The sequence below is a fragment of the Zingiber officinale genome, chromosome 2B (assembly GCF_018446385.1).
Source record: "Zingiber officinale cultivar Zhangliang chromosome 2B, Zo_v1.1, whole genome shotgun sequence".
NCBI classification, from domain to species: domain Eukaryota; kingdom Viridiplantae; phylum Streptophyta; class Magnoliopsida; order Zingiberales; family Zingiberaceae; genus Zingiber; species Zingiber officinale.
In genome coordinates, this window is record NC_055989.1 from 150731955 (window position 1) to 150804043 (window position 72089).

At 44.4% G+C, this 72089-nt stretch overlaps 4 protein-coding genes across 6 annotated transcripts in view; 2 read left to right on the top strand and 2 right to left on the bottom strand.

Annotated features, from left to right (window-relative positions):
• The window catches only part of LOC122047843 (L-type lectin-domain containing receptor kinase VIII.1-like), a 6419-nt gene extending 6002 nt beyond the window's left edge, over window positions 1–417 (bottom strand). For both annotated transcript variants that reach the window (XM_042609348.1, XM_042609349.1), the window contains exon 1: window positions 1–417. This exon is cut by the window's left edge and continues 1964 nt beyond it. In XM_042609348.1, the coding sequence (XP_042465282.1) occupies window positions 1–314 (314 nt within the window). In that variant the 5' untranslated portion in view covers window positions 315–417.
• A 30312-nt stretch (window positions 418–30729) lies between these two features.
• Window positions 30730–47363, bottom strand: LOC122048866 (protein FAR1-RELATED SEQUENCE 5-like). Its single transcript, XM_042610382.1, has 6 exons — window positions 47212–47363; window positions 45965–46665; window positions 45384–45902; window positions 44513–44782; window positions 31257–31324; window positions 30730–30810 (listed from the first exon to the last, which is right to left on the bottom strand). The coding sequence occupies exons 1-6, from the start codon at window positions 47361–47363 to the stop codon at window positions 30730–30732; spliced, it is 1791 nt and encodes a 596-aa protein (XP_042466316.1).
• A 2131-nt stretch (window positions 47364–49494) lies between these two features.
• Window positions 49495–53672, top strand: LOC122047845 (probable sugar phosphate/phosphate translocator At3g11320). The gene is made up of 4 exons (XM_042609352.1): window positions 49495–50295; window positions 51834–51937; window positions 52012–52240; window positions 53196–53672. Exons 1-4 carry the CDS (start codon window positions 49774–49776, stop codon window positions 53346–53348), a joined length of 1008 nt encoding a protein of 335 aa, XP_042465286.1. The 5' UTR covers window positions 49495–49773; the 3' UTR covers window positions 53349–53672.
• Window positions 53673–55165: 1493 nt separating this feature from the next.
• On the top strand, window positions 55166–57846 carry LOC122047844 (mitogen-activated protein kinase 5-like). 2 transcript variants are annotated; one of them, XM_042609350.1, is made up of 6 exons: window positions 55166–55403; window positions 55537–55666; window positions 55749–55886; window positions 55978–56310; window positions 56463–56646; window positions 57451–57846. In XM_042609350.1, exons 1-6 carry the CDS (start codon window positions 55252–55254, stop codon window positions 57621–57623), a joined length of 1110 nt encoding a protein of 369 aa, XP_042465284.1. In that variant the 5' UTR covers window positions 55166–55251; the 3' UTR covers window positions 57624–57846. The 2 variants fall into 2 exon arrangements, with proteins under 2 accessions (XP_042465284.1, XP_042465285.1); XM_042609351.1 differs by having other exon boundaries at window positions 55261–55403; window positions 55503–55666.
• Window positions 57847–72089: the final 14243 nt, after the last annotated feature.

The window sequence follows — 72089 nt, forward strand, 5'->3', positions numbered from 1 at the left end:
CCGTCGGAGGAGGGGTTGAGATCCACCACGGAGAAGGAGAAAAACGTGGAGAACGGGAGCGCCAGTCGAGTGGTGGGGTGGCGGACGCGTACGGGCTCGGCGTAGAGGGCGCGGCCGGCGCCGGAGTTGGGGACGGGGAGGTCACGTGAGAGGCGGATGCTGTTGTTCTTCAGATGCGCGTCGCCGATCAACTTGAGGCTCCCCAATGTGAGGGACCGGAAGTTGAACTCCACCGCCTCGCCGCATCTAACCGTCCACGCGGACACCAGAAGCACGACGACCGGCAGCAAAACGATCAGCCTCGGGAACAGCATTGTCGGCGCCTACTCGTCGGCGCATAGCATCATCGGAAGGCGAGAGAAGACGCAGCTCGGAGAGAAAGCAGAAGGGAGCAGAAAGGAAAGGGAAAGGGAAGGAAAAGGCAAGGGAAAAGAAGGGGACGAGGAATACAAAGATTGAGACAGGGGAGAGCGGACAAGTGGCCGCAGGGGCCGACAGGTGTCCCACCCGCAACGGTAAATTGCAGGAAAACGTTGAAGGCAGGCGTTTAATCTTTAATTAATCAATGTGGATTAATTAAAAAAACATGACGCGGGGCAGATGTGGGCCATGAATTCTGACATGGAATTAGTGACGTTGGATCCGAACTCCGATGGCGTACGGTTCGAATTCGACCCGTGACCATAAAATTACAGGAATTTATCAAAAAGACACATTTAATTTTATCAAATACCCAAACGGTACACATATCATGCTTTAACATTTTCTATGTGCCCCCTCCCGGATCCATTATTATCCAAATTAGCATTACTAGCCAACCGAAATTAATATTAGTTGAATGGTCAATTAACTAAACGTGACCCTAATCAGTAATCAACCTAACTATTTAACGGTCCAATATGATTCAAAAATAGGAAAAAAATATATATCAGGAAAATAAATCAGCAACTATCTAGGGTGTTTTGTTACATATATAAAACTTATAGGGGGTAGCGTGTAACATTTCAATCGGATTGGGTAAAATAAGGGGCGGAAAAGAAAGGAGCTAAAGGATAAAAAGAGTAGTGCATGATTAGACAGGTTGAATGAGTGTAATCATTTCAATAATCTTCTTCCTTCCTTGCGGTGGCGTGCAGTGACGAGAGTAATCCTTCATCTGGAGTAATCCTACTCCATACTTTTCTCCCACTTTATTTTATTCTTTGATGGAATAAATCGTCACAAGTCGACCGTCTCATACATTTACAAGGAAATAAATTATAAGAGTTTATTCAACATTAACTGATCGGTTTTTTTAAAAGGGGAATAAGATAATTAATCAAATCAATTTTTATATGATGCGATGATAAAAAGAAATTTTTATATGATGCGATGATAAAAAGAAGTATATCTGACATGATTTAATTATTATATAGATTAAAATTAAGATGATCAATGCTAGTGTTTAAGGAAGGTTCGGTCGTACTTAAATAGAAAGCGGTTTATCTGTTGATCGGAGGAATTATCGACCATCTGAGTAAACCAGTATCTAGTCAACTCGATCGACAGGAGAGCAAGCTGAGCGGGCCAGGAGCCCGAGCCGAGCGGACCACCCGTCCGACTCGAGATATGGCATTGACATTATACACATAATAAACTGATAAAATAATAAATAAAAGAGGAAAAGATAGATAATTAATAAGGGAAAGAGAAAACAAAAGAGAACACTCCATCTATCATTAAATGAGAAGAAGTCAAGACAAAGATGCATGTTGCTGGTAATTAATATCATTAAATAGGAGAAGATGGAGGGTCATTAAAAAAGGTATAAAAGAATATACAAGTATGAAGAAAGGCAAGATGAATCTCTGTCACTAGTACTTTCACTTTCTCTTCTTCTTCTATTTCTGACCTGAGCGTCGGAGTGTCAAAGCTAGGGACCTCTTCCCTGGTTTGGTTTTGTTTTGCAGAGAGAAGCGAGGTCTTCATCTAGTCACCGGAACTGCCACATCCTCGGCTTTCCAGCTTCACACCTTCATACAGGATCATTTTGGCATCGTCTGTGAGAATGTAATCTGCATCCGAACGAGAAGATGGAAGACACTGGACAACTCACAACAATGACGCTGACACGAGAAGATCTCGACGCACTAATATAGGCTCGAGTGACGAAGATATTGGAATAATAGCAACAACACACTACAAAAAAAAAACCTTTAGAAGCGGTTTTAAGACACCTATAGCAGCGGTTTTCAACCGCTGCTAAATCTATTGCACTGGTTCAAAACCGGTGCAGATGTTGGCGACACTAAAGCCAACAGATGCGGTAAAGCTGACTGGTGGTTCATGACTAAGAGCCGATTCTGATGGATACCTATAGAAGCGATTAATGACCGATCCTGATGTATACCTATAGAAGCGGTTAATGACCGATCCTGATGTATACCTATAGAAGCGGTTAATGACCGATCCTGATGGATACCTATAGAAGCGGTTAATGACCGATCCTGATGGATACCTATAGCATGTCGCCAGGCTGAGCGAGGGGACTGAATGGAACAACTTTCCATTTGGGACCCGAACAAGAGGTCGATCGATACCTATAGGGAAGCACCTCATGCGCTGGTCCCCTTACACTGAGCGTCGTTATGGACTCCAACAGAAGAGAGGGCCCGAGCGGACAGAGACCGGGAATTTTCCTCAGATGAGGCACCCGCTCGAGATACAAGGAAAGTAATGCATCCAAAGAGGATAATTCGCCCGAGCGGGTCAATCAACAATTTTCGGAGGGGATTCTAAATGACCCTCTGCCGAAACATTACACCCCACTAACGATCGGGGAATATAATGGAGCGACCGACCCCGATGACCACTTGGCCAAGTTTGATAATGTGACCACACTTCACTAGTACACGGATGGGGTGAAATACCGAGTCTTCCTTACCATGTTATATGGATCGGCGCAACGCTGGTTCAAGCGATTGTCGAGCAACTCAATCCACAGCTTCAAGGACTTCCGAGTGGCATTCCTGCACCACTTCGCTAGCAGTCGTCGCCACCAGAAGACGAGTGTGAATCTATTCTCGTTGAAGCAGGGGCCCCGAGAGCTATTAAGGGCCTATATCCAACGCTTCAATCAGACGACGATGGACATCCAGACGGTCTCCTCGGACGTGTTGGTAAATACCTTCACCCAAGGGCTCACTGAAGGAGAATTCTTCCGTTCACTCATCCGTAGACCGCCGGAGGACTTTAACCACCTACAAAAAAAAGGCCAACGAATATATCAACGTGGAAGAAACCTAGAGGCAAGGAAGAAGGAGACATATGCCGAGCCTGTAGGAGTATCTGAACGGCGGTACTCGAGCATCCATCAACCTCCCAAGGGGTCTCGATCAGGAGGAGCCCCGCCACACGAGCGCAAGATACATGTCGTGCGGCATGTTGCGGTCGCTCGTCCAAAGGCTGCAAAAGGCAAGGTGTGGATACCGATGTTCTACTCCTTCCACCAGTTGACGACGCACAACACTCGTGACTGCTTTGACCTGGCAGCTAGCAGGCCAGCCCAGCGGGGATATCACCATCGATTATCGTCACCTGATTGGCGACAAAGGCACCGATCAATTGTCCGAAGAGAGAGAGAAAGGACAACGCCCGAACCACACCACCATTGGCCTCAGCGTGGGAACAATCCAAGTCCTGCACGATGCTTCGCTGAGCGGAATGAACCGTCGGCACGGGAGGAAGAGAACCAGAGTAACACCGCTCGAGGGGAGATAGGTATGATCGCAGGCGGGTCGACTGACGGAGATTTTAACCGAGCAAGGAAGTCGAATGCTCGACGACTTGAGATCCATGCTGTTGGCTGCAGCAAGGAGAAAGCTGAAGGACCCGAAATCAACTTCGGCCCTAAAGACTTGGAGAGAATAGAGATCCCTTACGACGATGCACTGATCATCCGAGCGGTAATTGCCAATTATACAATCCATCGAACTTTGTTGTACAAGGAGCTCGGTGAACATCATATACAAAAAAGTATTCGACTAGTTGCAAATCGACTAAAGTGAACTGCTGCCGATGACGACCACGCTCTGTGATTTCACGGGCAACGAAGTGTTACCGATGATTTGTGAGATGATTATTCTTTTCTGAAATGACACCTTATCTTGTATGGCTGAGGGACCGAGAGGCCTAAATGGTTATGAGGAAGGGAAGTTCGAGTAGCTATGGAGTTGGGAGGCTCGAGTATCTACAGCTCGAGTAGCTATGGCTCTATGAGGCTCGAGTAGTTATGGAATCGAAAGGCCTGAGAGGCAATGGGGCCAGGAGATCCGAGTATCTATGAAGCCGAGAGGCTCGAGTAGCTATGGAGCTGGGAGGGTCGAGTAGCTATGGAGCTAGAGGCTCGAGTAACTATGAAATCAGGAGGCCTAAGAGGTAATGTGGTTGGGAGGTCCGAGTAGCTATGGAGTTGGGAGACCCGAGTAGTTATGACTCGAGTAGTTATGGAGTGAGGAGGCTCGAGTAGCTATGAAGTCAGGAGGCCCAAATATAAATGGAGCCAGGAAGCTCGAGTACCTAGACATCGAATTGACCTTAGAACCGTCTCAATAGATTCACTAACTGTTGGTACTAGAAGTACCAACAAATCGAACCTGATTTTGATAATAACAAAGGGTTTAAAGTTCTTGTGTGGAACCAAAGTTCTTGTTCAATATCCTTGCTCAACTTAGCAACCAAAGTTCATACCTCAGCAAGTTGATCATCTTTTACTTTGCAATATTGACATTCAACTTGCTCCTGAATATCCTCTATAGCTTGAACCTGAACATCCTCTACTATATGCTCCTCATAAACACCCTCTACTTGCTGAGGAAAAGACACATTGGCAAAGTCCTGTGCAATTTGATCATTAATTTGTTCTTCCACATCTTCTAGGAAATCAATTGATTGCATATTTTTCTCTAAATCTAATGGAACCAAAATTGCTATTATTTTTGATGAAGGTAGTTGATCAATCAATTTTATTGTAGTTACATATGAGATTGTCATGTTCCACCATCATATTCTTGAAAGAGCAAAGTTCTTATGTGGCTATATGATTCTAACATGTTTACGCATCCAAACCTACAATACAATAACTATGGTGATAAATTTTGAATCAATGAAGTTACAATAAAATTTAACATCTTACAGCAAGTAGGTGTGCAAATCCTTTCAACATTGGAGTTTGACTTCTCTCAAGGCCTGGTGACTTGGGTCTCAGTGAGAGCATCACACCAATGCCCTCTATTTGTGGGGTGATATAGTCATATACAGTCTTACACCAATTATATCTACCTAAATTTTTAAAGTTATCTGCACAATCAAGTAGTGAATTTACTGATAGTCTAGATATACTACCAGTATTAATAAATAACACGCATATAAAAAATATAAAATAACAAGTTGGCAAAACAAAAGATCAAGAGATGGTTCTAGTTGTTTGCTAATGTTGATCAGCTTGTTCTCTAATTTAGTCTTTGAATACTCCTGATCTATGAAATGATGAAGGTAGAGTGGGGTGGAGACGACATCCAAATGTAAAAGAGACTTCATCGCTATGATCTAGAAGTCCTAGAATTAGTGCAACATCTTTTCTTATGAATCTAATCTTTTAATTTTGAAAGATGAAACACTTAGCATGATAATCTCAATTATCAAATATATTTTGTACAAGGTCTCTGATATTTGCATTATCTTATATGTCTAGGGCCTAGACAAATGGAATTCTACTTATCAACTCTATCTGTTATTCATTTGGTTCTAGTGATAATATGAATGACTTAAACTAAGGAACGTTACTTTTCCATTATATTTTTTTATAATACGCACGATAAGTAAAGCTTTTGAGAGAGGTTGAAGCACTAGACACCATTTAATTTTGTAAACAAATACTTAATATCTTAGTGATATATTACAATGTTAGTTTTGAATAATAAAATGAGATTTCAGCTAGTTCTGATTAGAATGTTGTAGCAATTATCGTATTGTAGCTGTTACAATGTGCTGGTCTAAGAATTATAACTGCTACAATGTGCTTAGACCAAAATATTGTTAAAGCTACGAAATCATAGTTGCTACAATATGGTAGGACCACAAATAAGAATGGTATAACAATTACATTTCCGTAGCTGCTATAACATTGTATTTGCTAAAGTTCTGTAGCATTTGGATGGAGGAAGATGCTTATGACACATACATGAGGGAACATACTGTAGATGAATGGCGACAGACAAGTTTAGCGAGGCAATGCGACATTGAGGGAGTTGATCGGCTAAGACAATGATCGATGGTTCTGTGAGGTGAGACGGTACTGAGAAAAATGAGGGAGTTTAAAGAAGGGTTTGAAATGTTTAGGTTTTTAAAAGAAAAAAGGAAAAAGAAGATTTAGGATTTTTATAATTATGATGGATGGTTGTTACAGTAGGAAAAAAATTATGACAGACACTACTACAGTAAAATCAGGCAGAGTCTTGTAGCGGGAGTCGGGGTATACCATTCCGCTCGGACAGTGGAATGTTGGTCGAGTGGCCATTCCGCTCGGCCAAAGGGTTAGACTACCCGAATGGCTAAGGGCTGGCCGAGCGGCTGTCTCACTCGGCCTATGTAACACCCGAAAATTCTCAAATCAATTTTAGAAATATTCTAAAATCGAACCCGAGACCTAGCGAATTCTATGCCTTATGGATGACTTAGTAACCATGTGGCCCCAGCAGGGGTGTGCTGAAAGAAGAGAGAAACAATTATATTTGAGGTTGAGTTGGGGTGAAATTAATCACTTAATAAAAATAGGATATTTAAGTGGGAATTGATTATTTTTGATCGATAGTTTTCTCTCCCTCAAACCCTCACCCACCAACCCCTCTCCCTTCATCACCTCTCGGCGCCCAAGCCCAAGGAAGAACCTAGGGTTCCATCCCTAGGGCCATAGGAGTATCTTCCGGCAACATCAGAGGCACGAGAACGCTCCTTTCCGAGAGAAGAGCACATAGACGCGAGGAGATCGACGAAGGGATCTTCTCCACCGGAAACCTAGCGATCAAATCGTAAGAAAAACTAGCGCAGGAAGTAAGAAATCCCTCACCTGCAGTATAAGTAGCTATTCGCATGTTTTCTGCATTAGTTTAGTTGTATGCAGATTTTTAGTATGAAGGGTGTGGTTTAGTGCACACCAAGTATTTGACAAAATGTTTAGGTCAGTAAAATGCTACAGTAGGCATTTTAATAGCTCAATAAATGCAATAGAGGCATTTAAAATAGCATATTAGTCTTGCTACAGATTTTATGGGGCTACGGTCCAATGGGTGGGCTCCCACAGTCGTCTCTAGGTTCAGATAACCTAGTAAGAGCAAGATAAGGTATATTAGCTACAAATCAGTATTTTACTTTTCAGTGGCACTGTGTTGAGTCCTTGGGTTGGGCTCCCATAGTCGTCCCTAGGTTTAGATAACCTAGTAACTCTGCTAAATTCGGGACTTGCAACCCCGGGTCTAGTTAGAGATGCGCGCACAGCAAGTACAGTTGCCGGGCCCATCAGTAGTATGATTATGTATTTTCATCTATTTATGATAAATAGCTTTCAAAACTTCACAACATAGTTATGTGAATACAGAGCAGCTTAGCATCAGTTAGCAGTAGTGTAGCTTAGCTTTTATTTCAGTTAGTTCTTATGGATCCACATGATGGTTTTATGCTTAGCTATGATTGCCATGTATCGTATATGATTATGCCATGTTTTAGAATCCATGTTTAGCAATGTTCAGCATATATTTCAAATATCATGTTTTAAAAGCATAGATTGCATCGTATGCATGTTTTGTGAGGTAGATGGTTTCTTACTAAGCTCTCGAGCTTACAGATACTTCTTTTCCTTATACTGCAGATAAAGGTAAAGGAAGGATGGATTAGCGGAGGTTGGAGGACAATGCTACGAAGATGTGTGTGGATGGAACCTGGAATAAAGTTCTTGGAAGAATTAGAACATTTAAGAACCTAGCGTTTCTTATCATGTTACTCTTTGCTTACTTAATTATCTAAATGCCTTGAATTGTGAAAGTATGTCTAGAATACTAGTTATCATACTTAGAATACTAGTAGTTGATATTAGAATATTGTCCAGCCACCTTAGAACCTATGCATGTGAATTTGGCACGAAACAGTGCTGAAATCAGACTCCTGGTATGAAATCAGAAACCCCAATCGATCAGCCGATCGATTGGAGGCTTCTCGATCGATCAGCTGATCGATTGAGGAGTTTGTACTGCGAACAGTAAGCTCCGGGATCGATCCGGACGCGTTCTGTCGCGAACAGAAAGCCCTGGAATCGATCACTGGATCGATTGGCTAGGCCGGATCGATCAGCCGATCGATCCAGAATTTTGTCCATGTACAGTAGCACGCTGAATTGATCAGTGGATCGATCAACCAGTCTGGATCGATCAGCCGATCGATCTGAACGAAGTTTCCGTATACAGTAGCAAACGAGGTCGATCCACGGATCGATCCAGTAGCTGTCAATCGATTGGGTTCAATCTGAATCGATTGGGAGGCTGGGTTTCAACCAAGAAAACTTGCAGTTCAGTTCCTTGACCATAAGGGATGTAAGATATGACAGGTACATCCTAGATTATACCCCTTAACATATAATTGATGATAAAGATAGTGATTTGAGTATTAGAACCAGATCTGTGGTAGCAACTAGCAAAGTTTTAATTAATGCAGCTTTCCGCACCTAGACTTTAGTGAGGGTCAGGGAGTAAGTTAGCACAGCATAATGTAACGGTCCGGTCTCGCAGTCCTAGACCAGTAGGATGCGGGTCATTACAGAGTGGTATCAGAGCAAGTTCCATACTTCCTACACACACATCAGCATTGAACTTGCAGCTTCCAAGTAAGAACATCTCTCACTTCATTTATGTTTTGTTTATTTTCATGTTCCTAGATAACTAAAGCATGCTTATATATATATGATAGTACCTAACATGATAACAATAGTTATGCAATATGATCCTGTTAGTTATGTATGCCCTCTATGTCTCTAGAAATGGCACGAGGATGCCCAACTAGAAGGGCACCAGCCACTGAGCCCCAGCACAAGGCAGGCAGTTCAGTGCCTCCTCCAGACCTTACAGCAGTAGTGGCTCAGTTACAGTAATAATTAGCTGAACAGCAACAGGAGATAGTCACTTTAAGGGCTAACCAGCAGAACACTCCCACTGTCACTCCAGAGCCTAACTTGGCAACTCCAGTAGTGATAGAGGTTCCACCAGTCCAACCTGTAGCACCAATGGCCCTATCAGCGGGGACACAGAGAGAAGCCTATCTGATCCAGTGGCAGAAAGTCAAGCCGGAGAATTTCTCAGGCACCAGTGAACCATGGGATGCTCAAGCCTGGTTCAAAACACTAGAGAGTACGATGGAGCTTCTGGACTGGCCAGAGCATGAGAAGGTGAAGTGTGCCTCTTTTTGCCTGACAGGAGACGCATATATGTGGTGGGAGAAAGTTAAAGCGAAGCGCCCAGTGATGTCGGCCTTTTTGCATGTCACTTGGCACATCAAATTAATTAAAATTGAAACTCATTTAACATAAAAATAAGCGTTGTAGCAACGAGTCCCAAGTCGTATTTTTCCAAGGCAACTAATAAATGTGTGAGTGTTTTAGAATTGATTCACATGAAATTCTCTCGTAAACAAGGTCAATTAACTGTGAGAACTAAATGTAAACATGTGGGTGTCTGACCTAGAATAATTAAATGATACCATGTATCTACTGAACAAGAACTAAACTACCAAAATTCGAAATATAGATAAGAATTACAACTACTTATGTAGCTCAAACAAGATTGGAATTACAAAAGTGCATCGAAATCAGGGGTTTCAAGTAAAGAAATAGGAACAGAATTGCAGGAAATAAATTCTAACAGAATGAAATAGAAAAGGAACAAGGAATCCGAACACAAAATCTGAAGAAATAAAAAATATGCAGAAATAATAAATTACAGAATTTGAATCTAAACCATCTCTACTCAAATCTACTCTTCTAATGAGTCTTTCCTTGCCGTCACACAAGGAACATGAATGAAGAAGCTCTCAAACACTTAACTCAGTTCAGAATTCTCCAGCACCAAAGAAAATCTTCCCGAAAAAGCTGGTGAAGAATGAATCTGCCAAACTCGACACTCTGCAGATCTGAAGTAAGCAGCCTCTGAATCGATGCTCTCTGATGGAGGGCGAGCCACTGTCACCGAAAAATTCCTCTGATGATGGCTGAAATAGAGGACACACGATCAGATCTGAGCTCCAGAGAGATGTTCGTCGGCGTGTGCAGATGATCAAGACTTGGAAGCCAACGGATGGAAGCTCCAACACCAATGAGACTCACTGAGAAGTAGATCTGGAAGAGGATGGTGGTCGGAATCCACTGGAAATCTCGCGGGATGCGGCGCTGTGCGCGGAGGAGTCGACGACAGAGCTGTACTGTAGCTTCTCAGATTTAAAACAGATCTCAGATTTGATCGGACGGCTGAGATGATTTTTGGGCTAAATCAACGGTGAAAAGTCATCCAAAATCTGATCCGAAGGTACTGATGTTGATCTAGGGTCTGGATCTAATCTCCTGTAGGTCGGATCGATCAGATCATCACTGGATGGCCCAGATCCGCCTAGTCTTCAATAAACGGTCCAGATTAAGTCGGGCTGGATCAATAGCTAGATGAACTCAGATCTGCATCAAAACTTCTGGATCTTCATCAATGGCTCAGCTCTGCTCTCCATTAAGTTGGATCAGCCAGATCTTCAACGGATGGTCCAGATCTGTCCTATTCTTGATGAACGGCCCATAATGCTTCAAAGCTTGATCTTCTCGTTTGAACTCCGATTCGAACCCAATTTCGGTCCAAATAGATCCAAATTCAAGATCCTTTGATGCCTACAAAATAAGAATCAAATATTAGCATCAAATAATATAAAAATAAAGTAATTTGCAATTAAGTCCAAAAATACACACAATGCACAAAATGTGATGTAACCATGATTTTAACCTATGAAATCAACATCAAACCATGCATATATGAATCAAAATAATGCAGTAAAATCATGGTTATCACCCAGTGAATCAGATGACATGGGCTGACTTCGAAAAGGAATTCTTCGAGGAGTTCTTTCACATGTGGGTCACAAACCGCCACTACAACGAGTTCACTGAGTTTCGTCAGGGCAATCTTTCAGTTGAGGAGGCTGTGAGGAAATTCAACAGACTGACTCGTCTATGCCCAGAACTAGTCAGCACTAAAAGGGAACGAGCTCGGTTGATGCTCAAGATGTTAAGACCGGAAATAGCAATGAATGTGGCCAGCGGTGTCCGTAGGTCGCAAACCACAGAAGAACTAGTGAGCGGTGCTTTAACCACCGAGCATTACCAGAACAGTATCAAGCAGAAGAACCAAGTCCTCTCAGAGTCGAAAGGCCAAGGAGGCTCAGGTACTCAGAAACACCAGGGCCACAGCTCCCACGGCTCTAACTAGAAAGGGAACTCCAGCAACAAACCCAAACCAGGGAGTTACCCAAAAGGAGGACCAGCTAGCAAACAACCCAGCTAGCAAACAGCCCAGTTATCCCAAGTGTTCCACTTGTGGAAAATTTCACCCAGGAGTTTGTCGCAAGGGCACTCGAGGATGTTTCGAATGTGGCCAGAAAGGGCATATGGCTAAACAATGCCCAAACAAGACCAGCTTGCCTCCACCACAGTCGATTCAGTACGAAGTGAAGCCAGCCCAGTTACACCAGATGCAGGCTACTTTAGACGGACCATCCATCAGCCAGGGCAGACTAGAAGCCCCCTCAACCATGACGAATGCGAGGATCTACTCACTCACCAGAGAAGACGTAGAGAATGCCTCGACAGTTGTTACAGGTCAGATTAGTATTTTACAGCAAAGTGCAACTGTCTTATTCGATACTGAGGCAACCCATTCTTATATATCCAGGGCATTCGCCGAAAAGTTGGCGATACCTCCAGAGGTACTTAGCAGTCAGTTCTTGATGACGCTACCTTCGGGAGAGATTATGGCATCCACACACTGGCTCCGAGCAGTGCCGATCATCATAGCAGACAGAGAGCTTTTTGGTGATATGATAGTATTAGATATGGCTGACTATGACGTCATCTTGGGAATAAACTTCCTGATGAAGTACGGTGCCTCCATAGAGTGCCGTAAACAGAGAGTTGTATTCCAACCCGAAGCAGGAGTGCAGTTTGGGTTTATCGGTGAACCAAAGAGGAAGGCCAAGAAATTTCTCTCAGCTCTGAAAGCACTGAAACTAATGGGTTCAGGATGTATGAGATTCTTAGCACATGTAGTCAGTACCAGCCAGGACAAGGACCGGAAGCTAGAGGAGGTCCGAGTCGTATGTGACTACCCAGTAGTCTTTCCTGAGGAATTACCAGGCCTAGCACCAGACAGGGAGATAGAATTTGAGATAGAGCTCATACCCGGTACAAATCCTATCTCCAAAGCACCCTATCGCATGGCTCCGGCTGAACTGAAAGAACTTCATGAGCAATTGCAAGAGCTGCTCGACAAGGGCTTCATACGCTCTAGTCACTCGCCATGGGGAGCGCCTGTATTGTTCGTGAAGAAGAAGGACGGGAGCATGCGCCTGTGTATAGACTACCGGGCACTAAACCAAGTCATGATTAAGAACATGTATCCTCTTCCCAGAATAGATGACCTGTTTGATCAGCTAAAGGGAGCAGCAGTGTTCTCTAAGATAGATCTCAGATCGGGATATCACCAAGTTAAAGTCAAAGAAGATGATATACCCAAGACGGCCTTCAGGACCAGATACGGACACTATGAGTTCGTAGTCATGCCCTTTGGCGTGACAAATGCTCCAGCTACTTTCATGGACCTTATGAACAGAGTATTCAGGAAATACTTAGATAAGTTTGTTATCGTGTTCATCAACGACATTCTTATCTATTCCAGAACTCAGGAAGAACACGCGGAACACCTGAAGATAGTATTGTAGACCCTTCAGCAGAACCAGCTGTACGCCAAGTTCACGAACTGTGAATTCTGGCTCGATCAGGTAGCCTTTCTGGGTCACATCATCTCCAAAGATGGTATTATGGTAGATCCTAGTAAGATAGAAGCTGTGAGTCGGAAAGAAAGAAGACGGTGAAATCGGAAGCTTTTGGGACTAGGTTATTACAGAAAGTTCGTAGAGGATTTCTCCGAATAGTCTCCCCAGCAGCTCTTACCGGAAAGAAGAAAATTTCGGTGGACGGAGGGTGAAAAGCGGCTTGAGTGAAGAGGAGATTGACCAGTGCTCCCATTCTGGCTCTACCAGAAAACACAGACAGCTTTGATATTTACAGCGATGCCTCTAAATTAAGACTAGGAGCAGTACTGATGCAAAATGGCAAGGTGATCGCCTACGCCTCCAGACAACTCAAAGACTATGAGAGGAACTATCCTACTCATGATCTTGAGCTTGCAGCAGTTGTGTTCGCCCTCAAAATTTGGAGACATTACTTGTATGGAGCTCAGTGTAGAGTGTATACAGATCATCAGAGTCTGAAGTACTTCTTCACTCAGAAAGATCTGAATATGCGACAGCGCAGATGGCTCGAACTGGTCAAGGACTACGATATATATATCCTCTACCATCCAGGAAAAACCAATAAGGTGGCAGATGCACTTAGCAGGAAGTCCAGTGCTACCTTACTATCCCTAGCCGCCATGTCACTGCCCCTACAGAGGGAGATCATAGATTTCAGTCTCGAACTTATAGTAGGACAACTCTCTACTATGACGTTAGAATCCACTTTGCTTGGTGATATCCAGACAGCTCAGGAGCAGGACCCTGAAACTCAGAAAATCAAGCAAGGGTTAGCAGAATCAGAAAGTGGAGAGTTCAGAGTGTCCGAAAGTGGGGCATTATATTTGGGTGACAGACTATGCGTTCCAGATCAGGAGGAACTACGCAGGAAGATCCTAGACGAGGCTCACAGGACTCCTTATGCGATGCATCCTGGCTCCACCAAGATGTACCAAGACCTGAAGAAACATTTTTGGTGGCCGGGGATGAAAAGAGACATCGCTAGATATGTTAGTACCTGTCTGACCTGCCAGAGGGTCAAGGAAGAACATCAGAGACCAGGAGGAGTTCTGCAGCCTATCCAGATCCCAGAATGGAAGTAGGAGGATATTTCTATGGATTTCATAGCGGGATTACCCAGAACCACGAATGGTTTTGATGTCATCTGGGTAATAGTCGACAGGTTGACTAAATCAGCCCACTTCTTAGCTATCAGGATATCCTACTCCATGGAGCAGTTAGCTCAGTTGTATCTCAAGGAGATTGTCAGACTACATGGAGTTCCACGAACCATTATTTCAGACAGAGACAGTCGATTCACATCACACTTCTGGGAGTGTGTACAGTCAGCATTGGGCACTAAGTTAAAATTTAGCACAACTTTCCATCCTCAGACATATGGTCAGACGGAGTGGGTGAATCAGATACTCAAAGACATGCTCCGAGCGTGTGCCCTAGACTTTAAAGGAAGTTGGTGTAAATATCTGAGTTTAGCAGAATTTGCATACGACAACAGCTATCAGGCCACTATCGGTATGACACCTTACGAGACTCTCTATGGGCGGAGGTGTAGATCTCCAATCAGCTGGTATGAGAGTGGTGAATAGAAAGAACTAGAACTTCAGACAGATCTAGTAGCAGATACCACAGCAGCTATACAGCAGATTCGCCAGAGGATAGAGACAGCTCAGAGCCGCCAGAAAAGCTATGCTGATACACGGCGCAGACCCTTAGAATTTTCAGTTGGGGATTCAGTGTTCCTCAGAGTGCCTCCCATGAAGGGAGTAATGCGTTTTGGGAAGAAGGATAAATTAAGTCCCAGATATGTGGGACCATACCTTATCACTAGAAGAGTTGGCAAGGTAGCATATGAGCTAGAGTCATCCCAGGAAATGTCAGCTATCCACAATGTATTTCATGTCTCTATGCTGAAGAGGCATACCCCAGATGCCACCCAGGTGATTGAGCCCCAGTCGGCATAAGTCCGCGAAGACCTCAGCTATGATAGTCGGCCTGTTCAGCTAATAGACCGAGCAGTTAAGAAATTATGAAACAAGGAAGTACCATTAGTAAAAGTTATTTGGCAAAATCACACAGCAGAAGAGGCAACTTGGGAGACAGAAGCCAGTATGAGACAGAAGTACCCAGAGTTATTCTAAGTTCGAGGATGAACTTTTTATAAGGTATGGGGGATTGTAATGCCTGAAAATTCTCAAATCAATTTTAGAAATATTCTATGATTTTTCTGGAATTTTAGAATATTTTTACGGAATTTTTGGAGTAGCGGAAGTAGCAAAAATAAATAAAACCGTAAAACAGCTTAAGTGGGAATCGAACCCGAGACTTAGCGAATTCTATGCCTTATGGATGACTTAGTAACCATGTGGCCCCAGCAGGGGTGCGCTGAAAGAAGAGGGAAACAATTATATTTGAGGTTGAGTTGGGGTGAAATTAATCACTTAATAAAAATAGGAGATTTAAGTGGGGATTGATTATTTTTTATCGATAGTTTTCTCTCCCTCAAACCCTCACCCGCCGACCCCTCTCCCTTCATCACCTCTCGGCGCCCAAGCCCAAGGAAGAACCTAGGGTTCCATCCCTAGGGCCATAGGAGTATCTTCCGGCAACATCAGAGGCACGAGAACGCTCCTTTCCGAGAGAAGAGCACATAGACGCGAGGAGATTGACGAAGGGATCTTCTCCACCGGAAACCTAGTGATCAGATCGTAAGGAAAACTAGCGCAGGATGTAAGAAACCCCTCACCTGCAGTATAAGTAGCTATTCGCATGTTTTCTGCATTAGTTTAGTTGTGTGCAGATTTTTAGTATGAAGGGTGTGGTTTAGTGCACACCAAGTATTTGACAGAATGTTTAGGTCAGTAAAATGCTACAGTAGGCATTTTAATAGCTCAATAAATGTAATAGAGGCATTTAAAATAGCATATTAGTCTTGCTACATATTTAATGGGGCTACGGTCCAATGGGTGGGCTCCCACAGTCGCCTCTAGGTTCAGATAACCTAGTTCTAGGTTCAGATAACCTAGTTCTAGGTTCAGATAACCTAGTAAGAGCAAGATAAGGTATATTAGCTACAAATCAGTATTTTACTTTTCAGTGGCACTGTGCTGGACTTCAGTTGTCCTTGGGTTGGGCTCCCATAGTCGTCCTTAGGTTTAGATAACCTAGTAACTCTGCTAAATTCGGGACTTGCAACCCCGGGTCTAGTTAGAGATGCACGCACAGCAAGTACAGTTGCCGGACCCATCAGTAGTATGATTATGTATTTTCATCTATTTATGATAAATAGCTTTCAAAACTTCACAACATAGTTATGTGAATACAGAGCAGCTTAGCATCAGTTAGCAGTAGTGTAGCTTAACTTTTATTTCAGTTAGTTCTTATGGATCCACATGATGGTTTTATGCTTAGCTATGATTGCCATGTATCGTATATGATTATGCCATGTTTTAGAATCCATGTTTAGCAATGTTCAGCATATATTTCAAATATCATGTTTTAAAAGCATAGATTGCATCGTATGCATGTTTTGTGAGGTAGATGGTTTCTTACTAAGCTCTCGAGCTTACAGATACTTCTTTTCCTTATACTACAGATAAAGGTAAAGGAAGGATGAATTAGCGGAGACTGGAGGACAATGCTACGAAGATGTGTGTGGATGGAACCTGGAATAAAGTTCTTGGAAGAATTAGAACATTTAAGAACCTAGCGTTTCTTATCATGTTACTCTTTGCTTACTTAATTATCTAAATGCCTTGAATTGTGAAAGTATGTCTAGAATACTAGTTATCATACTTAGAATACTAGTAGTTGATATTAGAATATTGTCTAGCCACCTTAGAACCTATGCATGTGAATTTGGCACGAAACAGTGCTGAAATCAGACTCCTGGTACGAAATCAGAAACCCTAATCGATCAGCCGATCGATTGGAGGCTTCTCGATCGATCAGCTGATCGATTGAGGAGTTTGTACTGCGAACAGTAAGCTCCGGGATCGATCCGCCGATCGATCCGGACGCGTTCTGTCGGGAACAGAAAGCCCTGGAATCGATCACTGGACGATTGGCTAGGCCGGATCGATCAACCGATCGATCCAGAATTTTGTCCGTGCACAGTAGCACGCTGAATCGATCAGTGGATCGATCAACCAGTCTGGATCGATCAGCCGATCGATCTGAACGAAGTTTCTGTATATAGTAGCAAACGGGGTTGATCCACGGATCGATCCAGTAGCTGTCAATCGATTGGGTTCAATCTGAATTGATTGGGAGGCTGGGTTTCAACCAAGAAACCTTGCAGTTCAGTTCCTTGACCATAAGGGATGTAAGATATGACAGGTACATCCTAGATTATACCCCTTAGCATATGATTGATGATAAAGATAGTGATTTGAGTATTAGAACCAGATCTGTGGTAGCAACTAGCAAAGTTTTAATTAATGCAGCTTTCCTGTAACGACCCACCTTCTGGGTACTAGGCTGTAAGGCCGATCGCTACAGTTATGCTGTGCTATATTGCGCAGAAAGCTGGGCTAATTAAAATTTTTACTCTACTAATGGCGGATACAACTGATAAGAAAGGTCTAAAGACCTTCTTTGCTGGTATACATATGCTAAGGAGGGGAAACTGAATATCCCAACTGAGCTAGGGACTAGAAACTGAACTCCCCAACTACCTACTGACCTGCCGATCGATCCGCAGATCGATCGAAGCTGGGGAACATTCTGTTCCCAACTGGATTGGTCGGCAGACCGATCCAGGTGTGGCTGGATCGGTCGGTAAACCGATCCAGGTATGTCTGGATCGGTCGGCTGACTGATCCAGGCACCTGAAATACCTGGAACTCGCTATTGTATCGTGCTGGATCGGTCGGCTAACCGATCCAGGAGGATACAGTAGCATACTGTATCTGTCTGGATCGGTCGGTGGCACTGCCCAGACCCTGATCGGTCTGGAGACCGATCAGAGTTCTGATTTCGCCCGGGAACTCTGATTTCAGCACTTTGGCGTGCCAATATCTCACACAACAATTCTAAAATCAATGGAAATATATTCTAACATCTATTAACCAGCATTCTATCATAATTACCAACAAACTAAATAAATCTCCCATGATTTAAACACTCTAAGGTTCAAAATTGCATAAAAGAAGAAATACTAAGACTTCTACTAGTTAAGCTTGCTAAAACCCCTGAGGATCTTTTATTCCAGTTCCTTCCACACACATCTTGATCTGCATTGACCTCCAGCCTCCGCTACTGGTCCACTTTTCCTTTACCTTTATCTGCAGTATAAGAAAAGTAGTATCTATAAGCTAAAAAGCTTAGTAAGAAACCATCTACCTCACAAAAACATGCAACGATGCAAATATGATTTTAAGTCATGCTGTCTAAAACATATGCTGGATATACTGAATAAACTAAGCATGGCATGACATATAAGCATACAATCATGACATATCGAAAGCTGAGCATAAAGTCATCAAGCATATTCACATGAAAAAACTAAGCTGATACTAAGAACCGAGCTACGCTAATACTGAGCTACTGCTAGAACTGTACTGAATTCACGAACTAATTTGTGAAAGGTTGAAAACCATATACATATAGTAAGTGAAAATACTAAACATGCTGCTGATGGGCCCGACAACTGTACGTGCTATGCGCGCATCTCTAACTAGACCCGGGGTTGCAAGTCCCGAATTTAGTAGAGCTACTAGGTTATCTAAACCTAGGGACCGACTATGGGAGCTCAGCCCAATGGATATCTAATCCAGTACAGTGCCAACTGAAAAGTAAAATACTGAGTATAGTTAAACTGTTCTAAATTGCTATTTCTAGGTTATCTGAACCTAGAGCTAGGTTGTCTGAACCTAGAGGCGACTGTGGGAGTCCACCCATTGGATCGTAGTCCCATATAAGCTAGAATAAACTGATTTACTAATTTAGATGCTTCTAATGCATTCAATTGTGCTAATAAAAATGCCTAAGTTGCATTCTTTTCTAAGCTGGTTATTTAATCGAACACCTAGTGTGCTTTAACTCCCCTCTATATTAGGGAGACTACCTTTAGGCACCCAACAACATCTAAACCTCCAACTGAAGGAGAAAAGACGTGTCCGGCCCATCTAAAGGTACTCACTAAATCCCTAAACCATCGAGGAGGGTTAAATACACCCTATGTGTCGAAAACATACGCATATAACTAAACTAATGCACAGAAAATCAAACGGTAGCTATTATACTGCAGGTGAGGGGTTTCTTACCTTGTGTGCTAGATTTCTTACAAATCTAATCTCTAGAAATTCCGGTGGAGGTGCCCCTTTCGAGAGACTTCTCGCGTCTATGCGTTCCTCTCGCGAAGGAGTGCGCCCTCGTGTCGAAATCGTCGCCGGAAAGTGTCCTTGGGGCCCTAGAGAAAGAACCCTAGGTCTTCGTTGGTGTGGCGCCGAAAGAAGGAGGAAGAAAAGGGAGAGGTGGCGTGAGAGGGTTTCGGTGGAGAAGGATGTGCCGAACCAAAATAAAATAAACCAAACCCTCTTTAAGTTTCCTATTTATATTAAGTGGGTATTTTGGCCCAACTCAATTATAATTATATTTGGTTCTCCTTCCTCTCAGCACGGCCCTGCTGGGTTCACCGGTTACTAAGGCTAACTAAAGGTTTAGCGGACCCGAGAGGTCCCGGGTTCGATTCCCGCGGAAGCCTTTTTATTCTTCTAATTATTTTTGCTATTTCCGCTACTCGGGAAATTTCGGAAAAATATCTAAAAATTCTAGAAAAATCATAGAATATTTATAATGCAAGTTTGAGAATTTTCGGGCGTTACAATCCCCCATACCTTATAAAAAGTTCGTCCTCGAAGTTAGAACAATTCTGGGTACTTCTGTCTCATGCTGACTTCTGTCTCCCAAGTTGCCTCTTCTGCTGTGTGATCGTGTCAAATAACTTTGACTAATGGTACTTCCTTGTTCCGCAATTTCTTAACTTCTCGGTCTATTATCTGAATAGGCCGACTATCATAGCTGAGGTCTTCGCGGATCTGTACCGACTGGGGCTCATCTGGGGTATGCTTCTTCAGCATAGAGACATGAAATACGTTGTGGACAGCTGACATTTCCTGGGGTAGCTCTAGCTCATATGCTACCTTGCCCACTCTTCTGCTGATAAGGTATGGTCCCACATATCTGGGACTTAGCTTGCCCTTCTTCCCAAAACGCATTACTCCCTTCATGGGAGCTACTCGAGAATCCTGAATCCCAACTGAAAATTCTAAGGTCTGTAGTGTATTAGCATAGCTCTTAGCGGCTCTGAGTGTCTCTATCCTCTGGCGGATCTGTTTGTATAGCTGTGGTATCTGCTACTAGATCAGTCTGAAGCTCTAGTTCCTTCTGTTCACCACTCTCATACCAGCAGATTGGAGATCTACACCTCCACCCATAGAGAGCCTCGTAAGGTGCCATGCAGATAGTGGCACGATATGTTGTTGTATGCAAATTCGCTAAGCTCGGATATTTGCACCAACTTCCTTGAAGTCTAGGGCAACGCTCGGAGCATATCTTTGAGTACCCGATTTACTCGCTCCGTTTGACCATCATGCGAGGATGGAATCTGTCTTGAACTTTAACTTAGTGCTAATCTTGTTGTACACTCCCGAAGTGTGATGTGAATCTGCTGTCTATCCGAAATGATGGTTCGTGGGACTCCATGTACTCGACGATCTCCGAGATACAACTGAGCTAGCTTCTCCATGGAGTAGGATATCTTGATAGCTAAGAAGTGGGCTGATTTAGTCAACCTGTCGACTACTACCCGGATGGCGTCAAAACCATTCGTGGTTCTGGGCAGTCCCACTATGAAATCCATAGAGATATCCTCCCACTTCCATTCTAGAATCTGTATAGGCTGCAGAACTCCTCCTGATGTTCTGCCTTGACCCTCGGACAGGTGAGGCAGATGCTAACATGTCTGGCGATGTCTCGCTTCATCCGGGCCACCAAAACGGTTCTTTTGGTCTTGGTACATTTTGGTGGAACTGGATGCATCGCATAGGGAGTCTTGTGAGCCTCATCTAAGATCCATCTCCGTAGCTCCTCCCGATCTGGAACACGTAGTCTATCACCAAAATACAACACCCCGTCCGGACACTCAATTCTCCACTTTATGATTACGCTAGCCCTTGCTTGATTTGAATTTCAGGGTCCTGCTCCTGAGCCGACCGAATATCACCAAGCAAGGTAGACTCTAAGGTCATAGTAGAGAGCTGTCCAACGATGAGTTCGAGACCGAAATCTACGATCTCCTTCCGTAGGGGCGGTGACATGGCTGAAGAGATAATAAGGTAGCACGATTTTCTGCTAAGTGCATCGCTACCTTATTGGCTTTCCTGGATGGTAGAGGATGTCTATATCGTAGTCCTTGACCATCTCAAGCCATCTGTGCTGTCGCATGTTCCCTTCTAGGTGAAGAAGTACTTGAGACTCGATGATCTATACACTCTGCGCCGAGCTCCATATAAGTAATGTCTCCAAATTTTGAGGCGAACACTCATTGCTACAAGCTCAAGGTCATGAGTAGGGTAATTCTTCTCATAATCCTTGGGTTCTGCAGGCATAGGCGATCACCTTGCCGTTTGCATCAGCCTGCTCCTAGTCCCAACTTAGAGGCATCACTATAGATGTCAAAGCTGCTGGTGTTGTCTGGTAGAGCCAAAATGGGAGCACTGGTCAATCTCCTTTTAGCTCATGAAGCTGTTCTCGCAGTCCTCTGTTCTTTACGGTAAGAGCATCGGTTGGGAGGCTATCTGGAGAAGTCCTCTACAAACTTTCTGTAATATCCTGCTAAAAAGCTCCTGATTTCATTGGCGTTCTTAGGTCTCTTCCAGTTACTTATTGCTTCTATCTTCTGGGATCTACCATAATACCATCCTTTGAGATGATGTGACCCGGGAAGGACACGATCTAGCCAAAATTCACATTTCGTGAACTTGGCGTATAGTTGATTCTCTTTGAAGGGTCTGTAATACTAGTTTTAGGTGCTCGAGTGTTCTTCCTGAGTTTCTGAGTAGATAAGAATGTCATCGATAAACACAATAACAAACTTATCTAAATACTCCCCGAATACTCTGCTCATGAGATCCATGAATGGCTGGAGCATTAGTTACGCCAAAGGGCATGACTACAAACTCGTAGTGTCCGTTTACGGTTACGAATCTTTGTCTTGGGTATATCCTTCCTTAACCTTCACGATGATAACTCGATCGAGATCTATCTTAGAGAACACTTCTGCTTCCCTTCAGCTGGTCGAGCAGGTCATCGATTCTGGGAAGGATACCTGTTCTTGATTGTGACTTGGTTGAGTGCTCGTAGTCTATGCATAGTCGCATGCTTCCATCCTTCTTCTTCACGAGCAGACAGGCGCTCCCCATGGTGAGTGACTAGGGCGTATGAAGCCCTTGTCAAGCGACTGTAGTTGCTCACGAAGTTCCTTTAGTTCTCTGGAGCCATGCGATATGACGCTTTGGAAATAGGATTGGTGTGGGGAAGAGCTCTATCTCAAATTCAATCTCACGCTGGTGCTAGGCACGGTAACTCTTGAAGACTGTTGGGTAGTCACATACAACTCGGACCTCTGCTGGCTGTTGGTCCACATCTGGTATTATGCATGTGCTAGGTACCGTACATCCCGACTCCATCAACCACGTGCCTTCATAGCGAGAGAATTTTCAGCTTTTCTCTTTGGTTCTCCGATGTACTCGGACTCTCCTTCGGGTTGGAACACGACTTTCTGTTTACGGCACTCTATGGAAGCACCGTATCTGATCAGGAAGTCCATTCCAAGGATGACATCGTAGTCAGTCATTTCCAGCAGGATCAGGTCACAAAAGAGTTCCCTGTCTGCTATAATGACTGACACTTCCCTGAGCCAGTGCGTGGATGCCATAACTTCTCCCGAAGGTAGTGTCGTCAGAAACTGACCACTGAGTACTTCTGAGGGTATTTCTAACTTTTCGGAGAACACCCTGGCTATATATGAATGGGTTGCCCCAGTATCAAATAGAACAGTAGCACTATATTGAAAAATGCTAATCTGACCTGTGACAACTGTCGAGGCATTGGCTACGTCCTCTCTGGTGAGTGAGTAGATCCTCGCATTCGCCATAGCTGGAGGGGTTCTAATGCCTCGATAAGTGGACCTTCTAGGCGGCACATCGATATAAGCGAGTTGGCTGGCTGCATCGAATCTGCTGTGGTGAGGAAGACCCGGTCTTGTTCGGGCACTACTTGGCCATATGCCCTTCTTGTCCACATTCAAGCATCCTCGTGTGCCCTTGCGACAAACCCACGGGTGGAATTTCCCCAAGTAGCACACTTTGGATAAGAGTCGCTTGTTAGATGGTCCTCCTTTTGGGTCACTCCACGATTTGCGCTTGTTGTTGGAGTTCCCTTTCAGTTAGAGCTGTGACCTTGCTGTTTTCGAGTGTGAGAGTTTCCTTGGCCTTTGGACTCGAGAAGACTTGCTTCGCTTTATCTTTTACGGTAATGCTCCGTAGTCAAGGCACTGCTCACTAACTCCTTCGTGGTTTGTGGCCTATGTATGCCTGCCATCTTGCTATCCTCGGCCTCGGCATCTTGAGCATCAACCGGATTCGTTCCTTCTCTGCTGACTAGCTCGGGCACAGACGAGCCAACTGTTGAATTTCTTCACGGCTTCCTCAACTGAAAGGTTGCCCTGACGAAACTCAGTGAACTCGTCGTAGTGGCGGTTCGTAACCCGTATGTGGAAGAACTCCTCGAAGAACTCCTTCTCGAAGTCAGCCCATGACATCTGGTTCACTGGGTGCTTCGTTCTGATTCTTTCCCACCACATGCGTGCGTCTCCTGTCAGGCAGAAGGAGGCACACTTCACCTTCTCGTGTTCTGGCCAGTCCAGAAGCTCCATCGTGCTCTCCAGTGTTTTGAACCAGGCTTGTGCATCCCATGGTTCACTAGTGCCTGAGAAGTTCTCTGGCTTGACTCGCTGCCACTGGATCAGATAGGCTTCCTTTCTTGGCTCAGCTGCTGGGACTGCTGGTGCTGGTGTTGGTGCTGTAGGGTGAGCTGGTGGAACCTCTAAGACTACCGGAGTCATCAAATTCGGTTCCGGGGTGACTGTGGGGGTACTCTGCTGATTAGCCTTTAAGGTGGCTATTTCCTGTTGCTGTTCAGCTAGCTGCTGCTGTAACTGAGCCACTAATGCTGTAAGGTTTGGAGGAGGCACTGAACTGCCTGCCTCTTGCTGGGGCTCAGTAGCTAGTGCCCTTCTAGCTGGGCGTCCTCGTGCCATTTCTAAAGACATAGAGAACATAACATAACTAATGTAATCACAGTTATATAACTACTGATGTCATGTTTAAAAGATATCACATACTAACAAGCAGTAGGCATAGAAATATGAACTATACTAACAAAACAAGGAGCATAAATAAAGTAGAGGTATTCTTACTTGGAAGCTACAGGTACAATGCTGATGTGTGTGTAGGAAGTATGGAATTCTGCTATGATACCACTCTGTAACGACCCACCTTCTGGGTACTAGGCTGTAAGGCCGATCGCTACAGTTATGCTGTGCTATATTGCGCGGAAAGCTGGGCTAATTAAAATTTTTACTCTACTAATGGCGGATACAACTGATAAGAAAGGTCTAAAGACCTTCTTTGCTGGTATACATATGCTAAGGAGGGGAAACTGAACATCCCAACTGAGCTAGGGACTAGAAACTGAACTCCCCAACTACCTACTGACCTGCCGATCGATCCGCAGATCGATCGAAGCTGGGGAACATTCTGTTCCCAACTGGATCGGTCGGCTGACCGATCCAGGCACCTGAAATACCTGGAACTCGCTATTGTATCGTGCTGGATCGGTCGGCTAACCGATCCAGGAGGATACAGTAGCATACTGTATCTGTCTGGATCGGTCGGCTGACCGATCCAGTGGCACTGCCCAGACCCTGATCGGTCTGGAGACCGATCAGAGTTCTGATTTCGCCCGGGAACTCTGATTTCAGCACTTTGGCGTGCCAATATCTCACACAACAATTCTAAAATCAATGGAAATACATTCTAACAACTATTAACCAGCATTCTATCATAATTACCAACAAACTAAATAAATCTCCCATGATTTAAACACTCTAAGGTTCAAAATTGCATAAAAGAAGAAATACTAAGACTTCTACTAGTTAAGCTTGCTAAAACCCCTGAGGATCTTTTATTCCAGTTCCTTCCACACACATCTTGATCTGCATTGATCTCTAGCCTCCGCTACTGGTCCACTTTTCCTTTACCTTTATCTGCAGTATAAGAAAAGTAGTATCTATAAGCTAAAAAGCTTAGTAAGAAACCATCTACCTCACAAAAACATGCAACGATGCAAATATGATTTTAAGTCATGCTGTCTAAAACATATGCTGGATATACTGAATAAACTAAGCATGACATGGCATATAAGCATACAATCATGACATATCGAAAGCTGAGCATAAAGTCATCAAGCATATTCACATGGAAAAACTAAGCTGATACTAAGAACCGAGCTACGCTAATACTGAGCTACTGCTAGAACTGTACTGAATTCACGAACTAATTTGTGAAAGGTTGAAAACCATATACATATAGTAAGTGAAAATACTAAACATGTTGTTTGGGCCCGGCAACGTGCGCGCATCTCTAACTAGACCCGGGGTTGCAAGTCCCGAATTTAGTAGAGCTACTAGGTTATCTAAACCTAGGGACCGACTATGGGAGCTCAACCCAATGGATATCTAATCCAGTACAGTGCCAACTGAAAAGTAAAATACTGAGTATAGCTAAACTGTTCTAAATTGCTGTTTCTAGGTTATCTGAACCTAGAGCTAGGTTGTCTGAACCTAGAGGCGACTGTGGGAGCCCACCCATTGGACCGTAGTCCCATATAAGCTAGAATAAACTGATTTACTAATTTAGATGCTTCTAATGCATTCAACTGTGCTAATAAAAATGCCTAAGTTGCATTCTTTTCTAAGCTGGTTATTTAATCGAACACCTAGTGTGCTTTAACTCCCCTCTCTATTAGGGAGACTACCTTTAGGCACCCAACAACATCTAAACCTCCAACTGAAGGAGAAAAGACATGTCCGGCCCATCTAAAGGTACTCACTAAATCCCTAAACCTGCGAGGAGGGTTAAATACACCCTATGTGTCGAAAACATACGCATATAACTAAACTAATGCACAGAAAATCAAACGGTAGCTATTATACTGCAGGTGAGGGGTTTCTTACCTTGTGTGCTAGATTTCTTACAAATCTAATCGCTAGAAATTCCGGTGGAGGTGCCCCTTTCGAGAGACTTCTCGCGTCTATGCGTTCCTCTCGCGAAGGAGTGCGCCCTCGTGTCGAAATCGTCGCCGGAAAGTGTCCTTGGGGCCCTAGAGAAAGAACCCTAGGTCTTCGTTGGTGTGGCGCCGAAAGAAGGAGGAAGAAAAGGGAGAGGTGGCGTGAGATGGTTTCGGTGGAGAAGGATGTGCCGAACCAAAATAAAATAAACCAAACCCTCTTTAAGTTTCCTATTTATATTAAGTGGGTATTTTGGCCCAACTCAATTATAATTATATTTGGTTCTCCTTCCTCTTAGCACGGCTCTGCTGGGTTCACCGGTTACTAAGGCTAACTAAAGGTTTAGCGGACCCGAGAGGTCCCGGGTTCGATTCCCGCGGAAGCCTTTTTATTCTTCTAATTATTTTTGCTATTTCTGCTACTCGGAAAATTCCGAAAAAATATCTAAAAATTCCAGAAAAAACATAGAATATTTATAATGCAAGTTTGAGAATTTTCGGGCGTTACATTTTCGCACCTAGACTTTAGTGAGGGTCAGGGAGTAAGTTAGCACAACATAATGTAACGGTCCGGTCTCGCAGTCCTAGACCAGTAGGAGGCGGGTCGTTACAGCCTACTAACAGACAAAAGGAGAATCGGTCGATATGCTTGTGGGAATTTGTGTCACCGACAGACGACATGGTTGGTGGCATGGACGGGCAGAGGATCGTACGACAGAATCTTCCACTGTCATGTCAGAGATATGCTCGGGTCATTGAGGTATGGTGTCAGAGACATTTTCGTGATGCATCTTTTTAGGGGAAGCTTTGAGAAGCGTGCACGCCTCGAGGAACATGCACGCGCTCCCCCAGACCCCTATATAAAGGGCCCCAAGCTTTAATGGAGGTATGCATACTTTTCTGTAGCTACTGTTGCTCTACTTCTCTGCTTCCTCGCTTATATATCACCGGAGACTGACTTGAGCATCGGAGGGCCATCGCCGGAGAACCCCTCTCTGGCTCGGCACTGACCCCGCTTTGGTTACAGGTCTCTCTGACTCGGAGTCCACCAACAGTCAACAGGAGTGCCACGCCCCCAGCACCCATCGCCTCGACTCTTGGACAAGATCAAATTTGGCCGAGCGACCATTCCGCTCGGCCAAAGGACTAGACCTCCCGAACGACTAAGGGTTGGCCGAGCGGCTGCCCCACTCGACCCACTAACAGACAAAAGGAGGATCAATCAATATCCTCGTAGGAATTCGTGCCACCGATAGACGACATGGTTGGCGGCATGGACGGGCAGAGGATCGTATGACAGAAGCTTCCACTGTCATGTCAGAGATATGTTCAGGTCATTGAGGTATGGTGTCAGAGACGCTTTCCAGACGCGTCTTTTCAAGAAAAGCTTTGAGAAGCGTGCACGCCTCAAGGAACGTGCACGTGCTCCCTCGAAGCTCTATATAAAGAGGCCCAAGCTTCAACGGAGGTATATTTACTTTACTGTAGCTACTGTTACTCTGCTTCTCTGCTTCCTCGCTTATACATCGTTGGAGAATGACTTGAGCGTCGGAGGGTCATCGCCGGGGAGCCCCTCCCTGGCTCGGCACTGACCTCGCTTTGGTTGCAGGTCTCTCTGACTCGGAGTCCACCAACAGACAACAGAAGTGCCACGTCCCCAGCACCCATCACCTCGACTCTCAGACAGGATCAGAACCAAAATTGCTATTATTTTTTATGAAGGTAGATGACTAATCGATTTTATTGTAGTTACATATGAGATTGTCATGTTCCACCATCATATTCTTGGAAGAGCAAAGTTCTTATGTCACTCTATGATTCTAACATGTTTACGCATCCAAACCTACAATACAGTAACTATGGTGATAAATTTTGAATCAATGAAGTTACAATAAAATGTTACATCTTACAGCAAGTAGGTGTGCAAATCCTTGCAACTTTGGAGTTTGATTTCTCTCAAGGCCTGGTGACTTGGGTCTCAGTGAGAGCATCAGACCAATATCCTCCATTTGTGGGGTGATATAATCATATACAGTCTTACATCAATTATATCTACCTAAATTTTTAAAGTCATCGACACAATTAAGTAGTGAATTTACTGGTAGTCTAGATATACTACCGGTAGTAATAAATAACACGCATATAAAAAATATAAAATAACAAGTTGGCAAAACAAAAAAAATCAAGAGATGGTTCTAGTTGTTTGCTGATGTTGATTAACTTGTTCTCTTCTTTAGCCTTTGAACACTCCTAATCTATGAAATGATGAAGGTAGAGTGGGGTGGAGACGACATCCAATGTAAAGACACTTCATCGCTATGATCTAGATCTTAGAATCAGTGCAACATCTTTTCTTATGAGTCTAATCTTCTAATTTTGAAAGATGAAACACTTAGCATGATAATCTCAATTATCAAACATATTTCGTACAAGGTCTCTGATGTTTGCATTATCTGATATGTCTAGGGCTCAGGCAAATGGAATTCTATTTATCAACTCTATTTGTTGTTTATTTGGTTCTAGTGATAATATGAATGACTTAAACTAAGGGACGCTACCTTTCCATTATATTTTTCTATAATACACATGATAAGTAAAGCTTTTGAGGGAGGTTGAAGCACTAGACGCCATTTAATTTTGTAAACAAATATTTAATATCTTAGTGATACATTATAATGTTAGTTTTGAATGATAAAATGAGATTTCAGCTAGTTCTGGTCAGAATGTTATAGCAACTATGGTACTGTAGCTGTTACAATGTGCTAGTCTAAGAATCATAACTGCCACAATGTGGTTAGACCAAAATATTATAAAAGCTACGAAATCATAATTGTTACAATGTGGTAGGATCACAAATAAGAATGGTATAACAACTACAGTTCCATAACTGCTATAATATTGTATCTGCTAAAGTTCTGTAGCATTTGGATGGAGGAAGATGCTTAGGGTACATACATGAGGGAACATACTGTAGATGAATGATGACAGGCAAGCTTGGCGAAGTGATGCGACACTGAGGGAGTAGATCGGCCAAGACAGTGATCGACGGCTCTGTGAAGCGAGGCGGCACCGAGGAAAATAAGGGAGTTCGAAGAAGGGTTTGAAATGTTCAGATTTTTGAACGGGAAAGGAAAAAAGAAAGTTTAGGGTTTTTATAATTATGACGGATTGTTGTTACAGTAGGAAAAAAAATCATGACAGATATTATTACAGTAACAATCAGGCATAGTCTGTAGCAGGAGTTGGGGGTATATATTTAAACGTCTAGTGTGCCAGTTCGATTCTTCTGTCCCGAAACTTCCCTTGTCCCTCTGTCCCATGCAGTAAACGACAAAGAGGAACAGTGTTTCTCTCGTGAGAAACACGTGACGCCGAAGAAGAACGAGTCAAAATCGCCGAAAACACCGCGACGCGAGAAACCTGTTCGCGAACTCACGCCACCCTCTCTGTGCCCTAACGGTCCTTCCCACGCCGTCTGTCCCGACGAAGGCCCACTGGTGCACAGTTCAAGCCATCTTCCGACTGTCGACGGCAACAGAGACTCCTTCCCACGGCGTCTGTCCCGACGAAGGCCCGCTGGTGCGCAGTTCAAGCCGTCTTCCGACTGTCGATGGCAACAGAGACTCCTTCCCGCGGTGTCTGCCCCGACGAAGGCCTGCCGGTGCCAAATCCCATCTTCTTCCAACTCTCGACGTGCCTTAACATTTCCGTGGAGGTCAATCCCTTCTCCTTCCCTAAACCCTTCGTCGTGCCCTAATATTTATCTTCCTTGAACCTAAGAAAACCATTTAACAATTAATCTGTTGTTAGTTATTTCTCTATGGATATTTTTTGGACTCTTTCTTGAAAACCATTTAACCGTTTAAGCTTCTTATCACTTATGTTGGAATCTTGTATTCAATTGTTAATTGTGCACATTTGCTTTGCTTTGAAGCTAGGCACAATTCATTCTGTTCTTTTGATTTATTTATTGATAGTGAACTTTCTCGTGCACGTTTCAAGATTGGTACAATGCAAATTCAAGTTGAAGAACACTTGAGCTTTGATGTTGCTATCAAGTAGATTGTGACATAGTTATCTCTTGATAATATTATGAGAGATCTACTCCTACACACTTTTAAATGATAGTTGAAGACATCAATCTATATAAATAGATACTATCTTAAACTTGAGTTTGGAGTAGACACGCCTTAATGGACTTCCAGCTGCTAGTTGGGTGGTGGTGAGAGCTGGACTTCATTGATCCTTGAGTATGTCCAAGTAAATGTTGCCATTGCTGTTGATGTTTGGATGGAAGACCTTTGTCTTGAATGCTACCTTCAGATGAACCAGCAAACTCACAGATTCATCTCTGAATTAGGATTCTAAAATAGATGTTTTCTTTTATAGCAGTCGAAGGGACATAATTTGTGTAGCATACTTACCATAATGAGGTACATCATTATAAGTTGCACATAAATTAGATGATGCTTTTTCCTTTACTTTGAAGATTCAATTTGTCTCATTTCGGACTCTGAAGGGGTTCTTTTAATTAGCTCTAATTTTGTTGAATTTTATTTTTTAGGTTGTTGTTGAATGGCATCATCAAGTAACAGCAGTATCGACCATACCAAATTTGAAAATGTACAATGCAGGTACAGCGGACTAAGAGCATTGGTAATAGTATCTAGATCAATGAACAACCCAGGAAGACTATATTATGGATGTAAGCAGCATGGACGGTTATAGTGGGTGAGGTATGATACTAGACTAAATGAAGATACCAGTGTTATACATTCAAGGATGTTGCCAAGAGTGGAGTCGAGGGTAGGAAGTGAATACATTGCGTATCCTGGACACAATATGAGAAATTGGAATGTATCGCTTATCGTTTGGATATTAGTGACAGTGGACTTATTTCTTTTGGCTGTATATTTGTTTTGTTTGTTAGTTGGTCTAGTTTAGTAGTAATGTGATAAAGAAATATAATTATGGATGATGTTGACATGTGCTTTTATTGTTTATGGATGGATATTAGTTATGTATTCTTCAATTAGCTTCGAAAGTCAACAAATGATGTGATCCGGCGGTAAGAATGGGGGATCCACTTCCTGAAGGGTCTCAGCTTGAGGACAGATGGAGGGCTGACTAAGCGGTTAATGGCCGCGCCGAGCAGCTGAGTAGGTCCGAGCGGAACCAAAGATAACCCAGTCATGGGCTGGGGTTTCCGACGCCAAGGCAGGAGAACCGAATGGCCGATCGGGGCGTCTGCCCGGCTGGGACCGAAGGTCCGAGCGGGTGGTCCGTTCGGCCAGGATAAGGGCGAGGGTATGAAGGTTAGCCGAGCGGCCTATTCGTTCGGCTCAGGATATGGGGTGTCAGCAAGGGCATGTCTGATGATTACGTCGTACACAAGAGTGTACGATGGAGGATCTCGCCGTCACATCATGGAGAGGTTGATATAGTGGCGGTATGGCCATATGGGCGTCTTTCTGACAGACCCATACCTGGGCATGGTCCTTCTGACAGACCCATACCTGGGCATGGTCGAAAGCAGGTGATTGCTTTGATTGGCGCGCCCAGGCTCCTTCGAGAGGTCTATATAAGGTCTCCATTTCTTCACCGGAGGTATGCAAGTCTTCATCCGGAGGCCACCTTTTTGTTATTCCTCGCCTGACTTTAGCGTCGGAGGGCCGTCGCCGGGACACCCCTCCCGGCTCGGTTTTGCTGCAGGTTCGCCGGAGATCTAGGTCAGCCGGGAGCGCCACGTGCCCAGTGTCCGTTGACCCCTGGTTCGGACAGATCAATTTGGCGCGTCTGTGGGAGCACACGCATCCGACAGAAGCGATGGCGGTGGGGACGACAACACCGGTGGCGCTTTCAATGAAGAACTCGACGCCTGGTCGAGATGAGGGCCAAACTTGTGGAGCAAAAGCAGAGCGAGCCGAGCAACAAGCAACATCTGCGTCAGGTGGCCGAGCGGAAGCACCTCCAGCCACCGTCGCATTCCATCGAGCTTTATTTCGCACCCCTGAAGCCGTACCAGCTCGAAGAGATAGAGGATCTTCTTCAGACGAGATGCCTAGGCGAGATGACAGAAAGGGGAAAACCCCCCGAGCGGATGTATCCCCCGAGCGGATCAATCGCCAATTCTCGGAGGCTATTCTACGAGACCCTCTGCCCAAGCACTACGTGCCTCCGACGATCGGCGAGTATAATGGAGCAACAGACCCGGATGATCATCTAGGTAAGTTTGATAACACGGCTACACTCCATCAATACACAGATGGAGTAAAGTGCCGAGTCTTCCTTACCACTCTCTCGGGATCGGCTCAACGGTGGTTTCGGAGGCTGCCGGACGGATCCATCACAAGTTTCAAGGACTTCCGAACGGCCTTCCTCCACCACTTCGCCAGCAGTCGGCGTTATCAGAAGACAAGTGTCAGCTTGTTCGCCATCAAGCAGGAGCCGAGAGAATCACTTCGAACTTACATCCAGCGGTTCAACAAGGTGGCAATGGATATTCCAACGGCCACATCGGAGACCATGATGAATGCCTTCACACAAGGCCTAGTGGATGGGGATTTCTTCCGGTCGCTCATCCGAAAGCCGCCCCGAGATTATGATCACATGCTACACCGAGCCAATGAATACATCAACGTGGAAGAAGCGCAAGCCGGAAAAACTCCAATGAGAGAGGCGCCTATTCGAGAGCGGAGACAGCCGCTCATCGGCCGCCTAGAGGACCAAGGGCGAAGCAATCCGCTCCCTCGTGTGAGGTCCCAAGTTCAAGAAGTAGCTGCTGCTCGGATCAAGCCAAAGAAGAAATGGACCCTATGTTCTCCTTCCAGACGGATACGCACAACACGAGGGATTGTCGAAGTCTTCCCTTAGTGCTAATCCCAGGAAGGCTGAACGGCGGTCTCCTTCCGTCAACAAGACAAAGGACCCATGAAGCCGGCCGGACCCGCACCGAGCGACATCAGCAGACGCCCGATCGGCACCGATCTCCAAGACAGGAGAATAGAGAACGGTCCCGACCGTCCGCTCGGGAAGAGGAAAATAGGAGCAATACTTCGAGGCGAGATCAGCGTTATTGCTGGTGGGCCGACGCAACCGAGCCAGAAAGGTGGGCGTCCGGCAGCTCCAGATCCACGCGGTCGGTTGCAGCCAGGAGCGGGCAAGTGGACCGGAAATCACCTTCAGACCCGGGGACTTAGAAGGAGTTGAAGTGCCCCACGACGATGCTCTGCTCATTAAAGCGGTAATAGCAAATTACACTATCCACCGCATATTCGTTGACACAGGGAGCTCGGTTAGCATCATATTCAAGAAGGCGTTCGATCAGCTGCAAATTGATCGAGCCGAGCTGCTACCCATGACAACCCCGCTCTATGGGTTTACGGGCAACGAAGTTCAGCCGGTCGGACAGATCCGGTTGGCTACCTCGCTGGGAGAGGAGCCGCTCAGGAGGACCAGGACAATAAATTTCGTGGTGGTCGACTCTCCCTCGTCCTACAACGTCATTTTGGGACGACCGGCGCTCGGCGAATTTCGAGCGGTCGTCTCAACCTTCCACCAGAAGATGAAGTTCCCCGTCGAAGACAAAGTGGGAGAAGCACGAGGAGACCAGCTAGCAGCTCGGCGATGTTACATCGAAATGGTCAGAGCAGAAGCTAATTCTGCTCGGAAAATGCCTCGGATCGAGGTAAACACCATCACCGAAAAGCCACCCACTTTAATTTATGAGGAAAAAGAAGAAGTGCAGATTCATCCAATCCGGTTGGAGGCCACCACTGCGTTGCGGTACCGACGGAGAGAGCGAGAAGAGGTGCGATCGATAACGGAGCTCGTAGATGGCGATCATGAGGAGAAAAGAGCTACTGTGGCAGAGAGCCCTCATGCGTGAGGGCGAGGGGCTGCCAACAGTGAGCACGATCGGCGCCAGAGGCGGCGAAGGTAACATCCCCATGCGCCTCTATCGTGGTGGCAAGGCGTGAGGAAGCCAACGCCGAAGGAGGCTTCTGGCGAGAGGAGAAGGGACTTGTATGCCGCCAATGAGAGGGGATGTGGCGAGGTGGCCCTAGCCTGCGTTGTTGCGAGGCTAGCGACATAAAACATCACTTCCTCCTCCTGGTGGAGAAGCTGGTCGTAACGGCTGACGGCACATACTGCTATAATGTGATGCCATTCGGATTGAAGAACGCAGGGCCACCTATCAGCTTGATGAACAAAGTATTCAGGGAGCAGATCGGGCGGAATCTGGAAGTCTATGTGGACGACATTCTTATCAAATCCGTCCGAGCGGCCGATCTCTTCAAGGACATGGAAGAAACCTTCCGAACGCTACACAAATACGGAGTCAAACTAAATCCCGAGAAGTGCTTGTTCGGAGCACTTCTTGGGGTACATAGTGACCGAGCGGGGAATCGAAGCAAATCCCAGCAAGGTGAAAGCTCTACAGGATATGCCGCCTCCCAGAAATACAAGGGAAGTGCAGCGTTTGACCGGTCGGATCACCGCTCTGTCCAAGTTCATCTCCAAAACCGCCGACCGGAGCCTTCCATTCTTCAAGATCCTGCGCAAGGCTACTAAGTTCCAGTGGGATGAAGAATGTGACCGAGCGTTCAGAGAATTGAAGACATATCTTAATTCTCTGCCAGTGCTAGCCAAGCCGATCGGGGGTGAGTCACTTTATATTTATTTGTCGTCAACTGAGCATGCTGTAGGCTCAGCACTTGTGAGGGCAAGCGGCGAAGAGCAGCAGGTGTATTTTCTAAGCCACATTTTAAAAGATGCTGAATCTCGTTACACCGAGCTCGAGAAGTTGGCCTTTGCTTTGGTTCTAGCCGCTCGGCGCCTTCGACCATATTTCTTGGCTCACACCATCATTGTCCGGACGAACAGTCCACTAGGAAGAGTACTGTTGAATCCAGAAGCGTCCGGACGGCTCATCAAGTGGACGACAGAATTAAGTGAATTTGACATCCAATACCAGCCCCGCTCGGCGATCAAAGCACAATCCTTGGCTGATTTTGTGACCGAAGTGCCAGAGCCGGAAGCTATGTGGAGAATATATGTGGATGGGTCCTCCACTCGGCTCGGAAGTGGGATTGGAATATTGCTGCTCTCACCTCAAGAAGAGAAGATGCACCTATCCGTCCGGCTGGATTACAAAGCTACCAACAATGAAGCAGAGTATGAGGCCCTCATAGCCGGATTGCAGGCAGCCCCGCATGTGGGTGCCGGTCGGGTGACTCTCTATTCAGATTCACAGTTGGCCGCTCAACAACTTTCTGGCACCTTTGAAATCAACAGTGTTCGGCTTAAACTCTACGTTGAGGCCTTTGAAAAACTCAAAGCTACTTTCCGAGAGGTTTTTATACAGAAGATCCCCCGAACGGAGAACCAGGCAGCAGACGAGTTAGCCAAACTCGCGAGTTCAATAACGCCAGTTGCCATGCAGCAACCAATTGAAAAAGTACTGCTGGTGGCGCACGTCGATCGGATGCAAGGCCTCACGTTTCCAAGTGACTGGAGGACACCTATTATAGAATTTCTCCGTTCGGGCACCACACCCTCCAATGAATATGCAGCCCGGCTCCTCAGAAGAAGAGCCGGTCGGTTTACACTCATCGGAGAGCAGCTTTACAAGAAAGCTTTCTCGCGCCCGTTGCTGAAATGTATAAGCTCGGAGGACTCAGCTTACATCATCCAGGAAGTACATCAAGGATCATGCGGGGGACATCCGGGCGGACGATCACTAGCTAAGAAGATCCTGCTAGCTGGATACTTTTGGCCGACCTTACAAATAGACGCCGCTCGGACAGTATCTACGTGCCTTTCGTGCCAAAAGTATCATAACTTCTCCCACCGACCGGCAGAGGAGATGAAGGCATCAATCGTCTCATGTCCGTTCGATCAATGGGGGATGGATATTGTGGGTCCATTTCCGATGGGACCGGGCAGAGGAAATTTTTGCTGGTGGCGGTCGATTATTTCTCCAAGTGGGTGGAGGCCGAGCCACTAGCCAGGATCACCGAACAGATGGTCAAAAAATTCATCTGGCAACACATCATCTGTAGGTTCGGTATCCCTCGCCGATTGGTTTCCGACAATGGGCGGCAATTCACAGGGAAGGTGCTAGAAGATTGGTGCAAAAGCTACGGCATCGAGCAACACTTCACGTCCGTGGCTTACCCCAAAGCAGCGGTCAAGTAGCCAACGAAATTCTCCGTATTCGCGACCACGTGGAGGAAGTTGGCGGATGAAGTGCGGGCATTTTATGGGCCATCCGGACGACTCTAAGGAAGCAGGCGTCACACCTGGTGTACGGCGGCGATTATTCGGTTGAAGTCGAGTCCGTCGGTCCATTATGATGAAGGCAACGCCGATCGGAGGAATGGGGCTGGATTTGATTGACGAGGTGGGCCAAGGCATCCGTTCTGATGGCATACCGTCGTGGATGAAGCAAAACTACAACCGACGCGTCATTCCCGGATCATTCCAGGTTGGCGATCTCGAAGAAAGTCAAGCCGGTCGGCGACGTCGGCAAGCTTCCGTGGGCGGTCCCTTCAAAATCATCGAGAAGCTCCGCGGGTGCGTATTATTTGGAGGATGAGGAAGGTCGGCAGATAGGCCGTGGAGCGAACCACCTCCAGCCCAGGCGGGGTGAAAGGTGTGCCTATTTAAACCATCTTGTGTACTTTTTTCGACTAATGCAGAAACGAAAATTCAAGAGAACAAATAAGGCACCGCCAACAAAGAACGAAGGCCGCTCGGCAGGAGGTAAATGGGTCGAGCCAAGCGCTCGAAAATTAAAGGCCCGTACCATTCGGACGGAGGTAAATTATCCTAGCCAAAATGCTCGACGAAGCAGATCCTGAGCCATTCGTCTACAAGAGAGCAAAAAGATGAAAACACATTGAGCATTCTCCGAAGACCGTTGCATTTAGATTCATAACTGAGCCGGGAGCTTGGATGGGCATAAAATTTGTTCGAGCACGGGATAAGTTATGAAGGCCAAGGTCGCTTGACCTAGTAAGGAGTTAGCCTTGAAGTCGTCTAGCCGACGTTAAGTGAGCGCCGATCGGCTATAAATATCCGTCGAGCTCCGGCGTTAAAGATCGAGAGGCGCGCCTATACGCGCCGACGAGCTCCCGTCGTTAAAGATCGAGAGCCGCGCGATCGGCTATAAATATCGCGCCGTCGAGCTCCGTAAAGATCGAGAGGCGAGCGGCGTCTATAAACGTCCGAGCGAGTCGACGTTAAAGATCGAGAGCCGGCCGACCGGCTATAAATATCCGCGCCGTCGAGCTCCGGCGTTAAAGATCGAGAGCGGCGCCGATCGGCTCGGGCGGAAGGTCGACGAGCCCGTCGTTAAAGATCGAGGCGCCGATCGGCTATAAATATCCGCGCCGTCGAGCTCGGCGTTAAAGATCGAGAGCGAGCGGCGTCTATAGCGTCCGGCGGAAGGTCGACGAGCCCGTCGTTAAGATCGAGCCGCCGATCGGCTATAAATATCCGCGTCGTCGAGCTCGATCGAGAGACGAGACGGCGTCTATAAACGTCCGGCGGAAGGTCGACGAGCCCCGTCGTTAAAGATCGAGGCCGATCGGCTATAAACATCCGCGTCCGAGCTCCGGCGTTAAGATCGAGAGCGAGGCCGTCTATAAACGTCCGGCGGCCGGCCCCGCGTTAAAGATCGAGCCGCGATCGGCTATAAACATCCGCGCGGTCGAGCTCCGACGTTAAAGATCGAGAGAGGAGCCGACGTCCCGAGCGGAAGGCCGACGAGCCCGTCGTTAAAGATCGAGCGCCTTCGGCCGGAATATCCGTCGAGCTCCGACGTTAAAGATCGAGAGACGAGCCGGCGTCTATAAACGTCCGAGCGGAAGGCCGACGAGCCCCGTCGTTAAAGATCGAGAGCCGCGCCGATCGGCTATAAATATCCGCGCCGTCGAGCTCCGACGTTAAAGATCGAGAGACGAGCCGACGTCTATAAATCCTCGAATGGAAGACCGACGAGCTCCGTCGTTAGAGATCGAGAGTCGAACCCGCGACTGTGAGCTTACTGGACGAAACTAAGTACGCCAAATAACGAGCGTTCGCAAGTACTAAATTGATTAAGTCCGATCGGCCATCAGCTTGCCAATACTTCGCATTCACTGAATGCAAACAGCATAGCCAAGCGCTAAACGATTTCGAGGAAAACAAGTGAACTGATTGACCCGATCGGTCGTCTAGTGGGGAACACGTCGAGCTTAACTGACTCTACGAATAAGCACCAAACAGACAAAAGACGGCAATGAAGGGCAAACAAAAATACAAGGAACACAATTGTGCCGAACGACACGTACAAAAGTTTTACATTCGCAAAGCGGATGAAATACAGAAAGTACTTAGAAGAGCTCGCCTCACTCCGGGTCCTCAAAATTAAAAAAGGCGTCCGAGATATCATCTATCATGGCCGCCAGGTCGGAAGCATTCCCTCGAGAAGGTGGCCACCCTTCTTCAAATGCGCCATGGTGACCTTAACTCTCGGCGAAAGTTGAGAAGCGTTGCCGCAATTTTCCGAACCGTTCAGTGGAGGTATTCTTGGCCAGGCGACTCGACTCTCCCTCCTTATATTGTCTAGCGCGCCGGGAGGCAATCGGTGAATCTTGAAGAACTTTCCGGTCCACCTCCGCTTTAGTGCGTTCGGCGGAGCGCCCATCCCGTTCGGCAGCTAATTGGGCTTCCAGATTCTTATATCGCTGATCTAGGGCTCCTTGACTTTCATCTTGTCCGGATCAGCAATCGCCCGCTTCTTCCGGCTGATCGCTTCACGTCTGCGTCGCGTGTCTTCACCAGCCTTCAAGTCGAGCCCTTCTTCTGTTCGGCCTCGAGGGCTTGTTTCTCCCGCTCGGATGATGGACCTCCCGACACTTGGAGTTTTCCAGAGATCCGCTAGCCGATGGCTAGTGGCGATTTGCTCGCCAACGCTATAAAGGAAATAATAAAATCGAGCCAAACGGTAACATGACACGGGAAGAAAAATGAACGTACCTGGGTGGCCTGTCGCCGAGCTGCTTGGGCGTCATGAGGGCCACCTGAATCTGGGCGTCCTCGAAGAGCTTGGCGAGCGGACCCGTCAGGGTTATTTCATGAACTGGGCTTGATGGCCGATCGGCGGACAATAGATATTCCTCCGATGGGAATCGGAGGGTGGTCTTGATGGTCGGGTGGCCGGCCGGCGCTTCTTCAGCCGCGGTCGCCTGACACGAGGACTCCCCTATGGTGGAAGTTTCGCCCAACCGTCGTAAGCGACGACGGGTCCGTGGAGGAGAGCCAGAAGGCTGTGCGGTAGGAGAGGTCACTGGGGTCCCGATCCGCGACGGCGTGTGATCTGGCGAAGCGACCCCGATCGGTGCCTGTGGCTCGCCCTCCTGGGTCGGCGGAAGGCTGGGATCTCTTCGACGTTTCCGCCGAGCTTCCAGTGGTGAATCCCCGGCCTGGGGGACTCCCAGCTCGGCTGAAGCGGATGGAGTAACTTCAGTTTCAGGGGCGGATTGCGTCCCCCCCTCTCCTGTAGCTGCCGGGCGGCTGGGGATTAGACCCCGCTCGGCGAGTTCTTTTTTGGTGGCCGCCTCAATTTCCACGGCCTTCAATTTCAGGTGGTCGGTAGCCTTGGAGCGCCACATGACTTCAGCTGCAGCAGAAGAAATTAAAATCAGTTAGACAAAAAAGGTGAGAGAAGTAAAGAGTCCTTACTCATGCGGTAGGGGAGATTGGCCCGAACAGGAGATAATCCAAAAATGTACAACACCCCCTTGAGAAGCAACTGGTCGATTTTGTACCGTTGACCAGACAACCATCAGTGGGGGTTACGATGCCACTTCGAGCTACCAGCGGATCGAGAATTCCGGTCGCTCGGGAAGTCATATGAAGAAGAACTCCTTCCAGTGTTTGTTGGAGGTCGGCATATTATCAAAAAATTTGAAGCCTATTCTACTTTGGAAAATAAAAGTGCCCAACTCGGATTGTTTGGGATAGAAGAAATAGTGGAATATCTTGGGGTCGAGTGGGATACTGTGCAGCTTAAAGAGGACGACCACCCCGCTCAGCAGCCTAAAGGAATTCGACACAAGTTGGCCGAGCGGGATGCGAAAATAATTACAAACCTCTAAAATAAAGGGATGGGCAGGAAATCTAAGGCCGCCCTGGAATTGGTCTAGAAAAAAACAAATGGTGCCGATCGGGGGGTCATGGGGCCGGTCGGTCGGGTCGGCTATAACTATTTCATAGTTATCAGGAATCCCGTATGTCCGAACAAGACGCCGAGCGCCCTCCTCTTCAAATCGACTCTCCATGGTCAGGTACCAAGGGCTATGAACACCAACAGCGGGTTCGGAGGAGCTTGCCATCTCGGAGAAGCAAAAAGATAGCAAGAAATCGAAGGAATGGGAACAAAAGAGGCAAAACAAGATGGGATGACCTTGTAAACGAAGGGAGAAGACTCACGGAGAAGGAAACGGACGGAAAGGATCACCGGTGAGATGGTAGCCTCCGAAAAACAGGAACTGGATCGTCGGAGGTCACAACAGAGGAAGAGACAGAAGGACAACGCGCAAGCGAATATGCGGCGAAGGAAGGAGACGGAGGCTTTATACGGCTGAGGTCGGTCAGCCTCCGCCGTCGGATGCAGGTCACGGGAGACGAGGTCATCATCTGACCGTCCATTTCAATGCAATCGGCGTCCCATCGTACGGATCATCATCGCCACGCAAGAGGAGCCACGTGGCGCTCTGTCACCAGGTGCAATTAAGGCGCCCATACCGCGCATGCTTCGGCTTAATGAAGAGGATTTGCGTGATTTTCGAGAAGATTTAGACAAGCAAGCAGCCACGTTGAGCGACAAGACAACCAAAACGAAGAGCCGAGCGACTAGGTTTGGCATAAGGGCCGAACGGCTCAAGGGATATTATAAGCAATGGTAAGGCGGCGACCGCCCGCTTGGACACATAGTCCAGTCAGTCGGACTCGCTGCCTCCTTCGACTAGAGGGGGATCCACTTCCTGAAGGGTCTCAGCTTGAGGACAGATGGAGGGCTGACTAAGCGGTTAATGGCCGCGCCGAGCAGCTGAGTAGGTCCGAGCGGAACCAAAGATAACCCAGTCATGGGCTGGGGTTTCCGACGCCAAGGCAGGAGAACCGAATGGCCGATCGGGGCGTCTGCCCGGCTGGGACCGAAGGTCCGAGCGGGTGGTCCGTTCGGCCAGGATAAGGGCGAGGGTATGAAGGTTAGCCGAGCGGCCTATTCGTTCGGCTCAGGATATGGGGTGTCAGCAAGGGCATGTCTGATGATTACGCCGTACACAAGAGTGTACGATGGAGGATTTCGCCGTCACATCATGGAGAGGTTGATATAGTGGCGGTATGGCCTTATGGGCGTCTTTCTGACAGATCCATACCTGGGCATGGTCCTTCTGACAAACCCATACCTGGGCATGGTCGAAAGCAGGTGATTGCTTTGATTGGCGCGCCCAGACTCCTTCGAGAGGTCTATATAAGGTCTCCATTTCTTCACCGGAGGTACGCAAGTCTTCATCCGGAGGCCACCTTTTTGTTATTCCTCGCCTGACTTTAACGTCGGAGGGCCGTCGCCGGGACACCCCTCCCGGCTCGGTTTTGCTGCAGGTTCGCCGGAGCACTCGAGGATCCAGCAGGGAGCGCCACGTGCCCAGTGTCCGTTGACTCCTGGTTCGGACAGGATCAGATGTTATGATATTATCTTTGCTTATCTATGTCTAAGCTATCTTTAGCACGCATTGCTGAGATTTCTTCCCACTTTGAATTGTTCTTTGTTAATCTCAAATAATGAACATATTGTTGACCCAGATTTTTTGCTAATTTATGACCAAATTAGATTGATAGTCATTTGTTAAATCGATTGATGAGTTAGCCTCATGTCATTTAGATCGAGCGTGAGGAAAAAATATACTGAACATTTTACTTGTTATTTTCTTACAGAAATCAGAATCACTGGAGGCTGAACTAAAAAGACAGAAAGGATATTGAAAGTGAAAAGGTAGTGATTATAGGTCTTTACTTTGCAATTCAAATCTCAGTATTATTCTTCCTTTTTGGATCAGGGTTTATGCAGTTATGATGCATTAACTGGACTCAAAACTCTCCTAATTGTTGGCCAAAGTTCATAGCAAAATCAACGCATTTGATGTGTAAAATTTCTTCCACTTGATTACATTTAAGAAGAATCACATATTCTATCCCTAGCTTGACCTGAATCTTGATTTTACCTGCTTCACTTTTGCTGCCTTCAGACTAAGAAAATCGTATATGAATTTTGTGAAGCAAGGCATGAATTTTGGTGCGTAGGTTTCAGACAGTGAACTTTATTTTTTTATTTTTTTGCTAAAGCCCAATTTAAATTCACCAAACCCATACAACAATAATGATTTTTTAAAAAAATAAATCATAAAATAAATTGTTTTAACAGCTCTTCGAAATTAAGAAAAAACTTTATTTTAAAAGAATAAGATTTGCCAGCGTTGCAATTAAGCCTCCCATATTAAGAAACAGCTCTTCAAAATTAAGAAACAACTCCTATATTAAGCCACAATTTTGCCTTTTCAGCGTTGCAGTGTTAAATTTGATTCATCATCAATGCTAACTTCTCATTGCAATAAATCTGTCAGCCAGCGGCTCATGTAAAGAAAGACAAAAGAAATAAATTTTCTCATTGCAATAAATTTTCTGATGCTATTTAAAGACAAAAGATCAGTCCACATTGCAATAAATCTGCCAGGCAGCGGCTCATGAAAATCTCCATTTGATGATCACGCACTAGATCAGTCCACCAAATCCTAACTAAGCATACCTCAATTTTACCTTTTCAACGTTGCAATATTAAATTTGGTTCATCATCAATACTAACTTCTCATTGATTTCAATCAGAAAGGATTTGTTTTTCTGATGTTATTTAAAGACAAAAGAAAGACCACATTGCAATAAATCTGACAGCCAACGCCTCATGAAAATCTCCATTTGATGATCACACACTAGATCAGTCCACCAAAGCCTAACTAAGCATACCTCGCCATGACTAGATCAGGTTACCAAGAATGTAGAGTTAGCTAACAGCTACAGAAGTTGATCTGTATAATCATACACTTTTAATAAGTTAACCATACCAAAGACTTACCCCAAAATTGTGTAAAGATCCGAGTAAAAAAACTCAAATTCCTGGAGATGTTATATTGCATAGCAGGAAGAAGAGGTTTCACAATTGTATCTATGTTGAAAACCCGTTGAAGAAACTGCAATGCAAGGGATAATAGTTTTAAAACCAACAATACTTTAGTATCAAAAGAAAGTACTTAATCAATGAACTTTTAGTAATTGAAGCACTAAAGCCAGCTGGTACGTTCAAAGATTCTGAATACATGATATCAAGATTCTGAGAAGTCATATTAGTGAACTTGATTACCATTATAAGTGCATTGATTCAGTATCAAGATTTAACTAAGCTTCTATGAAAAACATGAATATGAACAAATTATTACTTACTGCATCTCCAAATGTATTGGAAATCAAACCACGATCTTGGCAGTTCAATATATCTAGACAAGTATCTTCCTTAGATACTCTCTAAATCCTTTCAAATTATAAAACAATTAAATATCCATTATAAGAGTTAGTTTCTTACCATCATTCCAAGTCATTTGTTTGAAAATAACCAATATCAGAGTTAACCTGAGATAGTTGCGTTGATAAAAGTGGTTGAAATTGAGTTTCGGCCATACTCAAACCTTCAACACTAGGCATGCAACTTGTACTTTCATAATGATCTTCTCTAGCCTGGTATAAAAATAATATAATGATTTAATTCTATATATTTTTTCAAATGAAATGACAACAAATAAACAACACTTTAATAAGAAAGGATGTGAAACCTTAACAATTGTTGAAGTTTGGTTATTTTTCCTCGTCGCTTTTCTTTTCTTTGAAATCTTATCTAAACCACTTTTCAATCTCTTACCTAAAACCGCTTTCTTCTTTGTCTTAATTCCTTTGACTCCAAGAGAGTTTCCTTCGCCACTTTCAAACTTTCTTTCAATAGAGTGTTGGACAGTTGATTCATTAACTTGTAACCTCTCATCCACCATCTGAAACATACTCAACAAACCATCTTTAACAACCTTGTAAGTGTCTTCCCTCTCTGCTATCTTGGTAACCAGTTGAACATACAATCCACTCAATTCTTTATATCGCATACTGTTGCAAGTTTTTGGATCCAAACTACCTTTGTCTGCAACAAGTTCAATAACTCCAAAGTATCCATCTTTTGCTTTCCGTGTCCACCTTTTCAATATATACTCACTTGGGATTTTCATGATATTTTTCATCGTAAATACTTTCAAAATATGAGAACATAAAATCCCAGCAAAATCATATTTTCTACAGCTACACTCGATCTTTTGACCCCATGAATAAAGTGTAACTATATGATGGTAACTCTTTTTGTGAGAAGTAACTTTGTATTTTAATTGTATGTGATCCAACATCCTCATAAATGTGTATAATAGAATCATGAGATTTGTACCACTCTTGTTCAAAACACTTACATGCCTCAGGAGTATAAATAGAACATGCATGCTTTAAAATTTCAATTGGATACAATAGACATGGAACACTTGTATTTGATCTAAAATCAGCTTTTAACTCCTCATATCGACGATCATCAAGCAACCTTTGGAAGTGATTGAAAAAGTCTAAAAACTTGTGTTGATAAGTGACATATCTTTTCAGAATAGTATTCATGCTCTCACTTCTTTGAGTTGTAGTCATATCTGCAAAAAACATATGTCGTCCATATACTAAAGCCCATTTTTTTTTTATGCAAAACATACGTCTCAACCAATCATTGTCTTCAAGTACATACTTGGTCAACATCATGTTCCAAGCTGAAATAAAATCTTCTTCTTCATCAAAATCATATATACACGAGGCAAAATCTTTAGTAAACTCTTTGAACTCAGAAAAAACTCCACTCAAATGTATTGCTGCATTCTGATAAATGTGCCAAATACACAAACGATGATGTGTTTCAGGCCATCTGGAAGTCAAAGCCTTTGCCATTGCTGCATCTTGATCAGTAAGAATAGTTATTGGTTTTTTTTCACACATAGCTTTAGTAAATGTATCAAACAACCACTCGAATGTCAAAGATGTTTCATCATATAATAAAGCTGCACCAAAAATTATGGACTGCTTATGATGATTAATACCCACAAACAACGCAATTGGACGACCTTCATTATTCTTCCTGTATGTTGTGTCAAAGCAAACAACATATCCAAAATTATCATAATCAGCTCTCATTTTAGCATCACACCAAAAAATATTAGTTATAAAATCATCTTCATCAACTTGAATAGCATAAAAAAATTAGGATCATCAAACTGCATTTTCTGTAAATATTCCAATACACCTCTTGTATCACCAACTCTAATATTTCTTGTTCTTTTGGATCGCAAGTAGTTGTTGTAATCTTGATGAATAAAACCTAAATTCTCCCTCCCACCTACTTGTTTCACCATAAGATCATGAGATGCTTTTGGGGGAATTCCCACATCACTTGCCATCTCAATCTGTATTGCCGCAGAAGCAGATATATTTCTATGACTTTTGTAAAGGTGAGTTTTGTTTGGACTTGAAACATAATGATTATGCTCTTTAACAAATTGCTCCACACTCAAGTTGCCATTTTTTCGACAACTAATCTTCATTTTAGCCTCACAACCAAACCTTGTTTCAGGACGATGAGATTTCACATAAACATCTCGTTTGTCTTTTCCCCTTTTTCCTTGTGCACAACAATAAAAAATCCTGTCAACTAATTTACCCGATTTATCATTGTGGCTTTTACTCCTTCTTATGCCAAATCCAACTTGTTTAGCATATTTCAAATAAAATTCATAGGCATCCTCTTCTGTCTTAAATTCCATACCAATTTTTGGCATAAATTCTTCTATGATAGATGTGTTATCACTCATCAATAACATGGTAGAGTCCATACCCTCATCGATAACATCAAACTCATTATCCTGACAGTCTTCGTTTCCATCAAAATTCAACCTACGACAACTCGTAGATTCAACCAACGACAACTCCATTAAAATTAGCTTGATCCTGAACAAAAAAAACAATCAAGAAATATATATATTTTCTACACATATCACAATACGAATTCTAAAATGTGATGACAAAAAAGTTATAGATAATTAAAAACTGAGCTATTTTTACATCAGCAGTGATTCGAATAAAAGTAAAACCATGGAAGTAGTAGGGAAATATTACTTCAGATTTGCAAGACAGAAGCTTAAACTCATGGTCAGTTCTCTAAATAAATCAAAAGAACAGAATGAATTGTGCCTAGCTTCAAAGCAAAGCAAATGTGCACAATTAACAATTGAATACAAGATTCCAACATAAGTGATAAGAAGCTTAAACGGTTAAATGGTTTTCAAGAAAGAGTCCAAAAAATATCCATAGAGAAATAACTAACAACAGATTAATTATTAAATGGTTTTCTTAGGTTCAAGAAAGATAAATATTAGGGCACGACGAAGGGTTTAGGGAAGGAGAAGGGATTGACCTCCACGGAAATGTTAGGGCACGTCGAGAGTTGGAAGACGAAGGGATTTGGCACCGGCAGGCCTTCGTCGGGACAGACACCGTGGGAAGGAGTCTCTGTTGCCGTCGACAGTCGGAAGATGGCTTGAACTGCGCACCAACGGGCCTTCGTCGGGACAGATGCCGTGGGAAGGAGTCTCTGTTGCCGTCGACAGTCGGAAGATGGCTTGAACTGTGCACCGGTGGGACTTCATCGGGACAGACGGCGTGGGAAGGACCGTTAGGGCACTGAGAGGGCGGCGTGAGTTCGCGAACATGTTTCTCGCGTCGCAGTGTTTTCGACGATTTTGACTCGTTCTTCTTCGGCGTCACGTGTTTCTCACGTGAGAAACACTGTTCCTCTTTGTCGTTTACTGCGTGGGACAGAGGGACAGGGGAAGTTTCGGGACAGAAGAATCGAACTGCTAATGTGCACGACTAAGAGCCTACATTACACGTAGAGAACCACACGTGCACTCAGCCACGCATGTTGGGCATCCAAATGGGGCGCTCAAGATATATATTTTGAGAAGAGTTAGATCCACGGAAAGGATACCAATTTCTTTAAAAGCCTAGTCAATTACTTCCGGTGAGCTACACAAGGAAAAGACCTCATAACCATCCGTTGCCCTAGCTATTTTCATATAGTTGGCTTGATTGCCTACCTTACTCGGCCGACATAGGCCTTATTTGGCTTGTAAATTGTTTATTCTTGTATTCATCACGGAGTTAAAAGGACGGAGGAAAATTGAGAAGCTTAGAATAAAATAAATAAGGCAAAACCTTTACGGTTCTAGAAAGACGTTTAAGCTACAGCTGTATATATATATATATATATATATATATACAGCAGTGCTACGCTGCGGACTAAATGCTGCGGACCGTTACGGACAACTCTCGTGGGTTATCTGATCGGTCTGGTGACCGATCAATAAGAAGCATGTGATTCAGATAAATAGGAGGATTGGTCTGTGGATTGCAGAATTTCATTCTGTTTCTTTTCACCGCCACTGAAGCCTCCATTGCCCTCTGGACCGATCAGGACACATCCTGATCGGTCTGGGATGATGCTGATCGGTCTGTGGACCGATCAGCCTATAGGTGGATCGGTCCACAGACCGATCCCCTATTTCTCTGAATCAAATCGCTTCGATGATGCTGATCGGTCTGTGGACCGATCAACCTATAGGTGGATCGGTCCACAGACCAATCCCCTATAACCCACGAATCCTCCGCTTCCTTCTGATCCTACAACCTGCTATATATATATATATATATATATATATATATATATATATATATATATATATATATATATATATATATATATATATATATATATATATATATATACGAGAATGCTAGCCTGCGGTGCTTATGCTGCGGCATCGGTGCGGTTTAGTCCACGTATATTCCTGATCGGTCTACAGACCGATCAGGGAAACTCCTGATCGATCAGGGAACCTCCTGACCGATCAGGGAAACTCCTGATCGATCTACAGACCGATCAGGAAGGCAACCGCACCAAAATCGCAAGAAATGCACCGCAGAAGAACATTTCTCTCTCTCTATATATATATATTAAAACTCCGGAAATTCCCCCATTTGCCCACTTTAATTTCTACACGTGATTTGGCGGAGGCCGGGGGAGACTCCGTTGAGGCTACAGCAATCCGAGGGAGATGAAATCGAGGCCTCAGTGTGCGAGTTCTGCAGCAGCGAGGTGGCGGCGGTTTTGTGAGGCGGCTGCGGCCATCATCCCCTCCGCTGGGTGTGCGACGCCTTGATCGGACCACAATGCCAACTCTCCCGGTTGCATGCCGCCTTCGTTCCGGTCGCCTATCCAAGTTGTGACGCTCTCGGCCCCGCGTGCTGCTCAGGTGGAGTCGGAAGATGGGGCTGCGAAGTGGCCGTCAGTGCGCCGAAGTGGCGACGCGCGTCGCCGGCGGCAGGGCTGTGAACGATGATAGAATAATGAAGAAGGAATTTGAAAAGAAAATATTATTATTTTAAATTTGGGATGAATCAACATCTGACCAAAATTACAAATAGCACCTTAATTTTTTTTACACCAAATCGAGCGATGGTCAATCGACGAGGTAGGAGGAATTTCCACGGTACGTTTAAATTGCTTAGGTAGGAAGTTGTTGAGACGTCCAAATTGTTTCCCTAATCTACTCGTTCCCCTTATTAATTAACATTAACAATCTATGAAATCAATCATTTCATCAAACATCTATTATTTTGCCTTTTTTATTTTTACCTAATATTAAATTGCACGACTTTCATTATAGCCCTTAAAATTTATAAAATAATTTATAAAATATGTGTTCGTTCTGATAAAATGGGCGGCTGCTCCTTCTCCGCCTCCATCGACCTCTCTCCTTCACCGTCACTTCTTCCGTCCGTCCCTCTCCTCTCCTCCTTCTCATATTAATAGCAATTCATTCCTTCCCTCTCCCAGATCCATTCCCTTTCCCTCTCTTCTCCGTTCGTTCCCGACCTCAATTCCTTCCTCTCCGTTCCAGATCGGATCGAATCGCCTTCTCTTCCTTCTCCTGCGGCTGATCTCGTCGGCCTCCGATCGACGGAGAACTCCCCCCGCGCATGCCTGCGTAGATCCTGATGAGGAGAAGCAGCAGCGGCGGAGGGGAAGGCGACCCAGAGGCGGCGAAGATGAGCGCGAGGGCGGCGGCGGGGCCGCCCTCGCCTGCGGATGGGCGGTTCTTCACCGTCGGGCTCGTCGCCGCCTGGTACTCCTCCAACATCGGGGTGCTCCTCCTCAATAAGTACCTGCTCAGCAACTACGGGTTCAAGTACCCGATCTTCCTCACCATGTGCCACATGGCGGCCTGCTCCCTCTTCAGCTACGTCTCCATCGCCTGGCTCAAGATCGTGCCGATGCAGTCCGTCCGGTCGCGGGTCCAGTTCCTCAAGATCGCTGCGCTCAGCCTCGTCTTCTGCGGTTCGGTGGTCAGCGGGAACGTGTCGCTCCGCTACCTCCCGGTCTCGTTCAATCAGGCCGTTGGCGCTACCACGCCATTCTTCACGGCCGTCTTCGCTTATCTCATGACTTTTCGGAAAGAGTCATGGCTCACATACATTACCCTCGTGCCCGTCGTCACCGGTGTTATTATTGCTAGTGGGGTGAGTCCTCAGTTTCAACGTATATTGGCTGCATCTACTGTTTCCCTAAATTTAACTGCGCTCTACATTCCAGCAATTGATTCAATCTATATTACTCTCTACGCATGTGAATTGAGGAAAAAAATGTTTTCCATAACCCCCATTCTCTAGCGCAACTGCGTAAGTGAATTGAGAGGGAAAAAAAAGTGTTTTACATAACCCCGATTCATCTGTGATACATCTGAGAGATTTACCCGGGTCCCAAGAATGGTTGAATCATGTATACATTAGACTATGTCTGCTAGCAGATACATGGATCTTGCTGATCCTGGCCACATATAATCGATGAGCAGATCAAACATAAGTCCGTGTTGTGATTTAGATTAGATCATTGAATTTGATGCGTGACTCACCTCCTTTTTAATGTGATGAGTTTCAAGTGCAATAAATGAATTTGTATTGTTTTTTTTATTATTCATCTTGCTGCGTCTCCTTGTGGTTCCTCTCTTAAACCAATTGCTTAAAAGATGTTATCTGAATGGTTCTAAATCGGCTTACTAACTTGGATATTCTTAGTATAGTTGCTTCATTCCCGCCATTCCATGTTGCCTACAATTCACTCTTCCTAATTGATTCTCTTTTGTTTGCACACATCTCATAGATTCAACAAATTGTTTAACTGCTTCTGTTGCTTACATCTATATGTTAGAAATCTATTTAGAAAAGTCTAGCAGGAGATGATTTTTAATTCATCCAACATACCAAAGAAGACACTACCTATTCAAAAAAAAATTGTAAAATTGGGTAAAGAAAAGTGGAGAGTTTAGAAGTTATCTGGTTGAGGTGCTGATATACCAACTCTATTCTTTAAGAAAATATTGCTTTCTACAGGTATAAATGGAGTGATAATTTTCTCCCTAGATTCGACAACTAATTTGTCTTGTATAGGTGCACTCCAAAATGCAAGGTAGAGGTAAAGATGAGATATTTGTAGAAAAAGAACATTAACTATCTTAAACACTGCAAGCCTCCTTTATATCATGCGGAGGAGACTGGACTGATCTAAAGTTGTCATTGGTGGATAGAATTGATCCATTTTGATTGCTTCATTCAAATCCATCCAAGGTCATTAGATCTGTGTGAATAAATATCTATCCTACCTTTAATTTTCCCAATAAAAAATTGCTCACACAAAAAGGAAATTTTAAGAATTTTTTTTCAGATTTAATATATATATATATTGGAATAATTTTTTTTAGTTACATAAAATTTATAGCACTACCCTTGTTCAGAAATGACATGAAACAAATAAATTAGCTTATCTAAGACAGTAGGAAATTAGCAACATACTTGAGTCAAGTAGCCATGAGTTTCTTAGGCTTTGATTCTCTGTTTGTGCTTTGTTCTGATGTGATAATTCTTTGTTCACCATCCATGTATTTTTATGTTCATATAAATGGTTTTCCTAAACATATGGATTTCATACAGTAAAAAAACTTCTTTTGGAAAAAAAGAGTAAAAGATGTGAATACTGAGATGTCGATGGTTTGAATTTATAGGGGGAGCCAAGCTTTCATTTGTTTGGTTTTATTATGTGTATTAGTGCCACTGCTGCTAGGGCACTTAAGTCAGTGCTGCAGGGAATACTGATGTCCTCTGAAGGGTGAGTTATAATCACTTGTAAATTTAGAAGAGAAATATATTTTCTATCTTCTTATCGACGTCCTTGATGTTCAGGGAGAAGTTGAACTCCATGAATCTCCTTTTATATATGGCTCCAATAGCAGTTGTTTTGCTACTTCCTGCAACAATTATAATGGAGAAAAATGTGGTGGGCATTACATTGGCACTTGCTAGAAAAGACTTCAACATTATATGGTACCTGCTGTTTAATTCTTCTATGGCCTACTTTGTGAATTTGACCAATTTTCTGGTCACTAAGCATACCAGTGCTTTGACACTCCAGGTACGCTTTGTTGGAATATCGCTCCTGGCACTTTATTTCTTATCTTTGTTTCATGAAAGTGCATATTTTTTTTATAAAAAAAATGCATTACTTGTGGAAAGATATGGAATCCTTGCAAGCTATTTGGTTATTGAAATAAATTTTTAGATTTTGGAAATTTTGAATGTCTACTCTATTAGATGAACCAAGCGAACCAAGGATTAATTGAATTGATCTGACTAACCAGGTTGAAATATAACAAAGAGTTTTTTTTTAAAAAATATTTTAACTCTTGATTTCGTAGAACAAAATCATTTCATTTTTTTTTTAAATTTCCCTAACCCATGAAATCCCTAACAAAATGTGTTCATATGTGCATATTTTCTTGTCCCCCTCCCAAGTACTTGTATGACAATATGAGTGTTTCTTTTTTGCTATTTTGTTTTTTTTACTGGTAACCCGGTGCACGAAGCTCTCGTCATGCAGGTCTCGGAGAAGGATCCATTGTACGCAGTCTTACCCTGCTCTTTTGCTATTTTGTTGTTTATGAAAATTTCTAGCCAACTTGTTTATTAGACACATTAACAGACCTTGTATAATAATTGGTTGTGAATTGTCAGTGCAATGAATTTACAAAAAAAAAATCACGCTCGAGTTCATTCTTGTTGTTTTTTTTAAAACAAATATAATTCATACATGGGTTTTGTGTACAGTAGCATTACATTTCTCAAAATTTCGAAAGTGGCTTTTGCCATTAGTTCTAGCAAAATTAGCTCACATCTGTGCAGTGGAATCTGAATCTCTATCCACATAACAATAATCCTTGACACAACATAATAGGCAAGGATTTGCTATCAAATTATGTAATTACCAAGCCATTTAGCGATGTTACAGGTTCTACATGGATCTGAGTTACTTGCCTCGAACTCATGCTTCGTGAGTTCCATAACAATCCCTGTTCATTGTTTTGTTGTAGGTTCTGGGAAACGCAAAAGGAGCTGTGGCAGTGGTTATCTCAATCTTAATATTCAGGAACCCAGTTTCCTTCACAGGAATGGCTGGGTACACACTTACCATCATCGGTGTAATCCTCTACAGCGAGTCTAAGAAGCGTAACAAGGGAGGCTAATTCAAGGAGAACCACCAGTAAACTCCTCTACCTCCCTAATCGTTATTCCTTCGTCAAACGCACCCTATAATTTTACAAAATCACATAGATGCACTCCCCCTCTCTTCCATTTGGATGCTGAATAGTGCTGTAGATGGGAGCTATTTGTTGTACCATGCCTCACTTTCATTAGTTAGAATGCATTCTGGGCCTTTATCATATCAATGGCTATAGACAAATAGGTTCAGTAGTTTGAGTTCTTACATTCTTTGTGACAGTATTTGTTCCATCTATAAATTCAGACGAACATCATTTTGTCGATACAAATCACCATTTTTCCTTTCAGTAGTTTGAGTTCTTTCATTTGAATCTTTGACTTCGATAACTCAGCTAGCCCAATCTGTTTTTATTTTGTATAATTTTGAACATGCTAGCACTTAATTTTATCTCCAGTCTAAATGTTCTTAAATTATGCAAATTCTCTTAAAATACTTTTTAAATCATAGGAAATTCTAATTAGTGTTCACGTTACAGCAATTATTTTTTATGAATTAAGACTGACTGAATAGGGAGGAGCAATTTCGATAAAAAAAAAAAATAAAGGGTGACACACTATTTTAATAATTATGAAAAAGGACTCTTTTAATTATTCTAATAAAAATGGGTAATCTTTGGATATAATATAAATTTGGATGAAATTGAAAGAGTGATATTGCACACTTGAGAGTTGACCCTCTATGTCGTCTATTCTCTCGTCTTGTCACTGCCAAACTACAAACATTAACAAAGTGATGGAACTTTACTAATCACATCAATTAACTACTAATTGGATCATTCTTGACTTTCATAAACATTAATAAATAAATCAAATCTCTTTCCACCCTAAATTATTTATTTGATGGTCAGTTATAAGTTAATTTCATGATTTATCGTATAACTTGTGAAAAGAATGTGAGAGAGCGAATGTAATCATTTTTGTTACAATAAATAAATTGAACTTTACTAATCATGTCAATTAACTACTAATTAGATGGTTCTCCACCTTCGTAAACATTAATGAATTGATTGCGGCATGATGTGATAGTAAGTGATAGAGCGGTATATCCATGTAACGAGAATTCAATTCTTGAGCGTATCAAACACCCGTGATGTTCGTCATGATCCATTTGCACTTCTCAAATTTACCTAATGGTCGATTTGTGGGGATTAGCCATCAACTTTCGGGATTAATTAGATTGCAAGAGTTGATACTTGGGTTAACAAAAAAATTTAAAAAAAAATGATCGGATTTCACTAATCAATTATATTAGAGTAAAAAAGTACATCCTAGGTGACCCAATATCACCGACCTCTGGCTAGATATAAATAGATAAATTACGAAGGACATTATTATCTTAACATAGTGATCCTTTACATAGAGAAGATTAAACATTTAATAAAATATTTTGTATAATTGTAATATTGTATCTACTGTAAATTAACCATAACATCTATTAAACCAACCCCTCACCAACTCTGTCAACCCGCCACTAATCAAGTCTATTAACCACTTATTAGATCGTTATCCACCTTCATTAGCGTCCATATCAAGCTAAAAAAAAAACATGTTTCGTCGTTTATTCAGCTTTTCTCTTCCCTAGGAAAATTTCCACAGACCATGACAAACGCTTGTTCCACGGCCCCCGCGCGCAGAGCCAGTGGCCGTTGTGGACACGCAGCCCCTATCTACCGTCCAATCCGCGATGGCGTCCATCTTGACCGTCCGTGCATCTTCCTCCCTCTTTCCTTCCCCCCTCTCTTTCCTCGCAATTATTCCCTCCTCCCTTTCCTCTCCCTCTGCTATAAATTCAGCCAGAAGGCGACTCGAACCTGATCGAAATCGAAAAGGGTTGCCTCTTGTTCTTCTTCTTCCTACGGATCAGAGATGGACGGAGCTCCGGCGAACGATTTCCCGGTCACGGTGGCGCACGGCGGGCGGTACTTGCAGTACAACATCTTCGGCAACTTGTTCGAGGTCACGGCGAAGTATCGGCCTCCGATCATGCCCATCGGGAGGGGTGCCTACGGGATCGTCTGGTAATCGCTCGATCGAAGGCCTAATCGATCGATCTTGGTTTCTGATTTCTCTTTAGATCGATTCGATCGGTTGACTTTTTTTTAATATTTTTTGGATAGTTTGGGGGTGATTTACTGTTTTTGGATCTCGTAGCTCGGTGATGAACACGGAGACGAGGGACATGGTGGCGATCAAGAAGATCGCGAACGCGTTCGACAACCACATGGACGCGAAGCGGACGTTGAGGGAGATCAAGCTCCTTCGCCACTTGGATCATGAGAATGTAAGAACAGTCGCTGTTTTGCGATTTCGGTATTTTGCCGGAAATTTTGAACTAAAAGCTTTGCTATTGATTGATTGGTAAGATCGTTGGAATAAGGGACGTGATTCCGCCTCCGATGCCTCAAACCTTCAACGACGTGTACGTCGCCACCGAGCTCATGGACACCGACCTCCACCACATTATCCGCTCCAACCAAGAGCTCTCCGAGGAGCACTCCCAAGTAAAATTTCACTCTGTCCCTTTCATCCTCCTCCTCGCACATTAATCTTCAACTCTTGAGTCAAAAACCTTCTTTATTTCGTCTTTTCCAGTACTTTTTATACCAAATACTTCGGGGATTGAAGTACATACACTCGGCCAAAGTGATTCACAGAGACCTGAAGCCGAGCAATCTGCTGCTGAACGCAAATTGCGATCTCAAGATATGCGATTTTGGGCTCGCTCGGCCGACATCAGAGAACGATATCATGACAGAATACGTGGTGACGAGGTGGTACCGGGCCCCCGAGTTGCTGCTCAACTCATCGGATTACACTGCGGCCATCGATTTATGGTCGGTGGGTTGCATCTTTATGGAATTGATGAACAGGCAGGCGCTCTTCCCAGGGAGAGACCATATGAACCAGATGCGTCTCATCACAGAGGTAATGATCAAGATTAAGCATTTTTAATACACATTTTGATGCAAGAACCAATTAATTTTATAGAATCTAGAACTTGTCAAGATGGAAGTAGAAATTAAACCAGGGCTTCTATTCGAGTAGTGTTGTGAAGCCACTGATTTATCTGTTTTCAGCTTATTGGCACTCCCACAGAAGCTGAGCTTGACTTCCTCCGGAATGAGGATGCAAGAAGGTACATGAAGCACCTGCCTCAATTTCCTCCCAAGTCATTTGCCAGTATGTTTCCACATATCAATCCGGTTGCCATCGATCTCATTGAAAGAATGCTGACATTTGATCCAAACAAGAGGATTACAGGTACCTGTTCTTTCATGATTGTGCACTGTTAAATTTGACGTTTAGGATTTAACTTTTAGAACTAATTGGGTTATGATACAAGTTCCTCATTTCCTTTCCATGATGGAGTGTGCTAAGTAGGGCAAGACAACCTAGAAGTTATGTTATTGTCAAGTGATAAGAACTATATTAAGGAAGTCAAATTAGTGTTAGTTTGATTAAATGAATCAAATGATCATGTCTAGATTTCTAGATTTTCATATTTATGTCAATGTTCACACAAACAATTTCTTCACCTAGAAATAATCAAGAGTTCTAATCATACCTCAAGCAGTAAAAGCTCCACGTTGGAACCCTAACCACATTTCAGGCCAAGTTGTATCTGACTCAACCAAATCACCTAAACCTCAGTTGAACCCTTTTCATGTTTAGGCGAATCAGATTCCCAGTCTTTTCCATCTTGACTGAACTCCAACCACCCCGTTTCTCGTCTGGTTAATCCCTTAGAGCTAAAACCTGCATTAGGTTCAAGGATCTAGCAGTTTATCTCTCTGTTGTGATTTCGTCCATAAAACATTAGCAAGGTCTATCGAAATCCCATAACCATGCGGTTAATCAAGATTATACTTTAAAATAAGAGGACCAGGATTTCTTAGGGTTTCGAACCAGAAGACTGTCTAACTCCGAACTCTAGGATTTGTCGAACAAAACTCAGATACCTAGGAAATGGGCTACAATGCACTTAATGAAACACATTTGACACTTGAATCAGTCCAAAAAACGTGTGCTTAATTATGTTTTGCAACTGTGCATGGTCTTGTGCAGTGGAAGAAGCATTGGCTCATCCATACCTTGAGAGGCTTCATGACATAGCAGACGAACCCATTTGCACGGAACCCTTCTCCTTTGATTTTGAACAGCAAGCCCTCACAGAGGACCAGATGAAGGAGCTCATTTTTAGAGAAGCTTTAGCATTTAATCCAGACTACAGTTTTTAATGTCAATAATAACAATAAAAAAAAAACATCTCTCTATAGATATATAGTGTGCCCATTATCCCCACCCCCCGTGTAAATATTAGAAATCATGTCATGTTTTTTAATTATTTTTTTTGGGTAATTGATGGAGTGTTGCTTGGATGTATTTGTGTGGATTTTTGGTAGAAAAGATGGAGTCATTATAAGTCAGAATTCAAGAATAAAGAAATTTTATGTGCTGTCACATTCATTTTTACCTCATGAAACCAAATTTACAATAAAATGAATGGCTAATTAGGCTCATCTGTCTTAATTTCTGTGTTATATGTTCATTAACTTGCTTAATATTTCATGAGTGTCTGGATAACTGAATTTAGTTATCTTTAATTTGACCGTGTATTTATGGGCTTCAATGATGAGATGAGGACAAATTCACAAAATTAGATTTGCTATTAAATTTGGGAAGATATTGTCGGTCAGGGACTATAAATGTGTGGACTAGATAGATACACAGAGTAGTCATGAGTCTCATGACTAATATAATTATAATGTTGTAATAATGACTGTACATCTATAATATAGTTAAATTTTTATCCTATGACCACTAGGCACTAGCTTTATTTCTACTAGTGTTGACCAACTAGGGCAGGACTGGAGTTGATTATGAAAATTGAATGATCCACTAGCAAAACATGCTGTTGAGCACTATAATTTTGGTTAAAAAAATATTATATTAATCAATCGATAAGTGCGGATGTTCGATGCCGCTCCCGGTGCGGTCGGAGTTGGTAAAATCATGATCGTAGATCGTTTGGACAAGAAGCACAAATCGATCTTGGTTTATGAAGAATTTTATAGTAAAATCAGAACAATATTAGTAGGATTGAATCATGATCCGCAGGAGGATGGATGGAAATTTCAAGAGACTATAACTTTTATCTTGATTTAAATCACGGATTTATAATATATGAAATCGATCTATAGTTTAATTCTGTCCAAGAGTCGAGGTGATGGACATTAGGGATGTGACACTCTTGTTGACCATGGCCCGTGTGTAACCTTCGATGAGACTAGCCTGCAAGCACAAAAACGTTAGTGCCGAGCCAGGGAGTGGTTCCCCTGCGATGGTCCTCCGACGCTCAAATCAGAACTCCGACAAAAGCAGCAAGCAAACAAAGAAACGAAAGTGACAGCGTAACTGTAGCTACAGTAGAATGAGCATATCTCCGACGAAACTTGGGGCTCCTTATATAGGACCCCGAGAGCGCGCGTGGATGCTTCTCGATGCACGCATGCTTCTCAAAGTCTTCCCTGAAAGGACATGTCAGAAAAAGTACCTCTGACGTCATACCTCAATGACCCGAGCATATCCTAATAAGACAATGAAAGCTTCCGTCGTACGATTATATGTCTGATCATGCCGCCGACCATGCTATCTATCTACGGCACGAGTCTCGATGAGGATATTAGTCAATCCTGTCTTTGTCTGCTAGTGGGTCGAGCGGGTGGGCGTAGGGGGGGAGGTCGCTCGGCTACTTCCACTGTCTGGGCCGAGCGGGTCGGCCACTGGGCTACTTCCACTGTCTGGGCCGAGCGAGTTGGCCACTCGGCTACTTCCACTGTTTGGGCCGAGCGGGTCGTGTTTCCGTTTCGTTGACAGTGATTTGATCTTTGGCCGGTCGGGATGTCCACCTGGCACATGTCCCGCCGCCCGACACATGACTTACCGGTCGGCGCCTGCTTTGGTGATAGTCTTTTGAGCGCCGGAAGCTCGGTGCGAGACCAAGCTGTAATAACATTGGACTGGCCACTCCTTAGTCTGATCGGCTGATGGGGTTGCCCGGTCGGACGCTAGCCTGGGGCGTTGACCGCCTTAACTCTAACCTTTCAAGTGGCGCTGACCTCCTGCGGGGTGGGGCCCTACCTAACCACCGGATCACGTGTCTCCCCTTCAAGTCTAGTCGAAGGATGCTGCAAGTCTGACTGCCTGGACAAGTAGTCTGGAGATCAGTTAGCCGATCGGCTATGAGACTAGTTGGACCCCGATCGGTCTGTGCGGGACTGATCTTCTAGGTCGCTCGGCGATCTGATTTTTTGCACTAAGGAGGTTTCTCCTTCGGCGTCTTTAGATGGGCACGAGCCACGCGGTTAAATGCTGGCGTCGCCCAAATTGTTGGGTTCTTCGGGCCGCGAAAATCGCTTTTTCGCGTCGCGGAAACCCCGAGTCACCCAAAGCCATGGATCTCGTGCAAAGATTCGTAAACAAAAATTATCGAAAAACCTTTTTCTTGTACGAGTTTGTAAAAACTTTAGATCTACACTAGATGAGAGTTATACCTTCGAAGCGAGCCCTTTCGCGTTCCCGCTCGTCCAAGGAGTTGCCGGATCTCAAGTTGTCAAAGTAGACAACCTCTATATGTATCCACACGGACACGTAGGTGGAGAAAACCTTACGCAAAGGTGTGCTAGCACCTTGGTAAGATTCGGCCAAGGCAAGGAGGAGAGGGAGAGGAAGAGCTTCAAGAGGAGGAAGAAGAAGATACACCATTTGAATGGAAAAAATGAAATCCACATGAATCCCAAAGTGGCCGGCCACTCTACCTTGTGAAAACTCCCAAATTAATTGCATTAATTGCAATTAATATGAAGTTATTAAGAAAATGGCTTTGTAACTTCCATGAGGTGGCAACCATGATGATGTGGTGCATCATCATTGGTCCACATCAATGCCAACTCACCAATGAGGTGGCATAAAGTCAAGTCAAACTTGACTTTTAAACTTCCTCTCAAGTCAAGTCAAACTTGACCAAATCTCTTCCATGGTTGATCTAATCTAACCATTTGAATCAAGCTAACTTAATATAATGAATCTAATTCATTAAATTAAGTTGATTTAATGAGTCATAATCTAAATTAGACTCATTGAATACATGAATCAACTTGAGTCCAACTCAAGTTAGCCCAATTAGGATTATTTTTAATCCAATTTGATTCATCAAATGAATCTAATCCTCTTGGTTCATCATATGAACCTAATCTCCATCTAATTGTCCTTAGTGTGTGACCCTATAGGTTCTTGTAACGTTGGCAATGCCCTAAACACATTTAGGAGCATAAGTAATGAGCGGTATCTAGCAACACATCATTACTACCCAAGTTACAAGAATGTCGAGATCCGACATCACCTTGTGACTACCAATTGTGACTCCTCACAAAATAATGACAAGTGTCCTTCTATCCTAGACATCTAGATTGATCAATATGAGGCATAGACCGTGTCATCCTCTAATCAATCTAAATCTTGAACCCCAAGTAGACTCACTCAATCAAATGAGCTCAACATCTCATGTTGACTCATTTGGGCATGGTCATGCACTTAGTGGTCTCACTCTATCAAGAATATTGATGCCGCTCCCGTCATATGGGAGGGATAGATCCCATCTACATCACTCACATCCCTCTGCATAATTTGTTACATACCCGGTAATCGCCTTTATAGTCCACCCAGTTACGGGTGACGTTTGACGAAACCAAAGTACATGGTGATTTCAGGTCTAAGGACTAATAGTCATGCTAATAGCCACATGAGAAAGTATATGACACTCATATAACGATCCATGATACTTTCTCATGGCGGGTCATTCAGTATACATTCTCCAATGTATACCCATGTGTCAGCTTGATATCTCTATATCCATGACTTGTGAGATCAAGTCATCGAGCTGACCTACATGCTAGTCTTATTGCATTAACATTGTCCCTGAATGTTAATACTCGACTAGGAATGATTTAGAGTAGTGTTCCCTATATCATCTCACTATCGATTCAACTAATCGATTGATATAGGTATGAACCTTCTACTCAAGGACGCTATTATACTTAGTCTATTTGGCACTAATACAAATAAGTATAATAACCAAACAAATGCCTTTATTAATATACAAGAATATGATACAATGAGTCCATACAATTATCAAATGATTGACTCTAGGGCTCTAACTAACAATCTCCCACTAGCACTAGTGCCAATCAGTATAGGCTTTAAGGCCTAATGACCTAGTGTGACCATCATTCTTCCTCTGTGCCAAAGCCTTGGTCAAGGGATCTGCGATGTTAGCCTCTGTAGGTACTCTACAAATCTTCACATCTCCTCTGTCGATAATCTCTCGAATGAGATGGAAGGGCCGTAGTATGTGCTTGGTCCGCTGGTGTGAGCGAGGTTCCTTCGCCTGTGCTATAGCTCCATTGTTGTCACAATAGAGCTCAACTGGATCAGCGATGCTAGGAACCACCCCAAGTTCAGTGATGAACTTGCGGATCAGCCTCCTTTGCTGCCTCGATGCGGCAATATACTCGACCTCTGTTGTAAAATCAGCGACTGCCTACTTGAACTCTTCCACTCACGGCACCACCATTTAAGCAAAACACGAACCACGATTGCGATCGGTAATCATCACGATCGATGCAGGTAGCATCCTGTAACCCTTACGGTTAGCTCATCATTGCCTCCATATATCAAGAAATATTCTTTAGTCCTTCGTAAGTACTTAAGAATATTCTTGACCGCTATCGATGACTTTCACCGGACTGATATCTGCCCGTCATGCTCAAAGCATACGAGACATCGGTCAAGTACATAGCATGGCGTATGATCCGATATGGCTGAGGCATAAGGGATCGATCCATGCGATCTCTCTCTCTCTAGAAGAGGGACCTTGAGTCTTGAAGACTCACGCCGTATGACATCGGCGAAATCCTTCTTGGAATTCTGCGGCAAACCGAAGGAGTACCTTGTCGATGTATGTACTCCGACTTAGGCCAAGCAATCTCTTAGATCTATCTCTATAGATCAGTATCCCTAGAATCGGGATGCCTCACCTAAGTCCTTCATTGAGAAGCAACTCCTAGCCAGGTCTTGACAGAGTGAAGCATAGGGATGTCCTTCCCAATGAGTAGTATGTCATCCACATACAATATGAGGAAGACAACTATGTCCCTACAACCTTCTTGTAGACACAAGGCTCGTCTTCGTTCTTGATGAAACCAAACTGTTTGATCGCATCATCGAATCGAAGATTCCGACTCAGAAGCTTGTTTTAGTCCATAAATGGACCTATGCGACTGCATACTCTACTAGTATCTTGTGGATCTAAAAACCCTCGGGTTGTGTCATGTACACATCCTCGAGTAGGTTTCATTCAGAACACGGTTTTGACATCCATCGCCATATCTCATAGTCATGGTAGTCGCAATAGCAAGCATGATCCGAATGGACTTAAACATCGCCCTTTGGAGAAAAGGTTTCATCATAGTCGATACCATGAATCTGCTTGAAACCTTTAGCTACTGCGACCCTTATAGATAAGTCCATCCATGGTCTTTCTCTTAAAGACCCACTTGCACCCAATGGGTTTTACCCTTGGTGGATCACCAAAGTCCATACTTGGTTGGTGTACATGAATTCCATCTCGGATCTCATGGCTTCAGCCATTTCTCGAATCTGGTCTCATCACGGCTTCTTGATAGGTGGTAGGCTCATCCTCTATGAGCACGATGTCATCATGGTCGACAAGAGAAAAGAGTATCTCTCGGGCTAACGACGTACCCTATCGGACTGCGAAGAGGTATGTCTACTTGAACCAATTGTTGTTCCTCAACTCCTTGTGGAACAACATCATCCACAACACTTTGTGGTTCCGATTCAATTTCCATCGAGGCATTAGTGCTATTGTTCGCATCTTGAACTTCTTCAAGATCGAGCTGCTCCCACTAGTCTTTCTAGAAACAAAGTCCCTTTCTAGAAAGACCCGATCTTTGCCACAACTACCTGTCTTACTGGGAATGTGAAATAATATCCTTAGTTTCCTTGGGATATCCGATGAAATAGCACTTGTCGGTTTGGGTCCTTATTTGTCCGAGACTCGTCGAACGTAAGCCTCACAACCCCAAATTCTCATGAAAGACACAGGCATCTCTCCCATCCATATCCTATATGGTGTCTTTATCACGACCTTTGATGGAACTCGGTTGAGTATGAAAGTTAAGAGCATATCCCCATAGATATATCGGAAGATCTGTGACTCATCATAGATCGTACCATATCTAATAAGTGCGATTCCTCCTTTCGGATACACCATTCCACTGTGGTGTTCCGGGAGGAGTGAGTTGGGATAGAATCTCACACTCTAGGTAGTCACGAAACTCATGGCTAAGGTATTCTCCACCTCGATCTGATCAAGTATCTTAATACTCTTGCCAAGGTGTTCCATACTTCATTCTTGAATTCTTTGAACTTTTCAAAGGATTCAGACTTATGTGTCATCAAGTACACATAACCATATCTACTGAAGTCATCAGTAAATGTGATGAAGTATCTATAACCGTCTCTAGCAGCAATATTGAAAGGGCCACATACATCACTATGTATGAGTCCTAACAAATCAGTTGCTCTCTCGTTATGCCCACGAAAGGGGGGTCTTGGTCATCTTGCCTCGTAGGCATGACTCGCATATCTCATATGATTCTAAATCAAATGAGTCCAGCAAACCATCCTTATGGAGCTGGGATAAGCGCTTGTCATTTATATGACCTAAGCGACAGTGCCAGAGGTAGGTTTGGTTCATGTCATTTGACTTGAACCTCTTGGTACTAATGTTATAGATAGGGCTCTCAAGGTCTAGAATATAGAGTCCGTTTATTAGTGGGGCACTACAATAGAACATATCTTTTAAATAAATAGAACAACATTTGTCTTTTATTATAAAAGAGTATCCTTTCTTGTCTAAACAAGAAACTGAAACTATGTTCTTATAACAACAATTATCTAAATCTAGTACAAGCCAGAGGGCGAGATATGATAAGTTCCTACAGCAACAGCAGCAACCCGTGCTCCATTGCCTACTCGTAGGTCCACCTCGCCCTTTGCCAATGCTCTGCTATTTCTCAGCGCCTGCACATCAGTACAAATGTGAGAAGCACATCCAGTATCTAATACCCATGATGTAGAAATAGATAGATTGACTTCTATAATATATATACCTGAAGTGGAAGTCTCACTTCGCTTCTTCTTTAGATCCTCCAAGTATACCTTGCAGTTCCTCTTCCAGTGCCCGGTCTGACAGTAGCATCCTTGGCGACCCCTCCTTTAGGCTTCAGTGCCTTGCCTTTGCCCTTGGTTTGAGACTTTCCCTTACCTTTGGGCTTGCCTTTGCCCTTGTGCTTCGGACCATCCGAATGGGCTTAACCTTCTTAAGGTTAATCTCGGAATTCGTAACATACTAAGTAGCTCGGGCGGTGGCTTGTCAATCTCGTTCATGTTATAGTTGAGAACGAATTGACTATAGCTATCCCGCGGACTGCAAGATCAAGTCGGTGGCCAGCCAAGTGGGAACCCAGTCTTTGTAGGTTCTCTATGTACCCAATCATCTTGAGTACATGAGGACCCAACGTCTGACATCTTGCACTGAAACAGTGCCTTAGAGATCTCAAATCTCTCATGCCTCGCTTGTCTCTGATATAGTTGGCGAAGATGCTCAACCATATCATAAGCACCCATCAACTCGTGTTGCTTCTGAAGCTCAGAGTTCATGGTCGCGAGCATTAGATAGGACACATCTAATGTGTCGTCTTGATGCTTCTTGTAAGCATCTTTGTCTGCTCGCGGGGCATTGGCAGGAGGAGCCTCCGGAATGGGCTGCTCCAGAACGTACAGTTTACGTTCCTGGGTGAGAACTATTCTCAAGTTCCTGTACCAGTCCAGGAAATTCGCTCCGTTGAGCTTGTCCTTCTCAAGGACAGATCGCAGAGAGAAGGAATTCGTGTTCGACGTCATGGTTATCTACAACAGAAAAATTTGCAGAAATAAATATCATATTCTTTTAAAAATCATTTAATTAGGCCTTTAACTAAATGATGCTCCCACTGAATACTATAATTCATGTGGGACAAGATCCACATCATACTAACCCTTGAGTTAGCTTTGGCTAATACGCCCAAGGCTTAGTATGATCGGTAGGTAACGATTACCAATTACATCTCTATGCAACTCTTGTTTATAGAATCAATATCCGCATTTATATTAAAACTCAAGTTAGCTTTGGCTAATACGCCCGAGAGTTAATATAGATGTGATTTTGACTTATCTTTTCCAACCGTTGGAATAATGCCTATAGTTGACTCGATCCAACCGAGTAACTAGGAATACTCAATCTAATTGAGTTTGTATTCACCCATGCGTTGATAGGCGGGACCAAGATTGTCCCTCGGTACCCTACCAAGATAATATTTATTGCTCTGTTTTGACAGATTCAACAATACATGTGATCGAGGTAGTGATAGGTATCACGGCACGGTTAGACATTTAGAGTTGGTTCGATCGAGATCTAATCTAATCGAAAAAGGATGCATCTTGTGCACGACTTAAATCTAATCTAATCGCAAGGGTGCATCATGTGCACGACTTAGATCTAATCTAATCGTAAGGCACTAATTAATTAACTACTTATTAAATATGCATCACATACACAAGCAATTAATTAATCTATTTGTGATTTAGTCATGGCCCTACTACGATCTTCTCAAGCCAATGAGAAGATCAATTGGTCAACCTAGGGTCAACAGCTTCTCCAAGCTTCTCCCTTTGACCACCTTGTGTTGCTCGTGCCCGCCTCGGAACTTCGTCTCGTGTGGACCCTCCACCGCTCCAATTTGTACATTACAATTTGAAACTCGAGTTACATTCGAGTCTAAATCTAATCTACAACAAGAATATAAGAGAAGGCACGACGCGCAGGTCGCAAATATAATACAACACTCGCAAACACATAACGGCACGCAGGCCGTATTATGAATTACAACACAATCCAATCATATTGGGTTTTTGGGCCATGACTATCACAAAATTAATATATAATTCAAAATTATATATTTTGCATAATTTTCTGTAATTTAAAAATAATTTTTACAATTTTACGAGTAAAATTTCCCGGTGGACCCGTTTAGCGGTTTCGGGCGCAATCGCGGAACGGATCCCCTTGCGGGGCCAGGGGCATCGCCCCTACCCGCGATCTAACCATCGCGAGGGTTCCTTTGCGATCCAACAGCGCCTAAACCCGCTGTCCCAAAACGATTTGGTCCGAGACATTGCCGTTTCGGAAAAATCTTCTCGGCGGGTTCGTTTTTAGCGATTTCGGGTGCAATCGCGGAGTAAATCCCCTTGCGGGGTTAGGGGCAGTACCCCTACCCGCGATCTAACCATCGCAAGTTGCTCCTTTGCGATCTAATGGCACCCGACCCCGCTGTCCCAAACGGATTTGGGGCAAAACGAAGCCGTTTAAAAGAAAACTTTCCGGTAGCCGAAGCCTACAAGTGCCGAGACACTTGTGCTTCGCTTCTACGGAAAAATTACTCATAAAAACTCTAAAAACTCAATTTTTACAGAAAATCACAGAAGGTATATTTTTCATAAAAATACAAACGAACTCGTACAAGTCTTTGCACGTGGCTCAGATACCACTGTTGGGGGAAACCCCGAGTCACCCAAAGCCATGGATCTCGTGCAAAGATTCGTAAACAAAAATTATCGAAAAACCTTTTTCTTGTACGAGTTTGTAAAAACTTTAGATCTACACTAGATGAGAGTTATACCTTCGAAGCGAGCCCTTTTGCGTTCCCGCTCGTCCAAGGAGTTGTCGGATCTCAAGTTGTCAAAGTAGACAACCTCTATATGTATCCACACGAACACGTAGGTGGAGAAAACCTTACGCAAAGGTGTGCTAACACCTTGGTAAGATTCGGCCAAGGCAAGGAGGAGAGGGAGAGGAAGAGCTTCAAGAGGAGGAAGAAGAAGATACACCACTTGAATGGAAAAAATGAAATCCACATGAATCCCAAAGTGGCCGGCCACTCTACCTTGTGAAAACTCCCAAATTAATTGCATTAATTGTAATTAATATGAAGTTATTAAGAAAATGACTTTGTAACTTCCATGAGGTGGCAACCATGATGATGTGGTGCATCATCATTGGTCCACATCAATGCCAACTCACCAATGAGGTGGCATAAAGTCAAGTCAAACTTGACTTTTAAACTTCCTCTCAAGTCAAGTCAAACTTGACCAAATCTCTTCCATGGTTGATCTAATCTAACCATTTGAATCAAGCTAACTTAATATAATGAATCTAATTCATTAAATTAAGTTGATTTAATGAGTCATAATCTAAATTAGACTCATTGAATACATGAATCAACTTGAGTCCAACTCAAGTTAGCCCAATTAGGATTACTTTTAATCCAATTTGATTCATCAAATGAATCTAATCCTCTTGGTTCATTATATGAACCTAATCTCCATCTAATTGTCCTTAGTGTGTGACCCTATAGGTTCTTGTAACGTTGGCAATGCCCTAAACACATTTAGGAGCATAAGTAATGAGCGGTATCTAGCAACACATCATTACTACCCAAGTTACAAGAATGTCGAGATCCGACATCACCTTGTGACTACCAATTGTGACTCCTCACAAAATAATGACAAGTGTCCTTCTATCCTAGACATCTAGATTGATCAATATGAGGCATAGACCGTGTCATCCTCTAATCAATCTAAATCTTGAACCCCAAGTAGACTCACTCAATCAAATGAGCTCAACATCTCATGTTGACTCATTTGGGCATATCTGTGCACTTAGTGGTCTCACTCTATCAAGAATATTGATGTCGCTCCCGTCATATAGGAGGGATAGATCCCATCTACATCACTCACATCCCTCTGCATAATTTGTTACATACTCGGTAATCGCTTTTATAGTCCACCCAGTTACGGGTGACGTTTGACGAAACCAAAGTACATAACTCCTTATGTAGGGATCCATGGTGACTTCAGGTCTAAGGACTAATAGTCATACTAATAGCCACATGAGAAAGTATATGACATTCATATAACGATCCATGATACTTTCTCATGGCGGGTCATTCAGTATACATTCTCCAATGTATACCCATGTGTCAGCTTGATATCTCTATATCCATGACTTGTGAGATCAAGTCATCGAGCTGACATACATGCTAGTCTTATTGCATTAACATTGTCCATGAATGTTAATACTCGACTAGGAATGATTTAGAGTAGTGTTCTCTATATCATCTCACTATCGATTCAACTAATCGATTGATATAGGTATGAACCTTCTACTCAAGGACGCTATTATACTTAGTCTATTTGGCACTAATACAAATAAGTATAATAACCAAACAAATGCCTTTATTAATATACAAGAATATGATACAATGAGTCCATACAATCATCAAATGATTGGCTCTAGGGCTCTAACTAACACAAATCTCCTCGGAATTCGCGTAAATCCCCTCCATTAAGGCCGAGCGCGTGCCCACGTCCGCCCTGTGAGAGCGTGCCATGTGTCGCCGCCGCAGTCGCCACATGTCCGAGGCGACAGACGCCGATGTTACATTTGGCAGTTTGAATTCAACGGTTGGATCTGCGCTCCGATTCCCGTGACCTAGATCGAACGGCTCCGATCGGCCGAGCCTAACCTTTATAAGGTCGCGGCACCGCCTTCATCCCCACTTTGCGTCTCCTTTTCCAGCGGCTGTCGGCGACCTTCAGTGACTAGTGCTCCGGCGATGAGCTCCTCAGCGGCGATCCACTGTTCTCTACGGCCCACTTTCTCTTCCCTGTAAGCCTCACCAAACCTTTCCATCGTTGGTCTTCCACTATTCTTTCTCTGCCACGCCATTGTTCCGATGTCCGTTTTGCGTTTTTCCTTCCTTTGTCTGTCGAGCTTTCTGTTTTTCGGTTTTCCGACGATGGCGAGCTCTTTTCAACCTTCCGATCCCGCTTCCGGTCTCTGGTACAACACCATGGAGACTCAGTTCGACGCGGGCGACGTTGCGAGCCTCGTAAATGCCTTTGACCTTCCCTCTGACCACGAGCTAATCCTGGCCTCCCCGTTCGATCGGCCCCATGACCCGCCGACCGGCACTGTCTGTTTTTTCCGAGACCAGTTTGTGGTCGGTCTTCGATTCCCCATCCATCCTTTCATAATTGAGGTATGTAACTACTTCCGCGTCCCTTTAGCACAGCTCGTCCCCAATTCCTTTCGCATCTTATGCGGCGTGGTCGTTTTGTTCAAGGTGCACAGTATTCCCCTAACACCTTAGGTATTCCATTACTTCTATTATCCCAAGCAATCCAATCTAGGCACATATCTCTTCCAGTGTCGGGTCGGTTTGGTCTTTTTCGACAAAATGTCGGCTACTTCCACTGTCTGGGCCGAGCGGGTCGACCACTCGGCTACTTCCACTATCTGGGGCGAGCGGGTCGTGTTTCTGTTTCGTTGGCAGTGATATGATCTTTGGCCGATCGGGATGTCCGCCTAGCACATGTCCGGCCGCCCGACACATGACTTGCCGGTCAGTGCCTGCTTTGGTGATAGTCTTTTGAGCGTCGGAAGTTCGATGTGAGACGAGCTGTAATAACATCGGACCAGTCATTCCTTAGTCTGACCGGCTGATGGGGCTGCCCGGTCGGACGCTAGCTTGGGGCGTTGACCGCCTTGACTTTGACCTTCCACGTGGCGCTGACCTCCTGCGGGACCGGCCCTACCTTACCACCGGATCACGTGTCTCCCCCTCAAGTCTAGTCGAAGGAGGCTGCAAGTCCGACTGACTGGACAAGTAGTCTGGAGATCAGTTAGTCGATCGACTATGAGACTAGTTGGACCCCGACCGGTCTGTGCGGGAGTGATCTTCTGGGCCGCTCAACGATCTGATTTTCTGCACTAAGGAGGTTTATCCTTCGGCGTCTTTGGATGGGCACGAGTTGCGCGGTCAAATGCTAATGTCGCCCAAATCTCCTCGGAATTCGCGCAAATCCCCTCCATTAAGGCTGAGCGCGCACCCACGTTCGCCCTGTGAGAGCGTGCCACGTGTCGCCACCACAGTCGCAGCACGTTCGAGGCGACAGACGTCGATGTGACGTTTGGCAGTTTGAATTCAACGATTAGATCTGCGCTCCGATTCCCGTGACTTAGGTCGAATGGCTCCGATCGACTGAGCCCAACCTTTATAAGGTCGCGGCACCGCCTTCATCACCACTTTGCGTCTCCTTTTCCAGCGGCTGTCGGCGACCTTGAGTGACCAGTGCTCCGGCGATGAGCTCCTCAGCGGCGATCCACTGTTCTCTACAGCCCCCTTTCTCTTCCCAGTAAGCCTCCCCAAACCTTTCCATCATTGTCTTCCACTGTTCTTTCTCTGTCACGCCATTGTTCCGACGTCCGTTTTGCGTTTTTCCTTCCTTTGTCCGTCGAGCTTTCTGTTTTCCGGTTTTCCGGCGATGGCGAGCTCTTCTCAACCGTCCGACCCCGCTCCCGGTCTCTGGTACAATACCATGGAGACTCAGTTCGACGCGGGCGACGCTGCGAGCCTCGTAAATGCCTTTGATCTTCCCTCTGACCACGAGCTAATCCTGGCCTCCCCGTCCGATCGGCCCCATGACCCGCCGATCGGCACTGTCTATTTTTTCCGAGACCAGTTCGTGGCCGGTCTTTGATTCCCCATCCATCCTTTCATAATTGAGGTTTGTAACTACTTCCGCGTCCCTTTAGCACAGCTCATCCCCAATTCCTTTCGTCTCTTGTGCGGCGTGGTCATTTTGTTCAAGGTGCACAGTATTCCCCTTACACCTTAGGTATTCCAGTACTTCTATTATCCCAAGCAATCCGAGCTGGGCACCTATCTCTTCCAGTCTCGGGTCGGTTTGGTCTTTTTCGACAAAATGTCGGCTACTTCCACTGTCTGGGCCGAGCAGGTCGGCCACTCGGCTACTTCCACTGTCTGGGCTGAGCGAGTCGTGTTTCCGTTTCGTTGGCAGTGATATGATCTTTGGTCGATCGGGATGTCCGCCTGGCACATGTCCCGCTGCCCGACACATGACTTGTCGGTCGGCGCCTGCTTTGGTGATAGTCTTTTAAGCGTCGGAAGCTTGGTGCGAGACCGAGCTGTAATAACGTCAGATCGACCATTCCTTAGTCTGACCGGCTAATGGGGTTGCCCGGTCGGACGCTAGCCTGGGGCGTTGACCGCCTTGACTCTGACCTTCCACGTGGCGCTGACCTCCTGCGGGGCGAGGCCCTACCTTACCACCAGATCACATGCCTCCCCCTTAAGTCTAGTCGAAGGAGGCTGCAAGTCCGACTGACTGGACAAGTAGTTTGGAGCCGATCGGCTATGAGACTAGTTGGACCCCGACCGGTCTGTGTGGCACTGATCTTCTGGGTCGCTCGACGATCTGATTTTCTGCACTAAGGAGGTTTCTCCTTCGGTGTCTTTGGATGGGCACGAGTCGCGCGGTTAAATGCTGACATCGCCCAAATCTCCTCGGAATTTGCTCAAATCCCCTCCATTAAGGCCGAGCGCGCGCCCACGTCCGCCCTGTGAGAGCGTGCCATGTGTCACCGCCGCACGTCCGAG

Coding starts and splice junctions, on each gene's coding strand:
- LOC122048866 (XM_042610382.1), bottom strand. CDS start 47,363: ATGAAGTCCCACCGGTGCACAGTTCAAGCCATCTTCCGACTGTCGACG. Junction 44,783..45,383: donor AGACAATGATTGGTTGAGAC/GTATGTTTTGCA, acceptor AACTTGTTGCAG/ACAAAGGTAGTTTGGATCCA. Junction 30,811..31,256: donor TCCTTGAATGTATAACACTG/GTATCTTCATTT, acceptor GTTCATCTGAAG/GTAGCATTCAAGACAAAGGT.
- LOC122047845 (XM_042609352.1), top strand. CDS start 49,774: ATGAGGAGAAGCAGCAGCGGCGGAGGGGAAGGCGACCCAGAGGCGGCG. Junction 51,938..52,011: donor ATACTGATGTCCTCTGAAGG/GTGAGTTATAAT, acceptor CTTGATGTTCAG/GGAGAAGTTGAACTCCATGA. Junction 52,241..53,195: donor CCAGTGCTTTGACACTCCAG/GTACGCTTTGTT, acceptor GTTTTGTTGTAG/GTTCTGGGAAACGCAAAAGG.
- LOC122047844 (XM_042609350.1), top strand. CDS start 55,252: ATGGACGGAGCTCCGGCGAACGATTTCCCGGTCACGGTGGCGCACGGC. Junction 55,887..55,977: donor TCTCCGAGGAGCACTCCCAA/GTAAAATTTCAC, acceptor CGTCTTTTCCAG/TACTTTTTATACCAAATACT. Junction 56,311..56,462: donor AGATGCGTCTCATCACAGAG/GTAATGATCAAG, acceptor ATCTGTTTTCAG/CTTATTGGCACTCCCACAGA.